This window comes from Oryctolagus cuniculus, chromosome 8 (genome assembly GCF_964237555.1).
Source record: "Oryctolagus cuniculus chromosome 8, mOryCun1.1, whole genome shotgun sequence".
Classification (NCBI taxonomy): Eukaryota; Metazoa; Chordata; class Mammalia; order Lagomorpha; family Leporidae; genus Oryctolagus; species Oryctolagus cuniculus.
Window position 1 is genome coordinate 105,269,983 of NC_091439.1, and position 72,089 is coordinate 105,342,071.

General features: G+C 36.0%; 1 long non-coding RNA gene and 1 pseudogene across 2 annotated transcripts; one reads left to right on the plus strand and one right to left on the minus strand.

The window, feature by feature from the left end:
- The first annotated feature begins 18,975 nt into the window (after window positions 1-18,975).
- Window positions 18,976-53,342, plus strand: LOC127483304 (uncharacterized). Of its 2 annotated transcripts, XR_011378463.1 has the most exons (3): window positions 18,976-19,063; window positions 26,060-26,128; window positions 52,648-53,342. It is a non-coding gene; the product is annotated as an uncharacterized lncRNA (long non-coding RNA). The 2 variants fall into 2 exon arrangements; XR_011378462.1 differs by lacking the exon at window positions 18,976-19,063 and having other exon boundaries at window positions 22,543-26,128.
- Window positions 30,466-30,892, minus strand: LOC100339753 (translationally-controlled tumor protein pseudogene; annotated as a pseudogene).
- Window positions 53,343-72,089: the final 18,747 nt, after the last annotated feature.

Consider the following 72,089-nt stretch of genomic DNA (forward strand, 5'->3'; position numbering starts at 1 on the left):
TATTAGTTTAGTATACATTAAGTAAAGATTTCAACAGTTTGCACCCCCATAGAAACACAAAGTGAAATATACTGTCTGAGTTCTCGTTATAGCATTAAATCTCAATGTACAGCACATTAAGGACTGAGATCCTACATGAGGAGTAAGTGCACGGTGACTCCTGTTGTTGACTTTACAAATTGACACTCCTGTCTATGGCATCAGTAATCTCCCTATGCTCCAGTCATGAGTTTCCAAGGCTATGGAAGCTCTCTGAGTTCTCCGATTCTTATCTTGTTTAGACAAGGTCATAGTCAAAGTGGAGGTTCTCTCCTCCCTTCAGAGAAAGGTACCTCCTTCTTTGAAGACCTGTTCTTTCCACTGGGATCTCACTCACAGAGATCTTTTGCCAGACTGTCTTGGCTTTCCATGCGTGAAATACTCTCATGGGCTTTTCAGCCAGATCCGAATGGCTTTAGGGCTGATTCTGAGGCCAGAGTGCTATTTAGGACATCCGCCATTCTATGAGTCTGCTGAGTATCTCGCTTCCCATGTTGGATCACTCTCTTCTTTATTTATTCTATCGGTTAGTGTTAGCAGGTACCAGAGTTGTTTATGTGCTCCCTTTGACTCTTAGTCCTTTCATTATGATCAATTGTGAACTGAAATTGATCACTTGGAATAGTGAGATGACATTGGTACATGCCACCTTGATGGGATTGAATTGGAATCCCCTGGTATGTTTCTAACTCTACCATTTGGGGCAAGTCAGCTTGAGCATGTCCCAAATTGTACATCTCTTCCCTCTCTTATTCCCACTCTTATGTTTAACAGGGATCACATTTCAGTTAATTTTCAACACTTAAGAATAACTGTGCATCAATTACAGATCTAAACCAGTCATATTAAGTAGAACAGACAAAAAAATACTAAGAGGGATAATGTATTAAGTTGTTCATTAACAGGCAGGGCTATGCTGATCAAGTCACCGTTTCTCATAGTGTCCATTTCACTTCAGGAGGTTTCCTTTTTGGTGTTCAGTCAGTTGTCATGGATCAGGGAGAACATATGGTATTTGTCCCTTTGGGACTGGCTTACTTGACTCAGCATGATATGTTCCAGATTCCTCCATTTTGTTGCAAATGACTGGATTTCGTTGTTTCTTACTGCGGTATAGTATTCTAAAGAGTACATATCCCATAATTTCTTTATCCAGTCTACCGTTGATGGGCATTATCTTGCACAACAAAAGCAAAACCGGAGGCATCTCAATACCAGATTTCAGGACATACTACAGGGCAGTTGTAATCAAAACAGCATGGTACTGGTACAGAAACAGATGGATAGACCAATGGAATAGAATTGAAACACCAGAAATCAACCCAAACATCTACAGCCAACTTATATTTGATCAAGGATCTAAAAACAATTCCTGGAGCAAGGACAGTCTATTCAATAAATGGTGCTGGGAAAACTGGATTTCCATGTGCAGAAGCATGAAGCAAGACCCCTACCTTACACATTACACAAAAATCCACTCAACATGGATTAAAGACCTAAATCTACGACCTGACACCATCAAGTTATTAGAGAACATTGGAGAAACCCTTCAAGATATTGGCACAGGCAAAGAATTTCTGGAAACGACCCGGGAGGCACAGGCAGTCAAAGCCAAAATCAACTATTGGGATTGCATCAAATTGAGAAGTTTCTGCACTGCAAAAGAAACAGTCAGGAGAGTGAAGAGACAACTGACAGAATGGGAAAAAATATTTGCAAACTATGCAACAGATAAAGGGTTAATAACCAGAATCTACAAGGAGATCAAGAAACTCCACAAAAACAAAACCAACAACCCACTTAAGAGATGGGCCAAGGACCTCAATAGACATTTTTCAAAAGAGGAAATCCAAATGGCCAACAGGCACATGAAAAAATGTTCAAGATCACTAGCAATCAGGGAAATGCAAATCAAAACCACAATGAGGTTTCACCTCACCCCGGTTAGAATGGCTCAGATACAGAAATCTACCAACAACAGATGCTGGCGAGGATGTGGGGAAAAAGGGACACTAACCCACTGTTGGTGGGAATGCAAATTGGTGAAGCCACTATGGAAGTCAGTCTGGAGATTCCTCAGAAACCTGAATATAACCCTACCGTTCGACCCAGCCATCCCACTCCTTGGAATTTACCCAAAGGAGTTTAAATTGGCAAACAAAAAAACGGTCTGCACCCTAATGTTTATCGCAGCACAATTCACAATAGCCAAGACCTGGTATCATCTGTTTCAATAGAGAGTGTTTTGAGAAAGTTACCCAAAACGTCATGAGAAAAATGTCCAGGAAAACTTCACCAGGAAGCCCTTTTCCACCAAAACAATGCTTCTGCCCATTACTTTAATATCAATTGCCAATTTTGTTACTTCCAGTGGAAAATAATTAAACATGTACTTTGCAATCTTGATTTAGTTCCTTGTGACTTTTTTATATCTCAGCTTTACGAGATCTTTAGAAGGTACCTATTTTCCTTCAGTTAATAATGTTTGAAAAATGCACTAACATGGTTAAGTTCCCAGAACACTCTGTTCTTAGCGATGGACTATATGGATGTTATCAATGCTTCTACATATGTCCTGAAATGGATGGACTGTTGAGAAACAACATCTATATTTTAATTTTTATTTTGCATTCCATTAAAAATAACTCTTGTAAAATAAGTATTCAGTGCCATATTATCACACAGAGTAGTTTTACAGTTCTAAAAATTTCCTCTCCTCTGTCCATACATTCCACCCCTTCTTTTAGTTTTCACAATCTCTAATTGTTTAACTGACTCCATAGTGTTTATTGCCTTTTCTACAAGGTCATAGTGTCACAATCACACAGTTTGTAGTTTTTCAGGAAAAAAGTGTTGAGCATCATTCTATTTTTTAGATGTGCTACTGTTTATTTTTTGTCTTGAACTAGTGAAGGGCATCTTGGTTCCTTTTAATTTTTTTTATTAAGATTGATTTTATTTATTTGAAAGAGTGTAGAGAGAGAGAAAAGGAGAGACAGAGAGAGAGTGTTCTTCCATCCTCTTGTTCACTCCCCAAAAGGTTGCAAAGGCCAGGGCTGGGGCAGAGCAAAGCCAGGAGCCACGAGATTCTTCTGGGTCTCTCAGTTGGATGCAGGGGACCAAGGACTTGGGCTGTCCTCCACTGATACCCCAGTCACATTAGCAGGGATCTGGATCAGAAGTGGAGCAGCTGGGCCTCCAACTGGAGCCCAAATGGGATGCTGTTGTCACAGGTGGTGGCTTTCCCTATTAGTGACATCCCCTTGTATCTTTTGGCAGTTATGAATAAAACTACTATACACTTCTATGTGTACATTTTTTGTGATCATGTTTTCTGTTCCTTTGAATAAATACATGGAGTGTTACTGCTGGGTAGTATAAGAATATGCTTAGTTTTTAACAAACTATCAAACCATCTTCCAAAATGACTGTATCAAGCCAGATTCCGATTAGTAATAAATGAGATTTCACGTTATTCAACACATTCACCTGGTGTCATTAGTAGTCAATATTTTGGCTATTCTAACAGGAATGCAACAGTATCTAATTTTCATTTTCATTTCATTGAAGGCACATGATGTGGAACACCTTTTCATATGCTTTTTTGCTATGTATATATATTCTTCAGTGAGGTGTCAGTTAAGGTGTTCTATCTGTTTTAAAATTTTTGTGCTTCTTTTAATTAATCCAGATCAAGTATCACACATCTTTTACCTAAAATACACAAGACCAGCTAGATTTGGATTTTTGAATATCTTCCTGAAATATCTTGGTGATGGGACCCAAGTCTGAACACAAAATCTACCTGTGTTTCATATATACTTTGTGCAAACTACCCACAGCTAACTGTACACAACATTTAAAATATTTATTTATGCATTTTATTTGGACAATGCAGTGTAAGGGAGAGGGAAGGAAGAAGGGAGGGGGTGGAGGTGAGAGAGAGAGAGAGAGAGAGAGAGAGAGATCCTCCTTCTGCTGGTACACTCCTTTAATGGCCACAATAGCCATGGCTGAGCCAATCTAAAGCCAGGAGGCAGGAACACCATCTGCATCTCCCATATGAGGGACAGGGGCCCAAGCACTTGTGTTGTCTTCTGATGCTTTCCCAGGATCATTAACATGGACTTTGATCAGGCTTAGAACAGTTGGGACTTTAAACAGCGCTCCTGGATAGGATTCCCTGCGAGAGTCATGAGAAACATCTTAACCAACTGTGTAACAATATTGACCCTGATATATTTTCAGTATCTTTGCCTTTGAATGTGATTTGCTAATGTTGTATGAGTTTAAAAATTAAAACATTTTAAATAGATTAACCTATATAATAAAATTTTTATAAATATATATATATATATATTTTTTTGACAGGCAGAGTGGACAGTGAGAGAGAGACAGAGAGAAAGGTCTTCCTTTGCCGTTGGTTCACCCTCCAATGGCCGCTGCGGCCGGCACACTGCGCTGATCCGATGGCAGGAGCCAGGTGCTTCTCCTGGTCTCCCATGGGGTGCAGGTCCCAAGCATTTGGTACATCCTCCACTGCACTCCCTGGCCACAGCAGAGAGCTGGCCTGGAAGAGGGGCAACAGGGAAAGAATCCGGCGCCCTGACTGGGACTAGAACCCGGTGTGCCGACGTCGCAAGACGGAGGATTAGCCTAGTGAGCCGCGGCGCCGGCCCATAAATATTGTTCTTATTCTTAATATGGATGTTAAACCTTTTCATTTTCCTGGGAGCCCATATATGCCAACAATTATTACCAATGGTAGATGCAAGTTTAAAGCAAATTATAAATTCATTTAATTAGAACAAAGGCAATATATGTTCATCTTAAAAACCACATTGGAATTTTCTCTATAAACAAAGAATGGCTTCAATTATTTACTAAGTAAGCTCAAAATTTGAAATATGTGTATGTTGTATTGAGAATCACAGAAATTTTTCAGAAAAAATGTTTGTTTTGATATATGTGATAAACACATGACCAGAAACTTTATCAAATTGTAGCCTGGCCTACATTTTTATTTAACTTGCAATTATTTCTCTTTTATTTGAAAATTTCATAAAAAGTTATGTGATACAACTCCAGAATAATGAAGTGTTTATAGCAATCCAGGATTTCCTCATGGTGAGAGAATTTGACAAAACAAGTTACTTAGAACCTGCCCGGGAATCTTAGGAATAGTACATTATTTTTACTTTCATATCTCTGTAAATGAATGCATAAGTGATTTAAATTCTTGTATTTTGAGTTTCCATATATTACATCATGTAGCAGAAAGTATAGGAAAAGGTATTTGGAAATTCAGAGAGGCAATCTTCCTTTAAGGTAGCTGGATGTGTTTTTTTTTTTTTTTTTTCTTACTTAAAAGAAAAGTATTTTAATGAGCGATGTGAAGGGACAGAAAATTCACTGTGTGTTTCCTTCAGGGAATGCTTTCAATTTAATTAGAGTGTACAGGATTTTAGACTGAGAGACAGGGAACTGAGCCCATTATCTCCTCTTAATGGTGACAGTGACTTGCTCTGTCATTCACATATTCTTTAAGTGTTCTTTGAGCCACAATTGGAGATAATGAACATTACTAGTTCTGGATATTCATGGACTATTTCTTTAAGTCTCTAAAACATGAGAAAACTATATCAGATTGGTAGAATCTTGAAGACTTAGCTATAAGCCATAGTGAAGCTCGTTTCTGACTGCAAGTTACAAGCTGCATTCAATTCCAGCTCTATGAAACACCAACTTCATCAACTTTATTTGATACCAATAATAAATATCTTGAAATATTTGAATATAAATTTTGAGTTGTTAGAGTTACAAGAAATGCAATGAGATGCAATATTTTGTCAACCATTAAATCATCCCAATGAAGTTTCATAGTCATATACAATTGCATGTGTATTATAGATATTGGACTTTGATGCTTTTAAAATTACAAGAAAATAAAGAATAAAGGTACTTATGAAAGGAAAGTGACTTTTAAAAGATCCAAATATTTTCCATTAATTTACTCACTGGAAAGCTCAACAAGGAAATTTGCAGATGCTACTTAGAACGTACAGGGAATTTTCCAGGAGGCAAAGGACTACAGCAGGGAAATACTAAGCTTTAAGAACTATTGAATCAATTGAAATTGTCTTACCAAGAAAGCCAAGAAGTGAGGAGAAAATACCAGAAAGAAAATCCAGATCAAGTAGCACAGGAAAATAGGTATAAAGGACAGAGGAGTAGGTATGGGCTTGAGGGGTGAAAATATTAACATTTTTAAGTCTGGAGAAAACAACAAGTAAAGAACTGTCAGTGGGGAAAGCTGACCTCCTGTTTTGGACCACCTGTTTCATAAGAAGTCAAGAAAACACTGAATGCAAATCCATTATAAGAATAATACAATCTGAAACACAAAAAAAGTCCAAATATTAACCAGCAGAATGACAGCACATACCTTATTAGAACTGAGTATTATGCAAACATTATTTTCCACAGAATAAGATAATGACCACCTCTGTTTACTTTTACAAACTGGGCTTTTACTTTTATTATTGTTTAAAATCAAGTTGGAGAAAAGCATATATAGTGAAAGTAATGCAAACACAGTGGAGCTACAAGCATGGACACATCCACATGTAACTATGTACCAATACATATTTATACAAAGTTTTATATATATATATATATAAATTAATACAAAAATATAGAGAAAAATATTGCATATAAAATGGAGAAAATGCTGTATTATTTTTATTGTTTTGATTTTGGAACTATGAAAATATTTTAATTTAAGAAGATTATCTTCAAAATGGAAAATAAACAGAGAAATCAAATTTGTTTTCACTTAAAATTTATTGCAGTAAGAATACAATCTGAGATCTAACTTTTAAACAAATTTGTACCTTTACAGTACACTATACTTGGCTATAGGAATCTTGTAGAGCAGATCTCCACATTTTATTCATCTTGTTGACAATGCTTCATGCCTGTTGATGGAATACAGAGAAAAACTTTTCCAAATTTATTTGAGACACAATAGTCTAACTACAATGATAGTGTGTTATAAATTATAGAAAAAGGAGATTTCTAAACAACTTGACAATAATTCGTTATGTATGGTTACAGCACTATAATTACTCTGCAGTTACATGTGAACTTTTGGAAACATTAATTAGTGATTATTGTGATGTTATTGAGATCTAGAATTTTTATTGATAGGACATGGAAATATCAGAAGATCAATTGATAGTTCTGGATTTGCACTCAAGTGTTAGGATGTACTCATCAGATATTTTGTCTTTAAATTATAAAATGGTACTAAAAGGTTCAGGAATAGTTTTTCACAGCCATTTCCATGACCCCTTGTACACATGGTTTTAAGGGTTTTTGCACCAGAATAAACTCATCTTTTAATTCTATTTTCTACAAACTTTTTTTTAATGGAGAGAGAGAGAACGAGTGCAGAGCTGGGGCTGGGCCAGGCCAAAATCAGGAGCCTGAATTTCAATCCAGATTTCCCATGTGGGTGGCAGGGAATCAATTATTCAAGGCATCAACATAGCGGGAAGCTGGATTGGAACCAGAGCTAAGACTGGAACCCAGGAACTCCAATAATGGATGTGACTTCACAAACACAAACCTGAATTTTGTAAGTTTCAGATGTCCTAATGACATTGAGCAAAATCGTCCTTAATATCCTCTATTATTTCCACCAAATCATCTCAGAATTCAAAAATTCTCATGCCTGTAGCTTCAACGGAGTTGTGTCCAATCTCTCCCTTCAGTGTGGTCTCCAGATAGCCTTGGCTGACCTACTTCCTTTGCTCTGCTCTTCTTGTTTTTTTTCTTCTTAATTTTAACTCTCAGAATAGCTAGAATAGCTGAGAATGTAGCATCCTGAATTAGAGAGGAACTTCCTGGGAAACTTTGGCCTTGACCTGCCCCTCACAAGAAGGACATCCTTCAGAGTTTTGGATGTGGGTTTGCACACCTGAGGTGTACAGTCTGGGTTGGGCTGCCTTTGTGGGACAGTCAGTAGCAGGAAGCTTTCTTGAGCATTGAGGACAGGCTCACAATGGCTCGTTGGATGCATTTGTCCCTCTTGCCTATCTGTGAGTGATAAATCTACTTTCTATAATCTTTGCATGCCGTATCTTGCCAGATTCAGGCCATTGTAACACTGCATTTCCTGCTGCAGTGGGTGGAAGTGTGAGCCCTATGATTCGTGGTGGTTGGCATGGTGATGACCTTGGCTAGCCTCCACACAGGTTGCACTCCACAAGGTTGGTAACTAGTGAACCTACCTCACATTCCCCTACTGCAAAAATCTGGAATAATTTTTTGTCTTTTTTATTTGTGCATTTTTTTACAACACATGTACACGTACACAAATTTCATTTCAAATAGCCTTATGTCCTTTTACTTCTTCAAGCCTTTTTAAAATGTCCTGGTAGTCATGAAGAATCTTAGTATGTATATTGTGGTCTCCAAAGGTTATTTTCATTAAACAAGAAAGCAGTGACCCTTAGATACATAGCAGATATCTTGTCGAGTATCACAAAGAAGAATTATTTTTTAATTAATTAATTTATTTGACAGTCAGAGTAACACAGAGAGAGGAGAAGAAGACAGAGAGAGAAGTCTCCCATCCACTGGTTTATTTCCCAACTGTCCACAACCGCCAGAGCTGCTCTGATTCAAAGCCAGGAGCCAGGAGCTTCATCCAGGTCTCCCACGTGGGTGCAGGAACCTAAGAATTTGGGTCAACTTCTACTACTTTCCCAGGCCATAGCAGAGAGCTGGATCAGAAGTGGAGCAGCTGGGACTCAAATAGGTGCCCATATGGGATGCTGGGAATGCAGGCAGCAGTTTTACCCACTATGCCACAGCACCCGCCACAAAGAATTATCAAAGACACTGAAATAATACAAAAGTGACTCAGGAGCTTACTTGATGAGAACTCACTGGCTGAAGGTAAACTTACTTAAATGCTTAACAATAACTGCTTAAAATACAGCAAGTAAGTTTACAAATCCACAAGTTAAATTTAGTTGTAGGGCCTAAGTTTATTTTAGGTTCAATATTTCTGGAAAAATGCTTCATCAGCTTTTGGATACTTTCATCAAGGGGCACATAATTCTTTCTCTTTTAATTTTTGTTTTGACTCTTGAAAACATTGATTTATAACCTGAATCAATTAATTCACTAAAAGTTGTAAGATGTTGCTATTCTAAGTATTCACTTATTCTTCATTTTTAAACTTGTGTACCTCTGCAAAGAGAAACTTCTTGCTGTAGTTTTAATGTTTTCCCCAAAAAGCTTGTGTGGGAGTCTTGTTTCCCATGGCAATAGAGTTGGGAGTTGAGGCTTACGAAGAGGTTATCCGCCATGAGGCTCTACTGCTGTGAAAGGGTTAATGCAGTGTCACCAGAGTAATTCCATTACTTCAGAGAACTCTTAGTTAAAGCAGGTGTCCAGTCCTGTTTTGTATTTCTCTGACATTCCCATCACCCTACTGCCTTCCACCCTGGGATGATACAGCAATGGTGAGCCCTTTAAATGTGGATTTCCTCAGCCTTCGAAACCAAGAGGACATGAATGTCTGTCCTTGTAAGTCATCCAGTCTGAGCTTTTCCATTAAAGAGGCACAAAATGGGCTGATATCTCCCTTTGTTGGCTAATCTAAAGTATATTTTTTAAATGCTGAAGAAATCCTATTCTTGCCTTTTATTGAGCAGTTTCTGAAATCATAAAGCATTTCTCTACTACTAAATATGACCAATGAGACTTTTAGGTTGTTTTGGTTCCTTCCTTCTTAAACTTCTGGAGTTCACATTAGTATTTCTTGTTTATAGACCCACAACTCATGTTGCTACCTCCATCAAATGGTTATTTATGTGTCATTCTCTGCCTCTCTTCACTCTTTTTTTTTAAAGATTTTTATTTATTTATTTGACAGGTAGAGTTACAGACAGTGAGAGAGAGAGAAACAGAGAGTAATGTCTTCCTTCCATTGGTTCACCCCCAAAATGGCCAAAGCCAGGAGCCAGGTGCTTCCTCCTGGTCTCCTATGAGAGTGCAGGGGCCCAAGAACTTGGGCCATCCTCCACTGCCTTCCCAGGTCACAGAAGAGAGCTGGACTGGAAGAGGAGCACCCGGGACTAGAATCCAGTGCCCATATGGAATACCAGCACTGCAGGTGGAGAATTAACCTAGTGCACCACCGCGCTGGCCCCCTCTCTTCTCTCTTTAAAAGGATACTAGTCATATCAGATGGAGAGTTCAATGTACTCAAGATGACCTCATCTTTGTTATTTCCTTTCAATGAAAAAGCTTTTGAGTTTGAAGAAGTCTCACTTGTGTATTATTGTGTTATGTGTATGTGCGTGTTTTTGATGTCATATACAAGAAATTATTGTCCAAATCAGCATCATGAAGGTTTTTCCTGCTTTCTTCTAGAAATTTCAAAATTTCTGGTTTAATCCATTTTGAGTGATGTTTGTGTATGGCAACAAAAGTTTCCACTATCAATAATTTTCATAAGGATACCCAGTTTTTCCAATACCATTTGTTGAAGAGACTACCCTTTCTCCTGTCTTTATTCTTCATTTCTTTGTGGGAGATCAGTTGATCGTAAATGTGCATGTTACTTTCCAGTTTCTCTATCCTGTTCCATTGATCTATATGCCTGCTTTTCTGTCAGTACTACGATGCTCTAATTTCTGTAGTTTGTTGTGTATTTTAAATCAGGAAATATAATACCTCCAGTTATATTCTACTTTCTTGGGATTGAATTTAGCTATTCAGGATATTTTTTGATTCCATAAAGATTTTAGGGTTACTTTTCCTATTTTGTAAAAAATGACATTGAGATTTTCATAGTGGTTATATTAAAACTATAAATTTCTTTGGATAGTATGTATATTCTAGCAATGCTATCTTTCAATTCATGAACATGTGAAGTATCTCCATTTATTTTTGCCTTTAGTTTCTCTCTCTCTCTATCATTCTTTCTCAGACTTTGCACCCTGTGGTTAACACCTCTTCAGGTCCTCTTCCCTCAGTGCATAATTTGGTTCCTTAGTGTTTTATAGCTTTCAGAGTGCAACTGTTCCATTATCTTCTTTTTTTTATGATTTATTAATTCATTTAAAAGGCCAAGTTTAAATTCATTTAAAAGGCCAAGAGAGGGAGAAACACGCACACACACACACACACACACACACAAACACAAAGATCTTCCACCAGCTTGTTCACTCCCCAAAAGGTTGCAATGAACCCGGACAGGGTCAGGCCAAAGCCAGGTGCCCAGAGTTTCTTCCCTGTCTCCCATGTGGGTGCAGGGACCCAAGGCCTTGGACCACCTTTCACTGCTCTCATAGACAAATTGACAGGGAGCTGGATAGGAAGTGGAACAGTCAGGTCTTGAACCGGTGTCCATATGGGATGCTGGCAAAACATCTTAACCCCCTATGCCACATTGTTGGCCCCTCATTATAATTTTGATTCTATTGTAAATGAGTTTGATTTCATAATTTTCTTTACAGATAAGTGGTTGTTTATGAACATGAAATCATTTTCTATATGTTAATTTTGCATTCTACAACTATAATGAAGCTTTTAATTAGTTCTAACACTTTTATCTTGAGTCATTAGTGTTTTCTACATATAAGATCATGCCATCCACAAGGAGATACATTTGCTTCTTCCTTTCCTAATTAGTTGCCTTTTATTTCTTTTTCTGCCTAGTATTCTAGTACTTTGTGAAACAAAAGTGGCAAAAGTAAGCAACCTTGTCTTGTTCTTAATTTTAGAGGAAAATTTTTTGTTTTCACCTTCAAATGTGATTTTAGCTATGGCTTCCCATAAATTATCTCTGTGCTTTAAGCTATTTTTCTTTCATTCCATGTTTACTGAGAGTTTTCATTATGAAAGCATTTTTAGTTTTCTCAAATGCTTTTCTGACTATTGAAAAGATAACATGATTTTTATCTTTTGTTCCCTTAATAAGGTGTATCATACTGATCAATTTTTATATGTTGAAACATTCTTGCCTCCCAGGGATGAATAACAATTGATCTTGATGTATGATTCTTCCATTGGCCAGTTAAAAGCATTTTGCTGATGTCTTATTAAAGATATTTACATATTTTTTCAGAATATTGTCCTGTGTTCTTTTGCTTCCCCCCACCTTTTGTAATGTTTTTGTCTGGCATTGATCTCTGTGTAATGATGCCCCCATAGACTAAAGACTGAGTTTGAAACACTACTGTTTATTTCAAGATTTTAAGATGAATTGATTTTAATTATTTCTTATATGTTTGGTAAAACTAATCAAAATGTGTTGTTCTTCATTGAGAAAGTTTGGAGTACTGATTAAATTTCTTTACTAGTTATGGATTGCTTATAAATTTTGTACTTCATAATTTAGGGTAGATATGTTGAATGTTTTCAAGAATTTATTTTAAGGTTATCCATATTTTGTAATAATATTGCTCAGTTTGTTATATATTTATTTTATTTATGTTACATGAGTAGTTACATACCTGCTGTCATTCACATGTTTATTTACTGGATACTTTCACATTTTCTTACTCTAAATATTCTTTTGTTGATCTGTTTAGCAAACTAAACTCATTTTCAATTCTTTTTTTTTAAAAAAAAAAAGGTTATTTATTTATTTGAAAGTCATAGTTACAGAGAGAAAGGGAGAGACAGAGAAAGATCTTCTGTCTGCTGCTTCACTCCATCAGGAGACCATAATGACCAGGGCTTGGCCAGACCAAAGCCCATGTGTTATGCTTGCATTGCAGGTGGGGGCTTTACCCTTTACAGTACAATGTCAGGCCCCCAGTTTCAGTTATCTTCCTAATGATTTTCTATTCTCTATTTTGATTGCTACATTTCTAATCTCAACTGTTATCTTCACTCAGTAAATTTGGGTTTAGTTTACCTTTTTTTTAGTTCCCTGCTGTGTAATACAAGATTGTTTACTTGAGACCTCACACTTTTTTAAATTACAATATTTACTGTTACATCTCATGTGTTTTGATAATTTATATTTTCAGTTAATGTCTCCTTGGTTTATCTGTTGGCCAACTTTTGTTGAAGAGTGTGTTGCTGAATTTGCACACATTTGTGAATTTTCCAGATTTTCTCCTGCTACTGATTTCTAATTTCATTTCTTTATGATCAGAAAAGATGCTTGGTATGACTTTAATCTTAAATTAAAGAAGAGTTATTTTGTGTCCTACCATGATTTATGCTGTAGTCTATTCTGTTTTCTTAAGTCTATTATTCTTGAAAATAATATGCATTCCGATACTTTGGGATTTCAGTTCTACTTACGTCTGTTCAGTTGTTTTGTTTATGGTATTTTCTGTTTATTTACTTTCTGTTTTGGCATTCTATCTATTATTGAAAGTTGGGTATTGACATATCCTGGTATTATTACATAGTTGTACATTTCTCCCTTCAATTTTGTCAATGTCTACTTCATGTATCAGGTGTTCTGATGTTTGGTACATTTGTGTTTGTTATATCTTCCTTGCAAGTGGATCATTTATCTTTATATACTAATCTATATCTTAACAAGTTTTTCACTTAAAGCCCATCCTAGCTGATGTAAGAATAGCAACCTCTGCTCTATTTGGTTACTATTTGTATAGAACGTCATTTTACCCCCTAATCCCTTCACATTTAGATTATGTACATCATTAAAGATAAAGTAGTCTTTCATAGACAGAAAAAGTTATACTTTTTTCTTTTAATCCATCATCCACTCTATGTTATTTGAATGGGGAATTTAAACCATTTATTTTTAAAGTACTTACAGGAAAAGACTAATTATTATTATTTTTAAATTTTTTCTCTTTTCTTACGTTGTTCTTTCATTTTCTTTTGTTAATATGTTTTGATTTATTTTTCATTTCCTTATGTCTTCTATAGGTATTCTCCTTGTCATTACCATGGGACTTACATAAGACTTCTCATAATATCACAGTTTATTTCATGCTAGTAAGATTTAACTCTATGAATATAAATGGCCTCAACTCTCCAGTTAAAAGACACAGACTGGCTTAATGGATTAAAAAACAAAATCCATCTCTTTGCTGCTTACAAGAAACACATCTTTCTAACAAAGATGCACGCAGACTAAAAGTGAAAGGTGAGAAAATGATATTCCATGCCAACAGAAACCAAAAAAGATCTGGCATAGCCATCTTAGTATCAGACAAAATAAACTATAACACAAAAAGTGTAAAGAGAGACAAAGACGGGCACTATATAATGATCAAGGGATCAATTCAACAGGAAGATGTAACTATTGTAAGCATATATGCACCTAATTACAAGGCACTGTTTTATTTAAAAATATGTTAAGGAACTTAAAGGGAGACTTAGACTCCAATACAATAGTATTCGGGGACTTCAATACTCCGTTTTCAGCAATAAACAGATCATCCAGACAGAAGATCAACCAGGAAACAGCAGATTTAATCAACACTATATACCAAATGGATCTAACAGATATATACAGAACTTTTCATCCTACATTTAAAGAATACACATTCTTCTCAGCAGAACATGGAACCTACTCTAGGACTGACCACATACTATGCCATAAAGCAAGTCTCAGCAAATTCAAAATAATTGAAATCACACTATGCATCATCTCAGACCACAATGGAATGAACCTGGAAATTAGCATTACAGGAATTCCTAGAGCATATACAAATACATGGAGACTGAACAACATGCTCCTGAATGAACAGTGAGTCATAGAAGAAATCAAAAGACAAATAAAAATATTTCTGGAAGTAAATGAAGATAACAACACAACATATCAAAACTTATGGGATACAATAAAAGCAGTGTTAAGAGGAAAGTTTATAGCAATAGGTACCTACATCAAGAAATTGGAAAGGCACAAAATAAATGAGCTATCAATGCATCTTAAGGATCTAGAAAAATTGCAGCAAACCAGACCCAAAACTAGTACAAGAGGAAAAATAATGAAAATTAGAGAAGAAATCAACAGGATTGAATCAAAAAAAATTTACAAACGATCAGCAAAATGACGATCTGGTTATTGAAAAAATAAACAAAATTGACATAGCATTGGCCCAACTAACAAAAAAAAAAAAAAAAAAAGGAGAGAGAAGACCCAAATCAATAAAATCAGAGATGAAAAAGGGAATGTAACAACAGACACCACAGAAATAGAGAGACATCAGAAATTACTACAAAGTGTTGTATGCCAGCAAATAGGAAAAATGTATCAGAAATGGGTAGATTCCTGGGCACATACAACCTACCTAATTGAACCATGAAGTCATAGAAAACCTAAACAGTCCCATAAATAATCAGAAATTAAATCAGTAATAAAGGCCCTCCCAACAAATAAAGCCCAGGACCAGATGGATTTACTGCTGAATTCTACCAGACATTTAAAGAAGAACTAACTCCAATTCTTCTCAAACTATTCAGAACAATCGAAAAAGGGGGAATCCTCCCAAAATTGTCTATGAAGCCAGCATCACCTTAATTCCTAAACCTGAAAAAGATGCAGCATTGAAAGAGAATTTAAGACCGATTTCCCTGATGACCATAGACACAAAAATCCTCAATAAAATTCTGACCAATAGAATTCTAAAACACTTCAGAAAGATCATCCACCCAGACCAAGAGTGATTTACCACTGATTTGCAGGGATGATTTAACATTCGCAAATCAATCAATGTGATGCACCACATTAACAAACTGCAGAAGAAAAATCATATGATTATCTCAATAGATGCAGAGAAATCATTTGATAAAATACAACAGCCTTTAATGAGGAAAACTCTAAGCAAATTGGGTATAGAAGGAATATTCCTCAATACAATCAAAGCAATTTATGAAAAACCCAAGGCCAGTATCTTATTGAATGGGAAAACTTGGAAGCTTTTGCAGTGAAATCTGGTACCTGACAGGGATGCCTACTCTCACCTCTGCTATTCAATATAGCTCTGGAAGTTTTAGCCAGAGCCGTTAGACAAGAAAAAGAAATTAAAGGGAAACAAATTGGGAAGGAAGAAGTCAAACTATCACTCATTGCAGATGATATGATTCTTTATTTAAGGGATCCAAAGAACTCTACTGAGAGACCATTGGAACACATAGAAGATTTTGGCAAAGTAGCAAGATATAAAATCTCTGCACAAATCAATAGCCTTTGTACACACAGGTAATACCATGGCTGACAAAGAACTTCTAAGATCAATCCTAATCACAATAGCTATAAAAACAATCAAATACCTTAGAATAAACTTAATCAAGGACATTAAAGATCTCTACAATGAGAATTACAAAATCTTAAAGAAAGAAATAGAAGAGGAATTTTTCCAAATAGAAGAGGATTTTTCCAAAAAATGGAAAAATCTTCCATGCTCATGGATTGGAATAATCAATATCATGAAAATGTCCACTCTCATACCAGGGTCTATTCCTATGCTATGGCACTGAAACATGCAAATACGAAGCCATTAGAAGTGCACTTCGTGAAATTTTAAGGACAAAGAGGACACTGGCCATGTCTTTTTAAATGAGACCACCAGGCCTTCTTCACTGAGACTTTGTATTCAACTTAGCTGACTGTAGATTTGAAATTAGTTTTTTCATAAAATAAAAAGCAGCACAGAGTGAAAAAAAAATCCACTCTCCCTAAAGAAATTTATAGATTCAATGTGATACCAATGAAAATACCAAAGTCAATCTTCTCAGATCTGTAAAAAAATGATGCTGAAATTCACATGGAGTCACAGAAGACCTCGAATAGCTAAAGAAATCTTGGACAACAAAAACAAACCTGGAAGCATCACAATGCCAGATTTCAAGACATACTTCAGGGCAGTTGTAATTAAAACAACATGGTACTGGTACAGAAACAGATGGATAGACCAATGGAACAGAATAGAAATACCAGAAATCAACCCAATCCTCTACAGCCAATTTATATTTGATCAGGATCTAAAACCAATTCCTTTAGCAAGGACACTCTATTCAACAAATGGTGCTGGGAAAACTGAATTTCCACATGCAGAAGCATGAAGCAAGACCCCTACCTTACACGTTACACAAAAATCCACTCCACATGGATTAAATATCTAAATCCACAACCTGACACCATCAAATTATTAGAGAACATCAGAGAAACCCTGCAAGATATAGGCACACGCAAAGATTTCTCGGAAAAGATCCCAGAGGCAGGGGCAGTCAAAGCCAAAATTGACAATTGGGATTGCATCAAATTGAGAAGTTTCTGTACTTCAAAAGAAATAGTCAGGAAAGTGAAGAGGCAACCAATAGAATGGGAAAAAATATTTGCATATTATGCAACCAATAAAGATTTAATAACTAGAATCTACAAAGGATGAAGAATCTCCACAACAACAAAACAAACAACCCACTCAAGAGATGGGCCAAGTACCTCAATGGACATTTTTCAAAACAGGTAATCCAAATGGCCAACAGACACATGAAAAAATGTTCAGGATCACTAGCCATCAGAGAAGTGCAAATCAAAACCACAATGAGGTTTCATAGAATGGCTTCCATACAGAAATAAACTAACAACAGATGCTGGCGAGGATGTGGGGGAAAAGGAACACTAACCCACTCAGTGGGAATGCAAACTGGTAAAGCCTCTATGGAAGTCAGTCAGGAGATTCCTCAGAAACCTGAATATAACCCTAACATACAACCCAGCCATCCCACTGCTTGGAATTTACCCAAAGGAAATCAAATTGGCAAATAAATGAGCTGTCTGCACCTCGATGTTATTGCAGCTCAATTCACAATAGCTAAGACCTGGAATCAACCTAAATGCCCATCAACAGAAGATTGGATAAAGAAATTATGGGAAATGTATATAGGATACTATACAGCAGTCAAAAACAATGAAATCTGGTCATTCGCAACAAAATGGAGGAATCTGGAAAACATCATGCTGAGTGAAATGAGCCAGTCCCAAAGGGACAAATATCATATGTTTATCCTGATTGGTGACAACTAACCAAATACCAAAAAGAAACCTGGTGAAGTGAAATGGACACTATGAGAAACAGTGACTTGATCAGCCCTTGTCCTGTCAAGGAACAACTTAGTATTTTATTCCTTTTAGTATTTTTTTGTTCTACTTAATACCATTGGTTGAACTCCTTAATTAACACACAATTAGTCTTAGTCATTTAAATTTAACTGAAAATTGATCCCTGTTAAATATAAGAGTGGGAATAAGAGAGGGAGAAGATGTATAGTTTGGCACATTCTCACTTGGACTTACCCCCAATGGTAGAGCTAGAAATGTGTCAGGGGATTCCAATTCATCCCCATCTAGGTAGCATGTACCAATGCCATCTTACTTGTTAAAGTGATCAGTTTAAGTTCATAATTGATCAAAAAGATAAATTTAAGTGTCAACAGGATTACATAAATAAGACCAGTGTCTGTAAATAATAATTGATAGAATTAAAAAGGAGAGAATGATCCTACATGGGAAGTGGGATACACAGCAGACTCATAGAATGGCAGATGTCCTAAACAGCACTCTGACCTCAGAATAAGTCCTTAAGGATTCAGATCTGGCTAATAAGCCCATGAGTTTCTCAGGCATGGAAAGCCAAGACGTTGTGGGAAAAAAAAAAAAAAAAAAAAAAAAAAAAAAAAAAAAAAAAAAAAAAAACCCTAAATGCCCTAAATGAAAGATCTCCATGAGTGAGATCCCAGAGGAAATAAAAGGCCATCAATGAAGGATCTACCTTTTCTGAAGGGAGGAGAGAACTTCCACTTTGACTATGGCCTTGTCTAAATAAGATCAGAGTTTGTGAACTCAAGAGGCTTTCATAGCCTTGGCAGCTCATAACAAGTGCCTCAGGTGATTACTGACAACATGAAAAAGAATGTCAATTGTTAAATCAACAATGGAGTCACTGTGCGCCTGCTCCCCATGTAGGATCTCTGTCCTTAATGTGTTGTACTATGAGAATTAATGGTAAAACTACTACTCAAAGAGTACTCTATACTTTGTGTGTCTGTGTGGGTGCAGTCTGTTGAAATCTTTTCTTAGTATATATGAAGTTGTTCTTCTGTATATAAAGATAATTGAAAATATATCTTGATGAAAAATGAGATGTGAGAGTGGGAGATGGGATGGTTGTGGGTGGGAAGGAGGTTATGGGGGCAAAAGCAGCTATAATTCAAAAATTGTGCTTTGGAAATTTATATTAAATAAAAATTGGAAAAAGGATTAAAAATAATGCTTAGCTCTAATAAGATACAACATATCTACACTCTACTTCTCATTCACTTTACATTATTAATGCCATATTTTTGGTTTCTGTCTTTAACTTCTGTGCTAGAATTATATATCTTTTATACATCACATTTACAGTGTTGCTGTGTTCTGCATTGATCTATATGTTTATCTTAACCTAGACTTTTAAAAATTTTCTATGCATTCATGTTGCTTCTAGTTATTTAAGAAGATCTTCCTTAACATTTTTTTAAATGTCTAGTGATTATAAAACCAGTCTATTTCGGTGTACCTGAGACAGTTTTTATATCTTCTTAATTTTTGATGGATATTTCCCATATTTAATACCCTTGCTCTTCCTTTTTTTTTCTTTCAGGTTCATCAATATATCATCGGACTCCTTTTTATCCTTTGAGATTTCTGCTGAGAAACTTGCTGATACTGTTATAATTATTTCATTTTATGTGACAAGTCATTTTTCTCTCACTGCATTCAATTTGCCCTTTGATTTTTATGTACCTTATTTTTCTTCATTCAGTTAATATTACTTGGAATCCATTGAGTGTCCTGGATCTGGATGTCCATTCGCTTCCCTAGATTTAGTTTGTATTCAGCCATTATTTCTTTGAATAGATTTTATAGTCTTTTTTCTTCTTATTTATGGATAATCTGTGCACAAATTACTCCCATAATGCATCTACTGATCCTCTTGAAACATACTTCTTCTTTCCCTGTATGAGTTTCTTTTTCGTCCTCTGACTATAATTTCAGATTACTTATGTACTAGTTTATGGATTCTTTCTGCTATTTGAGGCTTACTGTTTAAGTCCTTTAGTAATTTTTCAGTCATTTTATTATGTTCTTCACCTCTAAGATTTCTGGTTAATTATTTTGTATAAATTGTAGCTCTTTGTTGACATTCTAATATTGTATATGTATTTTCTCCTGAACTCATGGAGCACATTCATGACAACAATCAGACATAGAAAATATTGTGGGAGATCTCTCAAACCTTTCCTTCCTATGTGTTTTCTCTGGAGTGGTGTGTATAAATTCCAGGTCAGAGAGACTGGTGTAATTTTATAGGTATTTGTGATCTCTTTCTCTTCTCTGTTTTTTGTTGTTGTTCTGTGGATCTAATGATGCAGCAGGATGCCCTCAACTGTTTTCTCAGTGGACCCTTCGTCTAACACATGCCAGGTTTTATCAGTGCTCTGACACAGGGAAGCAGAAGCCTGATCTTTTGGTAGCATTTCAAAAAGTGGAATATTGGATGCACAGTCCAGATCTTTTCCTTTTAGAGAAAAGCTTCCAATTTTGGCTTCTGGAACTTTCTCTAGATTGATCTGGGGAAGGAGATTGTGGTGAGTGGGTGTTTGCTGATTCATTACATCCTTGTACTCAGTGACTCCATCGTGGAATCATTTGTTTGCCATGCTTAGATTTTGGCAAAGGAGAAAGATATTCACTGATGAAATCCAGAATGATATTTGTCCCTTTGGGACTGGCTTAATTCACTCAGCATGATGTTTCCCAGATTCCTCCATCTTGTTGCAAATGACCGGGTTTCGTTGATTTTGACTGCTGTATAGTATTCTATAAATTACATGTCCCATAATTTCCTTATCCAGTCTACTGTTGATGGGCATTTGGGTTGATTCCAGGTCTTAGCTATTGTGAATTGAGCTGCAATAAACATTAAGGTGAAGACAGCTTATTTGTTTGCCAATTTCATTTCCTTTGAGTAAATTCCAAGGAGTGGAATGGCTGGGTTGCATCTGTTGTTGGTAGATTTCTGAATGTAAGCCATTCTAACAGGGGTGAGGTGAAACCTCATTGTGGTTTTGATTTGCATTTGATTTGCTAGTGATCCTGAACATTTTTTCATGTGTCTGTTGGCCATTTGGATTTCCTCTTTTGAAAAATGTCTATTGAGGTCATTGGCCCATCTCTTGAGTGGGTTGTTTGTTTTGTAGTTGTGGAGATTCTTTATCTCTTTGTAGATTCTAGTTATTAAATCTTTATCGGTCCCCCAAAGGGACAAATGTCATATGTTCTCCCTGATCGGTGACAACTAACTGAGCACCAAAAAGGAAACCTGGTGAAGTGAAATGGACACTATGAGAAACAGTGACTTGATCAGCCCTTGTCCTGACTATTGATGTATAATTTAATACTTTATCCCTTTTAGTATTTTTTTGTTCCACTTAATAGTATTGGCTGAACTCTGTAATTAACACACAATTATTCTTAGGTGTTTAAATTTAACTGAAAAATGATCCCTGTTAAATATAAGAGTGGGAATAAGTGAGGGAAGAGATGGACAATTTGGGACATGCTCAATCGGACTTGCCCCAAATGGTGGAGTTGGAAATGTGCCAAGGGATTCCAATACAATCCCATCAAGGTTGCATGTACCAATGCCATCTAACTAGTCAAAATGATCAGTTTCAGTTCATAATTGATTATAATGATAGGACTAAGAATCAAAGAGATCACATAAACAAGACTAATGTCTGCTAATACTAACTGATAGAATAAAAAGGGGAGAGAACGATCCAACATGTGAAGCAGGATACACAGCAGACTCATAGAATGCAGATGTCCTAAACAACACTCTGGCCTCAGAAACAGCATTTAAGGCATTTGGATCTGGCTGAAGAGCCCATGAGAGTATTTCAGGCATGGAAAGCCAAGACACTCTGGAAAAAAAAAAAAAAAAGACCTAAATGAAAGAGCTCTGCGAGTGAGATCCTAGTAGAAAGAATGGGCCATCAAAGAAGGAGGTACCTTTCTCTGAAGGGAGGAGATAACTTCCACTTTGACTATGACCTTGTCTAAATAAGATCAAAGTCGGCAAACTCAAAAGGCTTCCATAGCCTAGGCAACTCAAGGCTAGAGCCTAGGGAGATTACTGACGCCATAAACAAGAGTGCCAAATTGTTAAATCAACAACAGGAGTTACTGTGTACTTACTCCTCATGTAGGATCTCTGTCCTTAATGTGTTGTTCATTGTGAATTAATTCTATAACTAGTACTAAAACAATATTTTACACTTTATGTTCTGTGTGGGTTCAAACTGATGAAATCTTTGCTTAATATATACTAAATGGATATTCTGTATATAAAGAGAATTGAAAATGAATCTTGATGTGAATGGAATGGGAGAGGGAGCAGGAGAGGGGAGGGTTGTAGGTGGGAGGGAAGTTATGGGGGGGGAACCATTGTAATCCATAAACTGTACTTTGGAAATTTATATTTACTAAATAAAAGTTTTTTTCAAAAAAAGAAATCCAGAAGAATGAGAATATCTGTTGAATGGCCCCAACCTATCCTTCTCTCTATACTGAGAAACTGGAAATTATAGCTCCAATTAATCATTGGAAGACATAAGAAATGCCCTTTAATTAAATAAACAAACATGAATGGGACATAAAAAGATTATCAATATCATAAACCATTAAAGAAATATAAATCAAACCATTAATCAATTTTATATCCATTAAGATGATTATAATCAGAAATAAAAATGATAAGTATTGGCAAGGATATTGAGAAATTAAAACCTTCATTCAACACTTAAGGGAGTATAAAATGGTGTATCTTTATGTATGTATGTATGTATGTATGTATGTATTTATTTATTTAAAAGGCTGAGTTACACAGAGAGAGAAGAAAAGGTAGAGAGAGAATGAGGTGTTCCAACTGCTGGTTCACTCCCCAAGTGGTTGCAATGGCCAGAGCTGGGCTGATCCAAACCAGGATCCAGGAGCTTCTTCTTGGTCTCCCACACAGGTGCAGGGGCCCAAAGACTTGGGCCATCTTCTACTGCTTTCCCAGGCCATAGCAGAGAGCTGAATGTAAAGTGGAGCAGCTGGGTCTTGAACTGGCGCCTATATGGGATGCTGGCACTGCAGATGGCAGCTTTACCTGCTACGCCACAGTGCCAGCCCCAAAATGGTGCATCTTCTTTAGAAAATATTATCTTACCTTCTACGTATGTTAAACAGAGTAACTGCATAGCCTAGCATTTTGTTCTCATGCCCACACAAAAGTTACACATAAACGTTAGTTGTATCAGCAATCATAATAGACATAGTGCCTGAATTATTACTTAATTAGTATTTTAAAATATAAAAGCTTTATTAAATGTTATGTGTTCAAATATGAGCTTATACATAAAGTTTAAAGTATATTAATTACTGCCTTGGTCTGGGAGAGATGTGATTGTAGAGGAACATCCATGAGCAGGAGACTTCTTTTTGGGTTGATAAGGCATGATGAAATTATAGTGGTTAAGCATCTTTGGCTGCATAAATTAAAAAAAAAAACTTGAATATATGCTTTAAATGGAGGAGCATTTCATTGCATATGAAATATATGAGTGTATTAATAGTTACATGGATAATGTAATTATATATTATTCTGATTAACTTTATGCCACTCAAAATTCATACTGTTTTGCTTTTTAGCAAAATACAGTGATTTACTGTGCCTAATATTTTATCAAACTATTCTAAAATCTGACGTTACAAATCAATATCCCATTTTCTAGTGATAATCTCTGATTTCTATATGAATAAATTGAACTTTTTGATTAAATGTTATCATAGTATTGGATAACTTTTATTATACTTTGTGTGCTAAGCAGGCTACAAATAATATGGATAAAATAAGTGCTTGAAAGCTATATATCTATTGAAAGAAAATCATTGATCTTGAAAATTTATTTTTATACAATAAATGAAGTTATTGGGAATGTATAATGAATTTCTACTAATGTCTACTTTTTTAAAAAATGCTTTCAGCCATTATTAATAAAAATCATTTATTAACTTGAAAGGCAGAGTGACAGACACACATGCACACACACACACACACACACACTCATGCGCACAGGTGTACACAGTGTGAGAGAGTGAGATCTTCCATCTGTAGGTTTACTCCCAAAATGGCTGCAACAGGTTTTTCCTGATTCTTTTCTCCTGAAGCCAGGAAATAGAAACTTCATTCTTGTCTCCTATCTATGTGGCAGGGGGCAAAGTATTTGGGCCATCTTCCATTGTCTTCCCCAACATGTTAGCAGGAAGCCTGACTGAAAACAATGGAGCCAGGACTTGAACCAGAGCTCCAGTATGGGATATTTGCATCACAGTCCTTAACATTGGATCCTTAGTCATTTAATATATTTTTCTTGTTTGTATCTCTATATTAAGAACTACACACAAATGTTATATATTTTTGAAGTCTTATGCTTAATATTGGCTTTAGGCTATCACATTTAAGGACTATATAGGAGTCTGTTTTTTTTAGCCACATTACCACTAGGGTTTGGATAGGAGCACTACTAACTTCTTGCTTGTATGGAAATAGGCAAATTACTTGCCTGCATTTGAGTATAGTATTCCGTTCTTAAAAATGAGATAGCAACACTCTGCCTCATTGAATTGTATGAACACAAAATGAATGAATACAGAAAGCAACCAATGGCATTACGTGTTCAATGAGACTTAGTCTGTTACTCCTTCTACTCATGGCCAAATTCTTAGATTTCCTTTGGTGCTTTCTACCACTCAGTCCATTTAACAAAGAGTTAGCACTTGACTCTTTCTAAATGTCTGCATAGTATAAAATTAATCTCTAAATGCACTTCTGCTAACCTACTTTTATCTCTTTCAAAGTATTTATGAGACAAGTACAAAATAACAATATCAAATAATTCTATTATCTAGCATACTTCGATGTTCTTGTTTGACTCCAATGCTTCTTCTAATTTTCTCTGTGTCTAATCATCTTTGACAGCCTTTTAATTCATGTATTATAAAATTAAAATAATTGAGGAACTAAAGCTGATGCTAAAGCAATCTATTACAAATTAGACTTCGGAAATTTGTATATTGGAGAGCCATTATGTCTACTTCTTTAATAAGTTGAAATGATATGAAAAACAGAACAGTTAATAAAAAAACTTGCAACCATGGCTTTTAGCTAATTTAATCAGTGGCTAGATAACATATTTTTAGAATGAACAGTATTATCTTATGTATTGCATTTCAATACATCATAGATACACTTGTATTCACTGGTTTAAAACATTATGGAGACTGTCTCACTTATGTTTTATAAGACGATGATTGTATTTAAATAAGTCTAACTCATTAAACAATGGGGGAAATTTGAATTCAAAAATAATTATATGTATTTTATATCTTTCAATATAAGATAAGATTTTCAATGCATACATGATCAGAAACCCCAAGTGGAATACAAATCTAATTGTAACTTCAAGGGTGCAGGTGAGTAGGTGGAACAGATAAAGCAAAGTTTGTGCTTCATTCACAAACTCTCTGCCCCATAGTAAAAGAGGTCTCCTAGTGATGTATATGTGTTATTAACCTGGGTATTAGAGAGCATTTATCTCATAAAACTTCTTTATAAACCAATTTACATGATATTTCTAGGGAGTCTAGCTCATAAATTCTGAACTTCAGGGTTTATTTTCTATATAGATTCAAATTCTTAACAGGCTATCCTGTTAAGAATATTCAATCTACCAATATCCTCTTTGTAGCAAAGGTAGACTGCTTTAAACAGAACTTCAATTATCATACTAATAAGGAAATTAGACCAACTGACTTGCTTTTTTTCTTTTTTTGTGGGAGCATCCCTTTGATGTGGGCACAGCATACATCAGGCTATCTGTTTGAATTTTGTTTTCCTTTTTATAATTCCAGATGATGTGATTGAAGAAAACAATGCTTCAGAAAGAATATTCCATGCACTAAGGTCACTTACTGGAGGAGGTATGTGTGTGTTTAGGTGCTACAATAAATAAATAGTAAGAATATCTATCTATCTATCCATCTATCTCCATAAATGTATCTGTATCTATATCTATATCCATATATCTGTATCTACATCTATATCTATATATCTGTATCTATATCTAAATGTATATCTATATATCTGTATCTATATCCATATATCCGTATCTATACCTATATCTGTATCTATATCTATATCTATATATCTGTATCTCTATCAAAATGTATATCTATATCTATATATCTGTATCTATATCCATATATCCATATCTATACCTATATCTGTATCTATATAACTGTATCTATATCTATCTATACCTATATATCTGTATCTACATCTATATCTATCTGTATACCTGTATCTACATTCATATATCTGTATCTATACCTATATCTGTGTATCTATATCTATATCTGTATCTATATCTATATCTATTCCTGTTAGATTGTGGCAGAGCATTTAATCATTTCGCAGTGTATCCTTTTTCTCTCTTTGACTCACTCCACGCACATGCAAGCAATATTCTATCATTTTGGCCAAATGTAGTCTGAGTGAAATTTGTTATAAAAACTTTAAAAAGAAATGATTCTTCAAAAAATTTGCTGACCTGGAGAGTTGGTAAATTAGGCATCTGGAGCACAATACTTTTTATACTTTTATATTTTTGCTGTGTATTGTTTTATTGCAGGATATTTTATTGTAATGGCACTCATTTTTGAGACCACACTTACTTTTATGACTTCCATGTGATTGGAATATATTACATAAGTGTAACCTGACTTATTATTTGAAATAGATGTGTGCATGAGTATTCCTAAAAGTCACTTTACTAGAAGTCTATATTTTATATAATTTACAGGAATGGATCCCTATGGGCAAATCTCATGAACTTTCATTTGCACAAATCTTTTCCAGCTGACAATATAATAGGACATCATGTCTTTTCAGACTTCACAATTCTAAGATGTAGGAACAAGGAGTAGCTAAAGATGAACAAAACAATAAAATTATTAAGTGGTATAAAAGTGAAAAGAGCTGGATCATGGATTCTCAAAGTTACTAAATAACAGAGAGATGGTAAACATACGGATAAAGGAGATAGAGGAATTTAGATAAATGTATAGAGAGATGAGATAGATGGATAGATAGATGATTAATAGATAGAATGTGTTTCTGTGTTTACAATTTTTATTTTCTTTACCCATATGTGATGTCAAGGAATAATGCCTGAAAGCTATAAAATATCATATCTTTTAAGAGACTAAAAGGAAAAATAAATGCATGTTTGTGAAAACAGGTGCTTCTTTAGTAACAAATATAATTTTTATATTAGAGATTCAAATTCCACAAAACAAAATGTATTTAATTTCATGTTGTCTTTGGATTTAAACATCCTAAAGTCTATATATTTTAAAAAATAAAATATTATTTCTGTCTTTAAAATTTCTACAAAAATATGAATAGTAGAATATTTTATGATAAGATATTCATATTTAATTATATACTGAAAATATAATCAATATTCCTCTTTTTTAATAATCCTATCCACAAATTAGAAAGTCAGTGTCAATTTATAGAAACAGAAGACTGATTTGCCATGTTATTGCATTATGTTAGTTTTTAAGGAGAACAAATGAAATACACATCTAATACATAAAATAATATCAAAACACATTATAGAAAATATTAATAATTGTAACATGGATCTATATAAAATAGGTAATAAAAAAGTAATGTGGCTAAATACATCTGAATTTGTTGTCTTAAGCATAATGGTGCTAATAAATTCTATAAATTGTTTCTATGCACAAATACACATACACAGTTTATGCCTATCCTATCTTCTCTTTTCTGTATCTTCAACCTCTCAGCCATCTCTCTCCCCTCAATATTTACATATCCAAGTTAACCCTGTTGAAGCCCCACTGTAGACCCGTCCTCCACACCAAAGGATCTCTTAGTCATCCTTTTCATTCTAACCTTTCACTTTCCAATCTCTCATTTTCATCAACAACAACCTTTCCTCTTAGATTTTTATGACTTTATTTTCCCTTAATATTCATTAAGTATTATGCAACAAATTGCTGTTAACATCCTTTAAATTAATTGACTGCTCCAATATCGGTCTTTTCTAGAGGATGGAAAATTGTATCTCTATTCTACCCAGCATTTTCCGCTAAGATATAGGACTCTATCTGAAACATAAAACATAATTCACAGGGTGCTGCCATTGTGGTGTAGCAAGTAAACTGCCATCTCAATGCTATGACTTCACATTGGCAATGATTGGTATCCCAGCTTCGTCACTTCTGGTCCAGCTCCCTGCGAATGGCCTGGGAAAAGCAGTGAACGATGGTCCAGGTGCTTGGGCCCCTTCTAACCAGGTGGGAAACCCAGGTGAAACTCCTGGATCGTGGCTTCAGTCTGGTCATTGCAGCCCGCTACAGAATGAACCAGTGGGTGGAAGGTTCTCTTTCTCTGTGTCTCCCTCTATCTCTGTAACTCTTACAAATAAATAAATAGGCCATCGCCGTGGCTCAATAGGCTAATCCTCCATCTTGCGGCGCCGGCACACCGGGTTCTAGTCCCGATCGGGGTGCCGGTCGGGGTGCCGGATTCTGTCCCGGTTGCCCCTCTTCCAGGCCAGCTCTCTGCTGTGGCCTGGGACTGCAGTGTAGGATGGCCCAAGTGCTTGGGCCCTGCACCCCATGGGAGACCAGGAGAAGCACCTGGCTCCTGCCTTCAGATCAGCGCAGTGTGCCGGCCGCAGCATGCCAGCCGCAGCGGCCATTGGAGGGTGAACCAACGGCAAAGGAAGACCTTTCTCTCTGTCTCTCTCTCTCACTATCCACTCTGCCTATCAAAAAAAAAAACACCAGCAAATAAATAAATAAAGATTCCTTTGCGAATCACCATCAATTTAGTCATAGGTATTTCTTAATAGCTGCAGTAACATCCACACTCTCTCGGCACCTATATTATTTCTGTTTTTTTTTTCCTTTTTGTCCCATACACTATTGAAAATACCATGTAGCTGATTCATACCTTTCTTTCCTTGTCGACTTTCAGATTTATATGGGAGGTCTCATTTAATACATTTACAGGATTTTTAAGGGTAGGCATTGTTGTGCACCAGGTTAAGCTGCCGCTCAACATGGTGCCCATACTTAGTGCCTACTTAGTGCCTGGTTTAAACTCTAGCTAACCATCTTCCATCTAACTTCCTGTTAATGCACACCCTGGGATGTAGTAGATGATGGTTCAAGTATTTGCATCCCTGCCTCTAATCTGGGAGACCCATATTGATTGCTAAGCTCTTGTCTTTGAACTGGCCTAGCCCTGGCTATTTTGAGTATTTAAAGAGTAAACCAGAAAATGAACACTCACTGTCTCTCTGTCTCTCTCTTCTCTCTCTCTCTCTTTATATGAAAATAAATAAATAAACAAACAAACAAATATATAAACTCAGTACTTGGATATATGAGGACTGGTGGAGAGGAGACAGTTGTTAAGGGAGACTATGGAAGGGAAGAAGTAAGGAAGAAGGATGAATGGTGAGGGGATCAAGTGCCAGGCTACTGTGACATTTCAATACACTATTCCTAGCCAGATGCTTTTTTGAATGCCATTCACACTCCTAATATTATTTTTTCTGAATCAACAAATACTTAAATAGTTTATAAACTTGTAGTTTCTCTCCAATATGTTGGCCCCTCTTGGATTCTGACAAAAACACTCCACATAGTTCCTCCTTAGTCCAACTGTGGGAGAAGAACTTTCTTTGGTTCTCAGAGATTTTTTTTTCTTTTTCTCCAACTGAATCAGTACCTTTTTATTTTTTGATAATCTCTTCTCTTTGTAGGTGATGAAATGTGTTAAGGCTCCACTTTAAATGTTGGCACTGCTATAAGCATGGTTTTTCCCTTTACTGTAATTCGGAATTAAACTTTAGATTTTCAGTTTTTATATTCCAATTCCGGCAGTTTTCACTGTAGAAGTTTTCTGAAGACGGTCTTATACTTTCTAGTAGTTATCTACAAAGCAGGCATTAGCTTCTCCAGGACACTACAGGATGCATGTAGCTTAAATGTATATTAAAATATTCTCTGAAATGAGTTTAAATGAATTTTATTTTTAGACAACCTACATGACATTTTTTTTCCTTAAAAACAATGCTTCCACTCCAAGTAAATCATGGTCGAATAAGTGAGGAGCTCAAGATAACATCAGTCCCACTTCCTGTAAATTCTGGTGTTGTGTGGGTGACAAGCAGCAGCCAGATATGAGAAGTGGTAGATCTGAATTGCCAATTTTGTTAACATTTTTCCATTTCTAAATCATCCTTAAAGAAAATCATAAATGGGCTCACACCATCCCCACGGTTGTCCAGCAGAGCAACCATGCTATCTGGATTCATGTTTTCACCAATGTAGATCTGGTAGGTTTTGAAATTAGCAAGGATGTGCTTGATTTGTTCTGCAGCCCCCATCATAAATGGTTTTACTCTTCTGGTCTCTGTTCTTCAAGTTTGCCTTTGATTGATTTCATGTAATCTTTGACACACTTCTCGTAGGCTTCTTTTGTGAAGCTGGTCTCCTGCAGATGGTGGTTCATAATATTAACACCAGTGTTTACAGTGTTTTCAGTACCTTTGCCCCGGGGGCCTCCAGTGGAGGCATTTCCACCAATGAGTGACTCATCATGTTGCCCTCGGTCCTACTGACCATCTTCCCCTGCACCTTTAGGCACAGTCTGCCCAAGATCTACCGGATCCTGTAAATGTTCCAGAACATCTCGTGGTGGTGACGAGGTCTCAGTAGTTAATCATAATGGTGGCACTAGCTTGGGAGGAGCTCAGAGTTGGGGGTGAGCGCGGTGCAGCCAGGGTGGCCCTTGGTGTTGGGGGGGGGGGCAGGCAGAAAAATCAGAGTTTCTCAACTTGTAGAAGGCAGTGTCTTTATCAGGAGCCCACTCTTCAGTATGTTGCTGATGTAGTTGGCCCACTTCTAAGGAATATTAAACACTCCGCCAAGTGAAACCAAGACGGATTTCCAATGTTTGCAGCAAATCAGCAGGAGGAGGCTGAAAGTGTTTCCTATGAGGCTACCAACAGAAGCCATTTTTTATTGTTGCCAGTGGAATGAAAATTACAGGATAATGTCATTGTCTTTACCTGGGTTTTCAGCCATTCTGGCTCATGAAATGAATAAGAGGAATATAGGTATAAAATTCCAAACATACTGGAACAAAACCAAAATTGAGACATCCTGGTCACTAAAAGCAACTCTGATGATGCATGCTTATTGAAAATCTAAGGAAGAATTTCTTCTCAATCAAAGCTTTTTTTTTTTTTTTTTTGAGATGGTTTCATATATATACCAAATTAATAAAACTTCAGTTTAAATTATCATACATATCATTTAATTTTAGGACATTCGGTTTTAATATATATGTCACCTGAATAAAAGTTTATTTTTTGGTTCAAAATTATGGCAGAGAGGGTTGGCATTTGGGATTTAATTCACAAAGTTAACAATATCAATACTGGCTGTATTCTAAAATTTGCTTTTGTCTCTTAACTGTATTCACACACTAACTCTTCATATTGCTACCTAAACATACCAGCAAACACACAAAATCAAACAGAGCAAAGGAATTCTCTAAAGTAATCACCAATATTGTTACTAACCAACAGGTACAAATTGACCTGTTGTTGTTTTTATGATAACACAGCAATAGAACCAAAGTGGAAAACAACTTCTTGTGGCTGTATGAGCAGCAGATATCTTGAAGACAATTTGGGCTTTCTTCAACTGGGAGCTAAGGCATATTTTAAAACTGAAGAAGTCTGAAAATTAAAGAATATTGTGAAGAATCTTGGAGATCTACAATATCAGTGTATCGAAATAGGAAAAAGTATTAAAATTTACCATATATCCCTCATGGCCTAATTTAAAATTGGAGAAATATGTACACTGTCATCAGGTTGATCAAGATTGTGGTATTATCCAATGTTACTCTGTAGTCAAAGGAAAAGAATGTATAAAAGAGATGGTTGAAAAATCTAGAAGAAATGATTTTTGAGCATGTGTTCCAGAAATACAGGAAGGCAAGAGGACTGTAGTCATTGTAGCAAAGGCATTGACCAGAAGGATATGAATCCAGGAAGGTACTTACAATCTTTCATCCTCCCGGTAAATGTCAACTTCACCATGGTGAATGGTATCAATTGGAAGAGCCCTGTTAAAAGTAGTGGTTTTTTGGTGGTAATGCAGAAGATGTATAAAATAGAAATGACCGTAACTTCATTTTACCATCTAGAAATAAAAGCAGTTATTTTGTTGGTGCATTTATTCTAATCTCTGTCTATGTCCATATGCTGTGTGAGAGCATATTGGGGAGAATCGGGGAGAGAGAGAGACAAAGAAAGAGAGTTCAACAGTGTGTTCACTTTCTTCATATTTTTATATATAAAAATTTGTTATAGGTAATTTCTCAAATTTCTCTTTTAAATTAATATTATCATCTGACTGTTCTCGAAATAATGGATTTTACCTGAAACTTTCTCTGCAACTGTTGTATCATTTATGACATTAAAATCAGTATTAAATTCATCTTCAAAAGTAATATGTTGTATAGTATTCTTCAACTTACAACTCTTATGTATGATTTCATCTTTGGGTTTATAGTAAATATTTGTTCAAATATTATCCTGGTTACCCATTTTCAAAATGTTTTTCACAGAGCCTGAAGTTGATTCGGTTGGAAGTGGAAAGCTTAGTGCTCTACGAACAAAACTACACAGGGAAAAGTCATATGCCATGTTTACAAAGAGCCAGGAAATGTTCTCATTCCATTGGTCCAAAACGGACAACCTTATAGATAAACAGGCGTGAGTGGGAGTAACGACAAGGATTTGTGAGAGTACTGAGGAATAAAATTCACTTGGACACAACACAGCTTGGGTTCCCTGTAACAATGTTAACCAAAAAAAAAATATCAAAAATATTTCCCAGTAACTTAACATTACAGATCAAAGAAATAAAATATCAATGCTGATCTTCCTGAAAGAGAAATCAAGAAAGAAATACCATTCACCGAGCTATAAAGAATTTAAGGATTTAGAAATAAATTTAACAAAAGCAGTGAAAGAAGACTACAATGAAAATTATATATCACTGATGAAAATATGATCAATGGCACATACACACACATGCACACACACACAAACAACTATAAAGATATTCTGTATTTGTAGAATGGAAGTATTAATATCATTAAATGTCCATACTACCTAAGGCAAATAAAAGATTCAGTGAAATCTCTAGCAAAATACCAATGACATTCTTTATTTAATTGGAAAAAAGAAATCCTAAAACTTTTATAGAACCACAAAAGATCCAGAATAGCCAAAGGGATCCTGAAAAAAATCCATCTAGAGACACTGCAATACATGATTTTAAAGCATTCTAAAACAAACAAATAAACCTGTAGTATTTAAAATAGAATGGTATTTACATAAAAATTTACATAAATCAATAGAATAGAAATCTCAGATTTATTTTTAAAGATTTATTTATTTACTTGAGAGACATAGTTACAGACAGAGAAACAAAGAGATGGAGAGGCACACACACACACACACAGAGAAAGAGAGAGATTTTTCATCGGCTGGTTCAGTCCCCAAATGGCTGCAATGGCAGGAGCTGAGACAATCTGAAGTCAGGAGCCAAGAGCTTCTTCTGGGTCTCTCACTCTCACGCAGGTACAAGGACTCAAATATTTGGACCATCTTCTGCTTTCCTAGGCCATCAGCAGGGAACTGGATCAGAAGTGGAGCAATCGGGTCTCCAACAGGTTCCCAAATGGAATGCTGGTGCCACAGGTGGATGCTTAACCTACTATGCCAGAGTGCCAGCTCCAGGATCCCAGATATTAAACTTGTGAAATAAATCAGACACAGAAAGACGAATACTGCATGTTCTCCTTCATATGTGGGAGTTTAAAAAATAAGACAATGCAAACACAGTAATTTGATTAATGGAGATAGCAAAAAGTTGGAAGGATAGAAGAAGTTTTACTTAAAAGAAATAGAAGGTATGGGGTATGGTTTTATAGATTGTGACAAACAGAATAAAAACACTATATAAGATATCAATACAATAGGAAAGCTGGTTGTGGGGTACAGGGGAACTCTTGTTATGACTCCAGAATTTTTGTTTTTTTTTTTTTAATTTTAAAACTACTCTTAAATTAAGAAACTTAGAGAAGAATTAACACCAATACAAATATAATATTTTAGGAATAAAATGTAAATATGCAGTCTATAACAAAGTAAAATCCACAATGTCTAGTATATAATAAAAGATGTAAATGTTCAGGAAATACCTGCTGGGAAGAAAAAAAAAATCAGTCAAGATTGACACAGAAGTAACATAGTAATATAATTATTGGGAAAATATGTTTAAATGGTTATCACAAGTATATTGTATATACTTAAAATGCTGGCAGAAAACATATAACATGCTAATTAGAGAGAAAATATACACGTAAAGAGGCAGATCAAATATCTAGGGATGTGTAAATGTCTAAATTGCTGTAAAAGAGAAAATTCACCAGATATGAGAAGATGAAATACTCCAGAAATTAATATCAGCTTCGCAACATATCATTAGAAGCCATCCAAAAGGAAACATTCAAGAGAAAAAAAAAACCAACAAACTAAGGTGAAGTAAAAATTTCTCAAGCATTTAAAAGCTGAAATATTTGGCCATCACCAAACATTTATTTCTAATAATTCAAACGGTGTCCTTAGGCAGAAGGGAAATAATACCATTATACAAATGCGGTTCAACAGAAAGTATGAAAAACAAAGGGAAGGATATGTTATTTTTCTTATTTAAAAATTTTAAAAGGAGAGCCGGCGCCGTGGCTCAATAGGCTAATCCTCCACCTTGCGGCGCCGGCACACCGGGTTCTAGTCCCGGTTGGGGCGCCGGATTCTGTCCCGGTTGCCCCTCTTCCAGGCCAGCTCTCTGCTGTGGCCAGGGAGTGCAGTGGAGGATGGCCCAGGTGCTTGGGCCCTGCACCCCATGGGAGACCAGGAAAAGCACCTGGATCCTGGCTCCTGCCAGGATCAGCGCGGTGCGCCGGCTGCAGCGGCGGCCATTGGAGGGTGAACCAGCGGCAAAGGAAGACCTTTCTCTCTCTGTCTCTCTCTCTCACTGTCCACTCTGCCTGTCAAAAAAAAAAAAAAAAAAAAAAAAATCTTAAAAGGACTCTCGGTTATTTAAAACCAATATAACAATGCGTTTTGGGGCTAGATAGGCAAAAGTAAAATGCATCAAAAACTAGCAGGAAGAGATAAGAGAAAAGAATATAGTTTGGCAAGTAATGTTACATTTATCTGATTTCTTGAGGAATTTTAGTTCTATTAAGCCAGCAAGAAATGAATGTTAAATTCTCCATGATGAAATCATTTGGTTAAATATCACTTTATATGTCTACTATAGCTATAACATACAAAATATTTTAAAGTCTCCGAGAAGTTTTGCTATAAAATAATTTTACATGCTTCAATCCATTATTCCCAAATCACTTGATCACTAAACCATTTTATCATCAAGTTAGGAGCTATTAGTATCCTGAAGAATACACTAAGGGAAGCTTTAATGTATTATGTTTCACCACTTATTTAGCTATTGAATTTTTATTGATATTCCCATCCCATTAAAGACACGTTTGAAACCACACAGGATTTGTGGTTTAGATATCTGGATGCACCAGTTGCTGGTTGTCTAACGTGGGGTATGGAATTAATATCTCTGTAAATCATTTTCATCTGTTTTTGAATTAGATAGAAAAATAAATCTTCAGAGTATCATTATAAAGATAGAGTGCACCTCAAAGTGCAATGTCATCATGGAAAAACCATAATAAAATAAATTATGTTCAAAAATTTTACAAAAAGCCAAATAATTGAACAACTAAGTCATTAGAAAAATATTCTGAAATCATTTGTTTGTGTGTGTCCATGAAATGAGTAGAATTTATTTACCAAAAGTTATATCTATCTGACTATTGAAAACTAAAAAAAGTTGCTGTAAACTTATGCTAGCTGTCATTTTTTGCTCAGGGACAATGCATTTGTAGCGAAGGATATATTCATATGGATTCAGGTAAAATGGAGCTCTGTGTCTCTACGAAATAGGAAGGTAATAACTAAGAAGGTAATAAGTAGGACTATAATGAGCTGAAATCTTTCTAAGTAGACATGTTTGGCTGAAAATAAATAAGGTTGGTGCATATATGATAATCCCTCCTGCAAATTTGTAGGGCTGACATGAAGGAAAGTGACTTAAATTATCATACATTGCATCAGATTAAACAAGGATAAGATGTTTTTTTCAGTCTTTTACTTTTTTAAAATAGTCAGTTTCCTGATTGTGTGGTGCTTTAAATTAGACAACTTTCATGTTCAATCATGTATATGGATAAAATATTACATAACTATGCTATTGATATGGAATGTTGTTGTAATCTGTTAAAGAAAAGAATATTATGGCTGGGGTTGTCAGATAATGGTCAAAGCCACTGCCTGAAATGCGGGCATCTCTCATGGGCACCAGCTTGAGACCTGGCTACTCTACGTCTGATCCGGAGTCCTGTTAATGGCTTGGGAAAGCAATGGAAGGCGGCCCACATTTTTGGGCCCCTGCAAGCACATGGGAGACATGGAAGAAGCTCCTGGCTTCTGCTTTTGGCTTGGCCCAGCTCCACCTGTTGCCTGCCATTAGGATAGAGAATCGGTGAATGGAAGATTCTCTCTCTCTCTCTCTCTCTCTCTCTCTCTCTCTGTTTCTCTCTGCTCCCTTTCTGTAATCTTTCAAAAAATAACCTTTTTTTTAAAAATAAAATGAAACAATATTGTTCTACTAAACATTAATTCTGTCTTCTTCTTTACAAGAGACATAAAGGACTTATGCCCACACCTCCAAAGCATGAAACCATATCCACAATGCAAAAGGTAATGTTTTGTAGCTAAAATCTAGTTAAAGTGAGTCCTATTTCCCATGCTTATAATATTAAAAGGAGCAATCCAATTCTCATTCAATTAAATATGTGAGTATTAAGCTTAGTGTTGGCAGATCAAATGTCTGCGGTTTCCTTTAATTCATTTTTAGCCGTAGACAGGGTTATTTCTGGACAAACTCTGCTCTAACCATTCTTTCATATCCTATTTTTTAAAAAATTTTAAGCTACACAGATTTTATGTATTTCATATATACAGATTTGGGAACATAGGGACACATTCCTTCCTACCCTCCCTTCCACTCAAACTCCAACCCTCATCCTCCCCCTTCTCACATTCCCACTCTTAAGTTTTACAAAGATATATTTTTAGTTTACTTAAGGGTCATATAGTTAACCCTACACTAAGTGAAAAGGTTCAACAAATAGTATGAAAAAAAAAAAAAAAACACACTGTTCCCTAATAGAAGAGACAACTCTCAAAATGTGTATTTCATTCCAACATACCACCACTCCTGGATATTTTAGCTCTGTCAAGTTTTGTAAATATTCACAGAAACAAAGTTAGTTGATTACATGTTTAGCTGTCAAAAATTATGAAACCAAATTTACAAAATCAGTCACTATTTGAAATCATTTGTTTCTTAACTATGCTGGGCTTCGTATTGAATTTAATGTAAAAAGTAATTAAGATTAAATATATCAGAAAAAAATTTCTCCAAACAGAAGATGTTAGAAGATATAAAAGGACAATTGGGTTCTATGTTTGTTCTTCAGAGTTTTGTCTTTAAAAATGCTATGAACTATCCATTTTAAGAAGAGTATTTATTATTCAGTAAACATTCAAATGAAAGAATAATATAAATTTTGATAGCACTGCTAAGTTCTACATATCACTAGAAGTAGTATTTTTCAAACTGATGATAGGAAACATGAAAGAAATTGCTCTACAATGTCTTATTAACAAAGTAACATATTCATAGCATTACAGGATTCTTTTTTTAAATTAATTAATTTATTTGAAAGTCAGTATTACACAGAGAGAGGAGAGGCAGAGAGAGAGAGAGAGAGAGAGAGAGAGAGAGGTCTTCCATCCGCTGGTTCACTCCCCAATTGGTGGCAATGGCCGGAGCTGCGCCGATCTGAAGGCAGGAGCTAGGAGCGTCTTCCGGGTCTCCCATGTGGGTGCAGGGCCCAAGCACTTGAGCCATCCTCCACTGCCTTCCCAGGCCACAGCAGAGAGCTGGATCAGAAGTGGAGCAGCCAGGTCTCAAGCTGGCACCCATATGAGATGCCGGTGCTTCAGTCCAGGTAATTAGCCAGCTGTGTCACAGAGCTGGCCACACACAGCATTCTTACAATGATCAGGATCTTATGGCATTTAGTCCTGTTTTGTGTATATTAGACTTCAGAAAATGCTTTTTAAATAGAATAGAGAAAGCAATAATAGAAATACTAATTCAAGATTTGATATGTAGAAACACATGGCATATAGATGATTTTTTTCATGACTATTATCTTGCCTTAGTACTTCCATCTCAGTAGCTTTTATAAAGTGTTTTAATATAATGAATTTGCTTCTGAAATTGTAAGTCACATCTACAAGCAGCTCACGAGGTCATCACAGAAACCTCTCCTATAGCAGGAATTTGTCCTAGCAGCTAAGATTCCAGTTAGCATGCCCACATCTTGTGTGAATACCTAAGTTTGACCCAAATCTCTGCCTCTTGACTCCAGCTTCCTGTTATTGCAGACCCTGCGACGTGAGGGCATTCTGGTCCTCGTGGGTATTTAGGAAACAAAGCAATGTATGAGATAACCTTCTCTGTCTCTGTCTCTCTCTCATCCTGAGTACACCTCAAATAACTTAATTAAAATATCTCTCCAATCGAAGGGAAATTTTCCTAGAGGAAGAAATATTCATGATGTTCTCATATTTTTCTGTAACAAATAATGTCTATTTCTTAATTAAAAGCCTTTGGGTAAGACAAAAACAATATTGTAAAATGGAATTTTAGTTATGACTAAATTAAGGAATTAATTTATTTTCCTATAGCACTCGCAAATCATTTCAGAAGAGAATGTGGGGTTTTAAAATTATGTTAATCTCATATTATAGCAAGAACAATTCTTTGTTCATATCAAGGAGTCTGAAAAATTGACTTAAAATTTTGTCATTCTCAAATGGATATTAATTTTTATCTAAATCAAGGGTATAAGAACAAAGTAATTATTTGGAAGATATCCACTAAATGAAAAGCTATCTGATAGTATGAGTGATTGATTTGTCCTGGATAATTTGCCATTAAAATAATGTATTAAATAGAATACCTAAAGAGATCAATAATGAGTAATGAGATTTAATTAGGTATTTAATGTCTTCAATCAAAGAATAGTCCAAGTTCAGATGGTGAAACATTTAAAGGAGAACTAATACTAATTATTTTTATATTATTACAAAAAATAAAAAAGTGAGAATTCTTCCAAACTCATTCTACAAGGTCACTATTACTCTGAAACCAGAATCAGACAAGGACCCAAAAATTTAAACTAGAATCAAAGGTATAACAGCAACAAAAAAGAAAACTCTGGTCAATATCCTTCATGAATACAGAAGCAAAAGTCCTTAGCAAAACACTAGTAAACCAAATCCAACAGAAGAACAAAAAGATTAAATACCATGATCAAGTGGCGTTCATCCAGGCCTGCCAGCATGGTTCAACATATTCAAATTGAGTAGCATGAGTCACAGCAATAGGATAAAGGGCAAAGGCCGCGCGATCATTTCAATGGAGAAAAGGAATTTGATAAAGTACAATATCCCTTTAGGATAAAATCTCTTAACAAATTGAGTGTAGAAGGAATATGACTAGAAGTTTTAAAGGCCTTATAAAATAAGCCAACTGCTGACATGTACACTGAATGTAGTAAAGTTGAAGGCTTTCTCTGTAAGATCTGGAACGAGACACATTATGAGAGCAATTCGGAAAGAAAAAAGATAAAGGACATCAGTATTAGAAAGGAGGAAATCAAATTGTCACTGTTAGCACCAAACTGCTAGAAGTAACAAACAGCTTCAGCAAAGTGTCAGGATACAAAATCCGCATGCAGCACTGGAGAAATGGAAGTCTTTTCTATAAACAATGCAGGGAAAATTGAATATCCACCTGTAAAAAATTTGAAGCTCCATGCTTATCTCTCACCATGTAGAAAAATTTACTCAAAATGAGTTACCGACCTAAATGTAGCTCCTGAGATTCTGAAGCTACTCAGAGAAAACACAGGTGAAATATTTTAGAATATTAGCACAGGCAAATATGCCTTTCAGAAGAATGGGAAAAAATTTGGTTGTTACTGCTTAGTACAATAGTTGGAGCCAACCTCTGTCCCTGGCATTGATTTGTGGCACGGGCCTTGCTAGAGGACATCACAGAAAAACTGAAGGATCATTTAGATGTGCTCCTAATTTTTCAGGCGGAGAAAATGAGCATCAGATTTTAACTTGAAGCTCCTTTTTTCTTTATATTCATGTGACTGTAAGGATTAAAAATTTGTGAAATTACATCATTCTGATGAGTAAGTTTTGCATAGTTGATGACAGGAGCAAGCATAGATGTCTAAAAATAAGTAGTACAGCTGACTTAAAATATAAATATGTGCCTGTTTTCTTTATGCACGTATTAATTGAAGAGCTATTTTAGATTAAGGGGGATTTTCACATCGAGAGAAAGAAAGATGGGAGATGATGTGGACCCATGCTTTTGGATTCAAAACCAATTCTGAAATCAATCATGGTTCTCCTCTTTTCAGCATATCTGTGTCTGAGCTAAATTTAGAAATGGAAAATAAATGCTTCAATTCCAAAATATGATTCAGGTGTAGACTTGCCTAATTATTCTCTCATAAACTGTATACTCTGAGTCAGCTTTGCTAGTAAATGAGACAGAATTGCAAGAGGATAATTAGGGTAGACCAGAACTAAAGTTGAGAATAATACAGACAAAAATTATGAAAAAACACCTAGAGCTATACTTAAGGTGTCTATTACTTCTAATAGTAAAATCAAAGTCAAAAAGCTAGGACATTTTATATTTAATCCTTTTTAAGAGTATTTAATTTTAATGTTTAAAGTTTTTAACTGATTCAATGTGATTTGTAGATGTAATTCTCAGAACATAATACTAGTCCCTTCTTTCCTTCCCTCCTTGGATCACATCACAAAAGTACAGAAACAAAAATGAAAATAGACAGATGGGATTTCTTCCAACTAAGTGTCGGCACAGCAAAGAAAACAATAAGCCGAGTGCAGACACAGCATAATAAAGTAGGAAAAAGTATTTGCAATATATAAATCTGAAAATGGCTTGATACTCACATGTAAGGAACTCAAACTATTTAATAACATAATAAACAAAACATTGAATTAAAAATTGGCAGTAGGTTTAAAGAAACACTTTTAAAATACAAACATATAGTTAATTGGTACAGGAAGAAATGTTCAATATCACTAAAAATTAGGGGAATGAAAATCAAAGTTGTAAAGAGATATGACTTCAGTCCAATTAGCTTAGCTAAAATAAAAAAGACAAAAATTATTGTTGGTGTGAGTGTAGAGAAAAGGGAATCTTTGAGCACTGTTGATGGAAATGTATATGAGTACAGCCATTGTGAAAAATAGTATGGAGTTTCTTCAAGAATTGAATTAAAGATAGAACTACTCAACTACACTAAGATCCAGCACTCACACTATTAACAAAATATCCACAGAAAATTAAATAATTCTGTTGGAGAGATATCTGAACTTTTGTTTATTGCAGCATTATTCATGATAGTCCAAAGATCAAAACAACTTAAATGTCCATTCATTGATGAATAATGGGAAAAATGTGATATACATATACAAGTGAATAATATTCAGTCAAAAAATGAAATCCTATCAATTGCAATACATTCTTTGAAATCGAATGGCATGTTAAATGAAATAATTCAAGGTAAAAAATTAGTGCTACGTTATTTCACTCCTGTATAACTGAAGAAAGCTTCATAGAACTTGAGAATAGAATGGTAGTCACCTGGGGCTTGGGAGAGTAGGGAGGTGAGTGTCCTATTGCAGTGTAAGATCACTATAGATGATGATAATCCACTATATGTTTTTGTATAAAAATCTACAATAAAGAATTTTGAATGTTTACACTACAAAGAGGTGATAAATATTTGAGGAAATAGGTTAGTTCACCCTGATTTGAGAATTACACAATGTATACATGTGTGTAAGCATCACATTGTTTCTAACAAATATGTATAATTTTTATGTATTGATTCATCAATACATAAATTAACGGTAAAACTACTACTCAAACAGTACTCTATACTTTGTGTGTCCTTGTGGGTGCAGTCTGTTGAAATCTTTACTTAATATATACTAAGTTGATCTTCTGTATATAAAGATAATTGAAAATGAATCATGATAAAGAATGGGATGAGAGAGGGAGTGGGAGATGGGATGGTTGTGGGTGGGAGGGAGGTTATGGGGGAAAAGCCACTGTAATTAAAAAGTTGTATTTTGGAAATTTATATTTATTAAATAAAAGTTAATTTTAGAGAAACAATATTAATTGAATTAAATTAGAAAAATATCGATAAACACGAAAAATATCTAGTTTGAAGTGTAATTTTGTTTTCTCTCTTAAATTGGAAAGAAAGCAATATAAGTACGGCCAGCAAATAGAATTTCAATAGTAAGGAAGTCTTTAGATTTCTGTAAGCAGCTTTTCTATTTGCAGATCATGTAGATCACAAAAAAAAGAGCAACCCAGATATTTCCACTTTATGTTTCAATGAGAGGAACACGCTGTGCCAAATATTTGGATATAGATGCTGTAATGAGCTAATGCCGAGAACAATGATGCTAATTGTAAAGTAAAGGAGGAAAATAGTAAATAATTATTCCTCACTTTATTTTTTGACTCTCAACCTATTGCCAATGTATATCTATGCTAGATCTTTACAACATTTGTAGAGAATTTACTGAGCAAGGCAGATAATCTCCCATGTTATGTGTAATAAATTTCCTACAATCAACACTATAGTGCTTTACATAAATATAAAATTTATATTTATAAAGCACTATAAATACCTTATTGTTTCCATAACCTGCTTTCAGAAGAGCTAGTATAGATATTGCTGACATTGACTCTATTCATTTCCAAAGAAAAGACTTCATGTCTGGTCAAAATCAAGAGCTGAGAGCAATAAAGCAATAAAGGGGAAATTAACAGAGACTACCCTGTTCATGGATAGACATTTACAAAAAAATAGCCTTTCTTTGAAAAGTACACACTATTTTGTAAAATGAACAATCTATTTTTAAAAATTAAAAAAATTTTCCCAAACTAAAAGACATGTTAAAGCTATCCAAAGGGATTATGGAGTGCTTTGAAAATTATATAAAGTTATACACCATTCTGTGTTTTACTGCTTAAATTATAGTTGGCTTATCTCCAAGGTCTGAATGACTAGATGCTTTACGTCACTCTGAATTATAGTTTAGAGTTGAAAGCCTCTTGTGGCACTGGCAAACTTGCAGTTGTGGCTTCTCATCTCTGGATCATTGAATAACTTTGGGGAAAAATCCTTTTATATATTTTCCCTTGCCGTTTGGAGGAAGCCACTAACTTTATGCTTCATGTTCAACTGAGAGAAAGCAGTAAGTTGGTTTTTTAAAAAAATTCATCTATTTCCTTCCAACTTCAGTAACTGAGAAAGGACTCCAAGGAGCTGTCTCCTAAATTCTGACCAGTTCATAAGCTTGTCTGTGTTTTCTTTCTACTGCTTAACCCTATTAATGACTAAGGTGGCTATATACTATAGACTCTGAGAATTTTCAAATTTTAACATAAAGAATCAATGCAATATGGATTTGTAATGCACTACTATTTTTAGATCGAACTGATAAAAATAGTTGTATTTTATTCATCTGGAAAAATATCAGGTGAAAAATTTGATATTTAACCCAAATGTGGTTCCCATTTTGTTATATTAGTATACTTATTGATTCTTCTAATGCTAAGTCTAGAGTTAATTACATAGGGTGAACACTAAATAGAATAGTTCCTGACCTGTTAGGTCTACAAAGACTCTCTGAAAAGACAGATATTAAATATTTGTGTCTGCACAAGCTGTAAAGTCTGTTGTAACTGCTGAAGTCTAAAGCTATCATAAAAAACACCAGAAACAACATGTAAGAAGCAGACATGGCTGTCTTCAACAAAACTTTATTTACAAAATGAGCTTGGAGTGAATCCATGTGCAGTATTGTGCATATCGCTGCCATAGAGTCAAGCATAGCTAAAGTCAAATTTCAATCATGAGCTTCATACTCATTTGTATTTCTGTATACTCAACTTCACTGTTGAGAAAGGCAGGTTCTGGTATTTCACATTTATTATGTGAAGTTTTTATGGTGGCATGATTTCCCTGTATCAAATACTCAGTTCTGAAAACCAAGGGGACTCCCTATACGCAGTGTTCAGCTAAGGATACAGACAAATGGGTTTACAAGATATGAGCTCCAACTTGAACCTTACATTTGATTTACAGCCTGAAAAATGAATGTCTCCATCTCTGTGTTCTTATCTGCAATTATATTTAAAGTCAGATTTTTCCTAAGATCTTTACAGCTTGTTGCATTGATGTAATTCATATACCTACATTAAGTATATGTATCCATTTCATCTAAATTTCTGATAGCTGCCAAAAAGACATGTCATAATGATGTGGAAGCTTTTTTCTATTATGCAAAATAAATCATAATATTTAAAACAATTTTGCTAGCAATCATTACAGCAGTCTTGTGAAAAAAAATGACACTGAATTGGTTCTTATCATCCAGATTGTAGGCACTCCCTTCATGTACTCAAAAATATTTTCATGTTTCCATTGTTGTTATTTATAGCTGTTGACTATATTCCCACTAAATCAGGATATTTTTGCTATTTACTTGCTAAACTTCGTATTTGGCAGAAGTATTAAGCCATTTTTACTATAATGCACATTTAAAATATATTATCTCAAAAAGAAAAAAAAAAGAGAGAAAAGGAAGGAGGGTAGAAATGAAGAAGGGGAGGAAGAGAGGAAGGAAATATCATTATGTACTTAAAAGTGTATCAATAAGCACACTGAATTTATAAAAATAATTTAAAGTTAAAAATCAAAAAATTAAACATTCTAATCTTCATCTTTTGATCCAAACAAGAAAGGAAAGAAAGTTAGAGGAACCCATATTTAATATGTTATTTTTAACAGTCTTCAAATGATGTTTGTAGGATTTGAAATAGGGTTTTAAAAGTATGCTTACACGTATTTCTATGTTTCCCAATTTTATAATACATGTAGTTTCATAGAGATATTTTTATACATCTGGAAGTCTTAGAAATCATAAGCATATAGCCAATTAATACAGAGACAACTAAGTAAAATGTTGGTAAATTTATAAGGGATAAGAAAAAGTGCTTACACATTTGTTACAATGACTGAAAATGTAAACAGAAGAAAGAGAGGTAAGTTATGGACATTATAGGACAAAAATTACAGGAAATTAACCCTAAGTAGAAATCTGATTGTAAAATTCATTTTAACTGACTGTCTCTGTACAAAATAGTTTGCTAGATGCACTTAACATTTATCCATTTCACAACTTACAATAATCTAGTTTTTATCAAGGTGCGTGTATAAATATTTAAAAATGTAAAAATAAAAACACAATGGATTTATGACCTCAAAAAGATTTCAAAATAAGCTTATTATATAATTAAATATAAATTTATCATTTTACACACTTTCTTTCTAATTCTGTGTATTTAATAAACACTTAATAAAACAGACTTTTGGCCAGCGCTGCGGCTCACTAGGCTAATCCTCCACCTTGTGGCACTGGCACACCGGGTTCTAGTCCCAGTTGGGGTGCCGGATTCTGTCCCGGTTGCCCCTCTTCCCGGCCAGCTCTCTGCTGTGGCCAGGGAGTGCAGTGGAGGATGGCCCAGGTGCTTGGGCCCTGTACCCCATGGGAGACCAGGAGAAGCACCTGGCTCCTGCCTTTGGACCGCGTGGTGCGCTGGCCGCAGTGCACCGGCCGTGGTGGGCATTGGAGGGTGAACCAGCGGCAAAGGAAGACCTTTCTCTCTGTCTCTCTCTCTCTCACTGTCTACTCTGCCTGTAAAAAAAAAAAAAAAAAAGACTAAAAAAAAACAGACTTTTTCCTCAATTTTTAGCACAGTTTTTCTAATTTTTCCCTTACATTGAATAATTGCATTTACTTTCTGTCTGTTCTTACATTTTAAGGGAAATTAGCTTGACCTGCTTCCCTAGGGAATCATACTTTTCAGACTACATCACACCCAAGGCTTTCTTTTCACAGATGAATTCTTAATTTACGTGTTGCTGAATGACCAATGTTCTAACTTGAATGCATTATTTACTTTGATCCCTGGATAATTGCTTAGTGTGATACACCAGTGTTTTGTTTATTTTACGAGTGAAAATGAAAATACTACTGTAGCAAATTGTATTCTGCCATAAAAGTGTCCAGTATAATTTTGCTTATCTAAATTGTGTAATTGTAGGTTTATTACAGAAAAGCCAGTCCATTGTTTTGTTTTATAAAATCTCCTTTATTTGCAAATGAGATTAGAAGCAAAGATAAGAATTTGGTAATAGCAGTAAAAATAATAAAGTGATGATAATTCATCCTGCAATGTAACTCTTCCCAAATATACTTAGATTGTATGCTGCATGTAAAAGATCTTTAAAATCTACAACATAGTCCACAAATACATAACAGAATATGTTTCATTACTGTTACTATTTTGGATATTTACTACTTCTTCCCAATTAAAGCCCTGGTGAATTTGACTTTTTTCAGCCAACCAAAATAACTTAATTCCACAGCACTGTGAATACAAGTACATAAAGATTCTATAGTCTAGAATCTTTTGGGGGAATTGTATATCTCTTGACACAGTTTGCTACTTGTGTCTCTAAATATACTCAGTTATTTGTATTTTACTGGGCAATGATTTCTTAAGAGTGTAAGGAATAGTATTTCAATCAAAATGCTGGCATGTATGCCATCCAGTAGCTATGCTAATGGGAGAGTATCTTATTTCTGTGTATAGAAATAGAGCAAGTTCCCAGCAAAGCAAATTCTATAGTGCACCAAAAATATCTTCAAATAGTTTCTCTTAAAGAGAAAACTTTTTATCAAAGATAAGGAAAGAATATGCAACATGTAGTAAAGAGAAGAGGCCTTAAAGATGGATATAGGGCCAAGTTTATTACAATTCCGAGATTTGAGCACTCACTTGGGAAATCACATCCCATATCAGAGTCCTTGTCTGAGTCCAGGCTTCTCTTTGCTCTAATTTCCTGCCGTCGCAATATTAGATGCAGTTGATGATGGCTCAACTGTTACGCACCTGTGTGACCCATCTGAAGTTCTAGGCTTTGGTCTTGGCCCTATCAGGCTGTTGCAGGCATTTGGGGATTGAACCAGCAGATGAAAGATTTGTTGGTGTGTGTGGCTCTTGGTCTGTCTCACTCTTTATCTCTCCCTTTAAAGCAGTTAAAAATCCATCAATTTTAAAATTTATTTTATTTATTTGAAAGGTAAAGTTACATAGACAGAGGGAAAGACAGAGACAATTCTCCCACCTGTTGGTTCATACACAAAATGGCCACAACAACCTGCTTAACCGGGAGTGAAGTCAGGAGCATGGAACTCCATCCAGATCTCCCACGTGGGTGGTAGGGGCCCAGGCATTTAAACCATCTTCCACTGCTTTCCCAGGCCATAGCAGAAAGCTGGATTGGAAGTAGAGCAGCTGGGACTCTAACCTGCTCCCATATGGGATGCTGGCATTGTAGTAAATTCCAAATTTCTAGCATTTTATTATTATTTTAAGAATTTATTTATTTATTTGAAAGGTAGAGTTCCAGAGAGACAAGGAAAGACAGAGGAATAAAAATCTTCCATCCACTGATTCACTCTCTAATGGCCACAACAGACAGGGCTGGGCCAAGACAAAATCAGGAACCATAAGCTTCATCTTGGTCTCTCATGTGGGTATAGGAGCCCAAGTACTTGGGCCATCTTCCATTGCTTCACCAGGCACATTAACAGGGGTCTGGATCAGAAGTGGAACAACTGGGACATCAAGCAGTGCCCATATGAATGATATAACTATACAGTATTAAGATAGACATTATAAAAGACAAAGTGTAGCTAAAGGCCAGTGGGGCAATCCAGGATAGCTTAATCATGAGAGTCTACATCAGCGTCAGTCACAGAAAAATAACAGAAAAACAAAAGAAAGGCCACTTTCCCAGGGGACTGACTGATAGAAATTTCTCATGGAGAAGTGATAGAACAAAGAAAGGCTCTGTGGGACAGTAATGAAAGAGTACAGCAGACTGCCATGGATGGCCAAGCGGCCAGCCAAACCTGCATCTATGCAGCCAGCATAGAGGTCATATCATCCCATGTCAGTGTAGGAAGCAGCTGCCATACCCCTGCTCCTGGCAGCTTTCACTGAAGGTGAATTCCACAGACACCCCACGACTCAGCTCCAGCCTGGGGAACTGCTTGGATCTGAATGACTACTTTGTTCTCCCCGCAACAAAGTGACAGACTCAATTCCCTTTGTAGAGTCACACAGCTGGTTTCTGTTCTGCCTCTACCAGAAATGACCAAAGTCAGAGTTAAAGCAACTTAGAGGATAGAGAGCATTGGTTTGGCAGTGGAGTTTGGGTTGCAGTGGACTAAGAATCCACTTGGATTGGGAGCTGGTTTTGTGGTGTAGCAAACCAAGCCACTGCCTGAGATGCTGGCATCCCACAGGGCTGCTCCGCTTCTGACCCAGCTCTGTCCTATGTACTTGGGAAAGCAGCAGAATGGTCCAAGTTCCTGGGCTTCTGCCACCCACATTGGAGTCCCAGAAGAGCTCCTTGCTGCTGGTTTAACCTGGCTCAGTCCTGCAGTTGAGGCCATCTGGGGAGTGAACCAGTGGATGGAACCAGTGGATGGAATATTTTTTTTCTCTTTCTCTCTGTCTCTATCTCTCTCCCCCACCTTTAAAATAAATAAAATAAATTTTTTTAAAAATAAAGAGTTAACTTGGAATGCAAACATTCCATATACATGTGAATGACTTGTATCCCAGCTTTGTTTCTTACCCAGATTCTGATTAATGTACACCCTTAGAGGTGATGGCAACTCAAGTACTTGAGTCTTTGTCACCAACATGGGATACCTGGAGTGTGTTCCTATTCCATGGCTTTGGCCTGGTCCCTTCTTCACTGTTAGAGCATATTGGGAATGAATCAGCCATGGAAGATTCTGTCTCTCTCTCTCTCTCATCTCCCTATCTCTCAAATAAATAAATAACATTAAACACAAAACTTGTGGTTTCATATCCAAATTAAAAGCAAGATTTAACTATATGATGTTTAAAAATATGCACATAACATACAAATTTGTAGAAAATGTTAAAAAATGGAAAAGTTTTATCAGGCAAGCCAGCAAATACTAATCATGAAACAAGTAGAACAGATATGCTGAAATGAAATAATAGACTTGAAAGAAATAGACTTGAGGGAAAGGAGTATACACAGATATAAAGGATGAGTTTGTAATGATGAAGGAACCATGTGAGGAAGGGAACATTAGGTCAACTTTTCCAACCTTTCGTTTATGCTTTTCTGTGGTAAGCATTGTTATTATATTATAGTTGTATAGTAAATGATGGAGCCAGGAAAACACCTACCTCTAGATTTTCCAGGCTAGCCAATCATACACAGTGCTCTCACAAAATTACAGTCATTTCTAAAACAATTTCAAAATAGTACTTTTGACCTATGGTAGCTCATGAACTATATTTTATGATAAGAAATTATTTTATCAAACCAGGTAGAAAGTACTGGATTTGAAAAAAAGGTGTTAAAGAGATTTGAGCTTAAAGATTTTTCCCATTGCATAGACCTCATCCTGAATTCTGAATGTTTAAAGTTTATTGAGTACCATTCAAAATGTTTTACTCGAGAAAAGTTTTTGTATTTTTTCCAACCCTCAGAGAAAATTGGTATTACTTAAAGAGAGCATAAGTTACATCATAAAATGTAACTAACAGTACCCATAATCTGGATACATAACAGTGTTGATATCTCTACACTTCACATTTCCCATATGAAGAGTTGCAATATATGATTTGTTTACATCTCATTAAGTTTGGGTTTAGGAATCAGGCATAGATCTTCATTTGCTTTTTATGTCTCATATATATTACTTGAGACTTAAGGTGCCACGTTTGACATATATTCTTTTGAAGTCAAATGTTATTGTCACACATGCACAAAATGAATATTTATAGCACTGGGAATTACAATCAATTCAGAAAAGGAGGCCCTTAAACAACATTATAATGATCTAAGTGTCTGAAGTGGGCTAAGAGTAGACATGTGGTAGGCTTCAATATTTGACAGAAGTAAAGTCATTTATTCCTCATTCCCCAAAAAATAGTGATAAAAGAATCCAAGTTGAAATTCAGAAAATTATATTAATGAGATATGATACCTTCCTCAACCTCATATCTTTAGGAAAATGCAAGTGTTAAAAAAAGGTATAAAGAAGTACTATGTCTGGACTTAGGACATGGAATGTTCCAAGGCAGAAAAATTCCTGTTATATTCCAGACTACATAAGCTCTTTCATGCTCTGGACATTTGTAAAGCATGAGTAAGTGAGTGACTGATCCCATGAGATTTCTCTATATTTTGTTTGGGCTTAAATGTTATTACAGATCTTCAGAAGAGCCAGAAATCAATAATAATGTTTATTTTTACATGACAAAGTTTGGCCTGGGGGCATAGCAGTGTACACCATGACCTTAAATGAGTCCTCACTGGCAAATCAGCTACTTTCTTTGTGCTAAAGGAAAAGAGAAAGATTTTGACATCAAGCAAAGAGAAGTGAAATAGATAACTTAGGTGAAGTGCATGGATTTGAAATGCAGTATAAGGAAAGACAAAGGGTCTTTTCCTCAAGGTATTTGGTATGTTTTCCATGTGAAGAAATAGAAAACCATGACTTTTGAATTTATGTGTGGGATATGGGCTGGGGAAGGGGTGTGATGCTGAAGAAATTCTCATAGTATCTGATAGTCTGTTGTGCTTTGACTAGCAGTTGTCATGGATTAGAGGTCAGAATTATTACCCCGTGTTTTAATGGAAGTCTTATAGAGGTGCTATATTAATAGTGGTAAATGAAGAAGTTTGAGAATAATCAGCAAATTTACTTCCTTTAAGAAATATCCAAGGGGCTGACACTGTGGCTTAGCAGGTATGGCCGTCTCCTGCAGTGCTGACATCCTAGGTGGGCACCAGTTCGAGTCCTGGTTGCTCCACTTTGAATCCAGCTTTCTGCTATGGCCTGGGAAAGTGGTAGAAAATGAGCCAAGTCCGTGGGCCCTTGCACCCATGTGGGAGACCCTAAATAAATTCCTGGCTTCTAGCTTCAGATTGGACCAGCTCTGGCTGTTTTGGCCTATTTGGGTAGTGAACTACTAGATGGAAGACCTTTCTCTCTGCTTCTGTATCCATGTTGTTTTAATCACTCTTGTCTAAGGTCTCCACCAGGCATTTGGAACTCATACTTTATATATCTGAGTCTGGAGCTCAGAGACCTGGGCCAAGAGGTATCAGAGTAGCTGATCAGAACAGTGTGAAAAGAAGTTGACATCTGTGACTCCATTGTGTGACCAAACCCCATCTAGTGCATGGTGACTACTATGTGAAGGTATTGATGTACAGAAGGAAAGCTAATTGCTGATAAGGATCCTCCTGAAGATTGTATAAACCAACTCTTTCCTAGCAACATAGTATTGCCTAAGGTGATCTAGGCTGGACCAATATACTATGGAAGTCAATTTATCCTCCATCACAATCCCTGATAAAAAACGAGTGGAGTTCACTTGCACTTCCCTTTTTTACCATAGATCCTTTAAATCCTTCCTTCATGGAAAGCATTCTGGTTTCTATCATAATCTCTGCTCCTCATATTGCATTTTTTTAAAATTTATTTGACAGGCAGAGTTATAGACAGTGAGAGAGAGTCAGAGAGAAAGGTCTTCCTTCTGTTGGTTCACTTCCCAAATGGCCGCTATGACTGGAGCTGTGCCGATCCGAAGCCAGGAGCCAGGTGCTTCCTCCTGGTCTCCCATGCGGGTGCAGGGGCCCAAGCACCTGGGCTATCTTCCACTGCCCTCCCGGGCCACAGCAAAGAGCTAGACTGGAAGAGAAGCAACTGGAACTAGAACCAACACCCATATGTGATGCTGGCGCTGCAGGTGGAGGATTAACCAAGTGAGCCAAGGTGCATGCCGCATATTGCAATTCTAATCCATGTTTTGCATTACAGATTATTTGAGCCTCTTTAGAAGACATCAACAAGCCAACACTGAAAGAGTTAAGCCTTCAGTCATCACTCCCTCCTATCACTCTCTCCCATCACGTCATCAGCACTGAAAGAGTTCATTCCTTCAATTACCTGTGATGGTGAAAGGAGAATCTAAAACCAGAGGGAACACCAGCACCACCAACCTAATACATTTCCACCCATGGAACCAGAGGGTCAACTTGTTCAATACAGAGTTGGAAGTCATCTCTCTTGTGAAAGTCTTGGGGGAGGGGATGGGAGGAGGAGGATTCAGCAGTTTTGTGGACATCGGGGTGGAGGATGGCAAGCGGGAAGAGATAGGAAAGGAAAACAATGGGGTTGGGAAAAAGTTTCTGGAAATTAAGCAGATGTTGGCAGAGAGTCATGAGAGGACCTTGACAAAAGATGTTGGATAAAGGAGGTAAGGATGAAGGTGCCAGCTAGGTATGCAATTCTGCAGCAAGATGATCAGCCAGGAAGTCTGCAGGCCTGCATTGTGCTCCCTTTTGAGGCTGCCATGCACTTGATGGACACACAAGTGGTAGATGAAGGGCAGCTTATCTGCAAGGCCCGCTGGGTAAAGTCTTAGTAATTGCCTACAGACAGAACTGAAATATCACACAAAAGGTTTTATCTCTGCCAGGTTTATCATTTGAAAAATAAATTAAGTACAATTATTTTTCTCTATTTCATGTAACTATTGCAAGATTTTTGTGAAACATTACATCTTTAATTGTAAGATCAAATAATGACTAGAAACCATTGATACTGTTTTGAAAAGACTTACTTTGAAAGAATCCGCAGTAAAATTAAAAAGAAGAAAGGCCATTTTTTTTAGTTTCACCTACTAATGGATTAACCTGACTCATTGTTTAATTTTAGAAGAGTAAGAGTCCACAGAATGTCTAATATAAATTAATCAGCAGCCTTGGAGAAGTCAAACTAGTCTCTGATATATTGAGTGCTATAAAATTGAAAAGGTAATCAATAATATAGAGAGTACAACATTGAAATAATTGTAGCTTTTCAGTAACCACCCAACTACAATAGAATCATTTAAGCTATTTAATTCATTTTCACAAAGTCTGTGGATATAGAATTTATTTTCTGAGCATGTATTATTTGAACAAAAGCCTCCATGGCTGAAAACGATATGACAAGCTTTTAACAAAAAACAATACAATATAATTGCCTATTTCGTTCTTCTAGTCCTGGAAAGTTTCAAAAACAGACAAGAAAGACAACTCAAGTGGGGAAAATCTAAATCATGTTTGCATGCATGTGTGTGTATATACATATATTTATATATCCCCAAATGAAGAAGGTAGACAATGTACTTCTGAATTCCCCAGCTATGGTCTATCTTGTGTTTCCCTACCTCCCAAAAGTACTAACTGTGATTTCATGTAAAAATAAGCCACTGCATAGTTCAAGTTTGAAATCAGAGAAGGGAAATTCTTAGGAAAATATTTTTCAAAACTTGTCTAATCGAGTGTATCATCCTTGGGAAATAGACTTGGGCCAAACCTATTTTGCAGAGAAAATAATGTGTTCCAGAAATTTCTAAGAAGAAAATTAAATGAAAAATTGAAAGGTAAACTCAGTTTCATACAAAAGATAAATAACTTCATTAGTGCTTACTTCAAGCCCATTAAGTAATACTAGAATTTCAATAGGACATAGTACCTTGTTAGTTTTAAAATTTTAATGAATTGAGTAAGTAACATGATCCTAGGAGAGAGGGATAATTTCAACTGTATATTATTGACCAAATGTATAAGAAGTTAGGGAAAGAGGCAGAAGGGAAATAGGATTACAGTGTCTCTGAGACGATTAGGGCTTAGTTGAGGATTTGAGAGAATCCTCATATTAGTGCGGTCAATCAAGTGATGGTATCTGGCAGTGCTTTTCATTTTAGGAACAAAGTCACTGCATTTTGGAAGTAAAGAGTTTATGCGATAGATTTACTTATTAAGGAGGGAAATTTAGGTAACTTGATTCATTCAAATTTATCTTGCTAATTCAAATAATTAAAAATATATTTCTTGCTTAGATGTTTGTTCTATAATTATAGACATGTTTCAAGGAAAACTGCACTTGTTATATTTATTGTTTTGTCTACAAATCATTAAACTCAACGTACTTCAAAAAACAGTAGAGAAAAATATTTGTGTTTTTTTAAATTAAGTATATTTTATGATTTTAAAAAAATACATTTATTTATTTTCTTGAAAGTCAAAATGACAGAGAGAGAGAGAGAAAGAGAGAGGAAGAGAGAGAGAGAGGGAGATGGAGAAACAAAGAGAAAGCTATCTTCCATCTACTGAATCACTCCCCAAATGACTGTAACAGCTGGGACTGGTATTTGGACAGGCTGAAACCTGTCCATTCAGGTCTCTCATATGGGTGGCAGGGGCCTAAGTAATTGGGCCACCATTTACTCCTCTTCCAGGCACATTAACAGGAATCTTGATTGGAAACAGAGCAGCTGAGACTTGAACCAGAACTTCAATATGGAATGCAGACATTGAAGGCAATGACTGAATCTATTGTGCCACAATAGTAGTCCCATAAGCTATTTTTAAAAAATAAATCATTTACTAGTCTCTTCTATAGGGAAAAATTAATGTACCTGCTATCATTGACATCTAGGTAAGTGTTACACTCAGGGGTGTCTACAAAAGCTGAACAACAAAGCTCAATTAGAGTAGCTTCTGTTAATTGTGCTCTGTTTTTACCAACTGATAATTTCCCTAACAATGATCATATGCTGTTATCTTTGGTCCAACCATGCAATGAATAATTAAAATCTACTGTGGCTAACAATTGAAAGCAATCAAGTAAAACTTTTGAGCTTTCTCTCTTTGTCCCTGTCTTTCTCTTTTTGTTTAAAGATGATATATGTTAGAAAAATAAATAGCTAGGCACAAATGTACTTGTTTATACACACATATACATGCACAAGTACACACTCATACTAGGCAAAAGATAAAAAAGAAATAATGTGCCTAAAAGTGCATATGATATTTAAGGAAAGACCTTGCAAGTGTGTCTTCCTAAAGATTCATCTACTCTTTCAAGAAATAATTTATGTTCACCTGATGAGCACACTTAGCAGTGAGATTACAGATTACAGCACTGATGGTCAGAATATGATTACAACCTTCCAAGAATATTCGTATTGTCTTTGGGTTTATCTCATCTACCTCAGTCTTGTTCTTAATGTTCTGAAAACAACTTTTATTCTCTACCAAATGGTTAAGTATTTGCCCAATATTTGCATTGTATCATTTTTACAGTAAAACTTTACAAATGTACGCTGTGAATTCTCATCTCTCTCCTGATTTTAGTCATGACTGAGAATGCTGACTGAAAAACCTCAACTCTGTCTCAAGGCCATACTTTTTCTGTCCCAAAATGACACACTTAATCAAGTCTGAAGTACAAAATAAATCAACCAAGCATTTCCACTCATAGATATCTCTGTGGAGCACATTACCTTTAACAATTAAATTCATATTTTTTTCTGTATACATCTTAATATGTATAGAAATAAAAAATATATTTAGAATACATAAAATATATCTTATATAATAAACAGTTAAGCAAATGAGCCTCGTGATTAGCATAGCAGTTAATTCAGTTTAGGATACCATGTCCCACATTTGAGCACTTAGTTTAGGTACTTGGTTGTAGCACCTGATTCCAACTTCCTTGTAATTGCAGACTCTGACAGACAGAGTCACAGTTCTAATAGGTGGATTTTTGTCACCCATGTGGAAGACCTGGAACAAGTTACTCACTGTCAGCTGGGTGCCATTGTGAGAATCTGGAGTCAACAAGTTGAGAGGAATTCATTCCTTTTGTATGTCTCTTTTTTCCTCTCTTTCTCTGCCTCTTAAATATGTAGTCTTTTATTAATGAGAATGTTAAAGTAGCTAATGTTGTATGAGTTTAGGGTATTAATTAAAACATTTTAAATAGATTAACCTATATACTAAAATTTTATAAATATATATATATATATTTTGACAGACATAGTGGACAGTGAGAGGGAGAGACAGAGAGAAAGGTCTTCCTTTGCCATTGGTTCACCCTCCAATGGCCGCCGCGGACGGCACACTGCGGCCAACGCACCGCACTGATCTGATGGCAGGAGCCAGGTACTTATCCTGGTCTCCCATGGGGTGCAGGGCCCAAGTTCTTGGGCCATCCTCCACTGCACTCCCTGGCCACAGCAGAGAGCTGGCCTGGAAGAGGGGCAACCGGGACAGAATCCGGCGCCCCAACTGAGACTAGAACCTGGTGTGCCAGTGCCGCAAGGCGGAGGATTAGCCTAGTGAGCCACGGCGCCGGCTATAAATATATATTTTTAAAAATGTAAAATATTTCTTGAAATGGTATATACTTAGGACCAATATTAAAATTAATTTCCTAAAAAAATAATATCAGAGTAATTATGCTTTATTCATAGTTACATAAGTCAATCATTTCTTTGCACATAAATTTTAAACACCATGTGTGGGGAGCAACTCAAACTAGACTGTTAATGGAATTAAGACTTATTCTATGCATCTACTCTCCCACAATATGGCACTGGGAGAGGAGTAAACAGCTTCTACGCAGCTGCCTCCAGTTCGACCAATAAACTACAGGAGCTGCTCCTGATTGGAGGAGAGCAGCGTGCTCGGCGTGTGGGTAGCAGAGTTGGGATTGGTGGAAGAGGACTATAAAGGAGGAGAAAGACAACATGCACCAGGAACATCTATCTGAAGGAACACCTGAGCAGCCCCTGAGAGAGCCGGCAGGCGGTGTGCCGCTCCCCCGCGAAAGTGGGGAAAGTGGCAGGGGGAGCCGCCCTTCCACGGAGGTGGGAGGATCTGCAGCCAACCCGGGAAGGACCAGCAGCAAACCCGGGAAGGGCCGAGCAGACAAAAGAACAGCGCAGGGTCCTGTGTCGTTCCTCCGTGAAGAGGGGGAGTGACACCATGTCACTCATATTTCAAAGAAAACTGACTTTAACAAAGAATTTACTTCTTGGAAAACTGTTTTTTATATATAATTTTTCATTATTTCTATAAAATTGCCTGTAACCACCAACTTTTCATTTTATGGTTAATAAATTTGAAATTACCACTATCTTTAATAAGTTATATTTAAACAATGTTGGTGAGTGTTTTACAAAGAGACAGGTCAAATAGAGTGAATCGATAGATAGAAAATTTGATAGATAGAAAGAGAGATGCTTGGATGAATGGATGGATAGATGAGATAGTTACGAAGATAAATGGATAGATTGATAGATTGATGAGAGGGAATTTATGAGGGAAATTCATTCCTTTGATTAAGGCGATTGAAATTTTCATGGTAGGCTATCTGCAAGCCACAGAACAAATTAAGTCATAAGTCAGACTTGTTCCAAGTCTCAAATACTCAGAGCCAAGGGAGTCATTAGTGTTCTCTCCATATGGGCCCAAGGGCCTGCGAATAGGGACAGCCATTGCTGGTCCAGTTCTGGAGTCCAAGTATCAGAGACCCTGGAATTCTAATGTCCAAGGGCAGGAGGAAAAATGTCCTAGATCCAGAAGACAGCGAAAACTTTTTCCTTAACTTAGTTCTAGCCATGTCCCCTTCCATTTGATTCACTCAGACATCAACCTCCTTTGGAGACACCTTCTCAGATGCACCCCAAATAGCACTTTACCAGATATCCAAGTATCCCTATTTCAGTCATTTTGGTACCCAAAACTCACTAACACAGCTCATATTGTTTTATTTGTTTGTTTGTCCATTTATTTATTTTTGAAGGGCAGATTTAGACAGTGAGAGAGAGAGAGACAGAGAGAGAAAAGCTCATATTGTTTTGTAATGAGAAATTACTCTACAGTTGCCGATTGGTATTGATGTAGTCAGGGAGGTAGTGGGGAAGAGCTGAGGACTACACTGCCCAAAATCCACTGCCTTCCAGACAAGTTAACATGTGGCAGGCTTAGCACACCCACTCCCCATCATGCATATGAGCCTCACTTCCCATCATGCACCAAACATCATTACGCTTCCTGGATTCCAAGATGTGCTCTACAACCACACATGCACCAGATACCATGAAACTCCTAGATATCACCACATCTGCTGCAGCCTCTTCTCAAACTCTGCCTCCTGAGAACATCCAAGCAGGGCGTGTTTCAGTTACTGCTTTCATTCTACAAAAGGACAACTCAGAATCTTGTAAATTAAAATGCTAATTTTCTCCTGAGGTTGCCTACACTGCTGCTTGTGTACTTTCTCTTTGTCTATAAATAAATTGTATGTTATTGCTCTCCTTTGTCTGTATATCCTCTTTGAATGCTTTCATGTGTGGATGCGAGAGCTGGGAACAAGCCTAGCCGGGGGCATCTCTCCTTCCCTTGCAACGGGCTGTTGAGAGGAATTCCAACTAAAGAGAAGACTTCCAAGTTTCTATCTATGTTTCATATAGAAATATACAAATATATCTGCCCAAGTATTTTATGCATTTTGTTTCTTGTATGTTTGACTTTGTCAATATTTCTAACATGAAAATAATGTATTCAGTTATTTCAGTTATGCATCTTTCAAATGTTTCACCAAATTTTGGTGTGGCAAAACATGTCCTCTTAATCATTTCATGACAAATAATGTCAAGTCACATGTTTTAAGGCCAGCAATACATTTACTCTCAACTTTCTTGAAATCTTGAAATTAAAAAAGTTATTAATTTTTCACTTAACACAAAATTCTATTTTAGCTCATTGCAGATGGAAAGGTTTATGCAAAATAATATAAAATTACAAAATGCTGCAGTAAATATTTATAGAATAACAATACACAATAAATGATGAAATCACTTTAGTAGAAGATTCAAATTGCTCCTGATAGACTGCATCTGAAGAATGTTCCGACTTTATTTCTTTTATCTATTTACTTGAGAGGTAGAATTACAAACAGAGAGGCAGACATAAAAGTCTTCCATCTGCTGGTTCACTCCTCCAATAGCCTCAGTGGCTGTAGTTGGGAGGATTGAAGCCAGGAGCTAGGAGCTTCTTCCAGGTTCTCCCACATGGGTGCAGGGTCCCAAGCACTTGGGCTATCTTCCACTGTTTTGCCAGGCCATAAGCAGAGGATTGGAAGAGGAGCAGCAGGGACACAAACCATCACCATGCAGGTGCCACAGACAGAGGCTTAGCTTACTTTGTCAACAGTGCCAGTTACTGATTTATTTATACTTATTTCATATACACCTTTATTTTGCTACATTTCCCATGGGCTCTGATTTCAGGTTATCTAGTGATCTTGGATGTCTGGCACACTGTTACCTTCATAAACGCAAAACCAACTGATATTCCATGTCTGACATAGGCAATAACACCATAGTAGTAGCAGAAGCAGTAGTAGTAGTAGTAGCAGTAGTAGCAGTAGTACTTCCACCACTGTCTGAGATATGGGAGTGCAACTCTCTCTGTCAACTCCCAGGCAAGCAATCTGTTCATACTTGTCACTTCCATTTACCTCCTTGAAAAGAAGATGTTAGATTGCTCTGGATAGGATTATGAAAATTGTCTCAGGCTATTTTTGGTCATATAAATTGTATTTTTTCTTATGTTAAAGTAATAACTCTACTCATTGAATATAATTTTTATGATTTGTTCTATTAGATGAGATCATGATAAAAATGGACGCATTTTATTGTTGTTAAATAATTATGTTAATAATAATACTAGCCTAACAATGAAATATTTTGGAAAGATTCTAAACTGAAAATGTGCAAGGGAGAATTGTCCTAGGCAAATCAAATTGACAGTCTATTGTCTCACCTATATTTCTTTTCCTCTGAGTTCATATTAAGATTTGTGTCATGCTTTTAAAAACACCTTTTTTGTCCTGTTTAATATATGTGTCCATTTTTCTTTGACTATTTTCCCACTAACTCTCATATTCCAAATATAAGAAATCATAAAAAACGATTGCATATCTTCCTTTCAAATATACATTTTATAAAGGATAGATACTGAAAATTCCATTCCATTAGCTAAAGTAAAAAATAGCTGCCTATTTTTTAATTTTAGTGACTATAAGTAGCATCATCACTGTCCATGGGCCCGTTTACAAGTATGAACTGCAGGGTGAGAGATAATTCAGATCAACAGTGACATCAACAAAATCAGTTTTTTCCAGTGTGGTGGTGATAATGGCATCTGATCTTCCTTTTAATGCACATTTTGCAGCTCTTAATAGTGAGCTTGAATATATTGTCTATGTCATAATTTTTGCATTATCTATGCAGTGACCTTTTTACTCTTCTAAAATCTTGCTTCCTGGTATTATTTATAGTCTTTGATAATAAAATTGCCTTTGCAAATAAATTACAGCTTGTCCTTATGTCACTCACATTCTGTTATTCTTGCAGACAATGAACATGTACATGTATTTTCATCCCTTTAACTCATTCTTTTTTCTCCACACCCAAAATGAATTTTTAAGTTTGGATTCCCAGGGTTTATCAGTAATTTTCTTTCCTACATTAATACTATATTATGCCTCATTCCTAACTAAAGGGGATCCTTTTAAGAAATATGACCTGGAAATTTTCTACGAATATTTTGATTCACCCTTTACTAGACTGGGTTTATGTGACAATTGGTCCAGACTGGCAATATAACAAGGTCAGGAGCAGAAACGAGACCATAAGTCCTAGATCTGATCTGTAGGCTTTCAGGAAATGCAGGGAGTGCTAATAGCAAACAAAGGCTAAGTAGGAAAAAAAGCTAATTCAGCGATTTATGATTGCTAGCCACTAGTTGGAGGTTCAGATATGTGATGATGATGATGAAGATAATGATAGAAAAATACGTGTGAGATAGAAGAGAGACAGAAAGAGAATGCAGAGAGAGAGTATAACAATCACTACTACACCACTAATTAAGTCACAATAAAAGTTAAAATGGGATAAGCCAATAAAGGAAATACGTTTTAAAACACTAAAAATAGAAAAGAATAAAATGAGATAAATATTGTTAGAATTTAAAATACAAGATTAATCATTACTTATGTTCACAATTAAATAAAAAAATCATAATTTGATTATTTTTTATAAATGGAAAATAATGCCTTTTAAATAATAATTAGTACAAAAAGTAACAAATAAAACACAGACACAGACAAAATACAAAAAGTCAGATATTTTACTAATAGCATTTGTATTCACCTAAAATAAGTAGAAAAATATAATTATTATTAATAAATTGAAAATGTGGTAAACTATTTAAGAACAGGGCAACATACTAAGTGTCAATAGATACAGAAGTTTAGAATCATTTATATATAATATTAAGAAATACACTTCCAGAAAGATTTTTTAAAATATTAATTAACTGGGGACAGCATTGTCGTGCAGTGTGTTTATCTGCCCCCTGCAATGCTGGCATCTCATATAGGTGCCTCTTCAAGTCCTTCCTACGCCACTTCAGATCCAGGTCCCTGCCAATGCTGCAGGGAAAGCAGCAGAAGATGGTTCAACTGCTTGAGCCCCTGCACCCACGTGTGAGATCTGGATGAGTCTCCAGCATCAGGCTTTGGTCTGGCCTACTGCTGGCCGTTAAGTCCATTTGAGGGAGTAAATCAGTGGATGGAAGGTCTCTCTTTCTGTTTCTCCCTCTCTCTTTCTATAACTCTGCCTTTCAAATAAACAAATCTCTAAAAACCTATCAAATAGTTTATTTTGAAAGGCTCAGAGACACAGACAGAAATCTCTTATCTACTGACTCACTCCCTAATGTCCACAAGAGCTAAGGCTGGGTCAGGCTGCAACCAAGAACTGGACACTCAATCCAGGTCCCTCAGTTGGGAGGCAGAGTCCAAAAGCTATTTCAGCAATCACTATGGAGCTCTCAGAGTATGTCTTAGAAGGAAGGGAGATTAAGGAATGGAGCTGGAACTGGAGGTCTGGAACTGAGGCAGTCCAATGCAGGGTAATGGCAACACAAGCAGTGTATTAATCACCATGTCAGTATCTGTCTCCAGAAAAGAGATTCCCAAAAAACTGGCAAGAAATAGCAGTGTTAACAGTATATTCCATGAAGTGCTTTCAAGGAAAAAGTACACTATTTAGCATATATGGAGAGAGAATCGCATTAAAATTTATTTATTTATTTGAAAAATTTACAGAGAGGGGAGAGAAGAGAGGTCTGCCATCCACTCCCCAAATAGCCAGATTAGCCTAGGCTGGGCCAGGCACAAGCAAGGATCCAGGAGCTTCTCCAGGTCTCCCACATGGGTACAGGGGCCCAAGCTCTTGAGTCATCTTCTGATGCTTTTCATGGCACATTAGCAGGGAGCTGAATCAGAAGTGGAGTAGGTGGGACACAAGCCAGCACCCATGTAGAATGCCAGCCCTGCACACAGCAACTCAACCTACTGTGCCACAACACCTGCTTCAGAATCAGATTTTTATGGACTCTATTTTCCTTATCCATTTATGTCTAAAGTTGGAGTCTTGGCATTGTTTTATTAATGGTTAGTGGATTGAGAGCAGAGACTTGATTTAATTGTGTTGTGTAGGAGGTAGGTCAAACTAGAGGTCTTTAAACAACTGTGGGCTTCCCATCAGTAGGTAGTTCTTGAAAGACTTTGGTTATTTAAGTTGTGTTTTGCCCAAGATCTCTTTCTTCTTTTCCATGTAATCATCTCTCCACATGATTTTTGCCATTCACTGCCCTCATCAGATACCAGACTAGTTGGGATACCCCATCTTGTTCATGAACCTACAAGACTGGAAGCCAAAATAAACTTTCTTCTTTCCTAAGACGTCCCTCTCAGATATTTGTTGCAGTAATGAAAAACACACCAATACAGTGTTGTAGATATGTTTACGTATTCTTGAAATTAATGCCAACTTTCAAAATCATAATTTAAAAAATCTATAAGTCTCTTGCTACTATTTCCCTAAGCATCATCCCAGTAATGCCACTGCCACTCAGATAGTCATGCATATATATAGAAAGTTTTTCCTGGAAGAACGTAGAACAAATCAGGGTCGACTGGTATTTCTTAGATACCACAGCTAAAGGCAGCAAATATTTATTGTTATTGTTGTTTAAGGAAATTATTTATTTGAGACAGAGAAAAGGAGTTTCCTTCCTTTAGACCACTCCCCAAAAGTCTACAATGCTCCAGGTGGGTGCTGGGGCCCAGGTACTTAGCCATATTTTACTAGTTTTCCTGGGCCATTAGCAGTATGTGGCTCAGAAGTGGAGCAGCCAGACACGAACCAGTACCTGTTGGCACACAGGTGGCAGCATTGTCCAGTATGCCACAGTTCTGGCAGAGTATGGAAATCTTAACTGGTGTCTTAAGCAATAGGCAAACATTTACCTTCTGCTAAATATTTGGAGTCAATAAAAACACCATACTGTTTAGAGAACTACAAACTAAATGTGTCAATATGCAACTTGAGGGCATGTTTGGAAATTTGTATTGAATCATTGAGGCTAATCATGTCTGTATGTCAGGTTCATAATAAAATGTTCATGTGTAACTAGTCCTAACTTTTCATAATGTTTTTAAGAGTTCTCATGGTGTTTCTAGTACATCCTAACCACATGAACACGTTTCATTTTCTTGACATCCATGAGTAGTCTTCTTTTTCATAGTCCCCTGATGTTCTTTGGGCCATTTGAGTTCTAAGGAATAGATTGGAGACAAAATTGACGACACAAGAAATTCCAAGTCTGACATTTGGTTTTATATATGTTCTTTTACTTGCTCCACAGCAGTCTTGGAGCTCGTGAGTTGGATGTGTCTGAAATGCAAGAAGCAAGGAGACTGAAATACCAAGAGTCATCTCTTGCAGGTTAATTGTTCTACCAGAAATATCCGCAATGAACTTGACTGTCAAAATCTTTTCTGTTCAATTGCTGATATTTGAAACTAGTTGTTGCAGAAGCTAGCCCAAGCTCACTGAACTTCTTGATAAATTATTTGGAATAGTCATTGCACCTAACTTGCCACTACCTCAGACTTGCTATTTATAACAAAGAATTCAAATTCTAAAATAAAATAAAAAGAACTAATTTCCACCTTGGGTTATGGTAAGACAAGTGAGATGGAAATCAATTTTTCTGGCAGCCAACCTACTTTATCTGTCATTTATAAATTTTAATTCCATTTTCTTCATATTAATATCCTGTTTTAAGTTTTGAAACAGAAAAATGTCTGTGTTTTCACACTCTACAATAGAACTCTTGTTACTTTTCTCCCAGAAGTAAATAAGCTACATAAAAATTAACTTTTCATTAGGTATACCTCACCTCTTCTTCCAATCATAATTTGTTTTCTTTTTGTTCTTTTTTCTCTTTTCACTTATTGTTTCCCAGGGAAACATCCACACTGATTTACAGTCAGTAGGAATTTACATAGTCATTTGTCAATTATCCATGATGGCTTCAAATAAAGATATTTTTATCATAATTTTCAAAAAAGCTGTTATCAAAAAGAAATTTCTAATAGCATTTAATAAGGGCCATTTTATGAATTCAACACATTTATTTATTATATACAATACATACACCATATTTAATATCAGAAAGGCAACACTAAGTTTAGTATATTCATTACAGTGAGAAAGAAAACAACACAAAACTGGAAGGATAGAGCATGACCTAAGTGTGAATAATGGGGATACAGGTGACCTCTGAGGATCTGACTTCCTCTGGGGTGGGTTTTGAATGGGAGCTGAGTAGTGTGTTTCCTGCAGAGCCTGGAGAGAGCAGGTTGAGGAGTTCTGGAGTGGAGAGAAATCCTTTATGAAGTTCCTAGGACAGAAACAACTTCACTAATCATAAAGATAATAACTGATGGAAGGGTGGTGAGCAATAAGGCAGGAGCTTACCAAACACCATGAGGACTGTGAGACTTATCCCAACAGCAAAGGAGAGCCATTGGGTGATTTTAAGCCTGAGTGGCATCATTCATTAAATATCAGTCCATGAATTGAGTTTAACTAAGAGTAGATGGTAGAGTATCAAGTTAAGGTGTTTGGAGGTATGATGACATTGATGCTCATTTTAGATCGTTTTATCTTTTCATGCTATATTTAAAAAACTCATTATCATGTTTCATTATTCTTATTTATTTTCTTTCAATTTAATTTTTGAGATGTTTACACTGAGTAGATTTAAAATAAAAAACAGTCTATCAATCATTTATTAATCTGCTTTAAGCTTCATGTTGCCATCAGTTTGAATTCATGGCAAAAATTATTTAATTTCAACTCTTGTCTGAGGAAGTGAGTGACTTTGAAGGATACATTAAAATAAGATGAAGACATTAATTAATGTATAAGCTCCTGGTGAAATTCTGCCAGAAGCATGATTTCAAAGAGAGTGATGACTCTATTTAACAATCAATCCACTAACATAAATCTGAACTCAACATCTAAAATGGAAAATAGGTTTATGTGGAGTTAAGATATTTTAAGCATAAAACAGAAAGGTGCCAGGGAGTTTACACTTATTTTAGTATTTCAGTTCATGCATAATCTCTAAATTGTATTCTAAAATTCTTATTTTTCTCTGCTGAATTCTCAATCTACTTTCCTCTTTTTTCTTTAATCTTGAGGCATGACTATAATTTTGTGCATTGCTTCATTAGTTAATGGTGAGTGAGTGAATGCATAAATGTGCCAGGTGTGGTCACACGCTTTCTATTGACAATACACATAAACTATTCTGAGATTACATATTTCTTTTTTTAAAAAGATTTACTTATTTATTTGAAAGGCAGAATTACAGAGAGAGAGAGAGAGAGACAGAGACAGAGACAGAGAACTTCCATCCACTGGTTCATTCCCTAAATGACCACAACAGCCAGAGCCCAGTCCATCCGCAGCCAGAAGCCCATAGCTTCCCCTGGGTCTCCGACATGGACACAGGCCCCAAGGACTTGGACCATCCTTCACTGCCCTTTCAGGCACATCAGCAAGGAGCTGGAATGGAGGACAAGCAGCCGGAACTGGAATGGGTGCTCATATAGGATGCCTGCATCATAGGTGGCCGGCTCTGCCTTCTACACCACATCTCCCACCCCTGGGATTACATGTTCCTTAAAGGATAGATGAATGTTTCCCTTTTTTCCTATTAAAATAAAACTATGAGCATTGTCTTTGCATGAATGGCTAATTTAATTCCTCTTGGGATAATAATGTTTGGTGAAAGTGTTGGCTCATAGAATGTTTTGGGAAAATCTAGGTTATGAAAACTGGCAACTGAGGCAGAAGGTACAGAGGTCTAAAAACAAAGAGTTGGACAAATCTAGGATTCTGCAAAGTATAATTTATTTGAGGGGCTTGTGCATAAGAGCATTGTTTATGTTGGCTGCCAGACAAAGGAATTTCTACATCCCTTGTCTTACCATAACAAAAAGTGCCAATTAGTTCCCTTTGCTTTATTTTAGAATTTGCAATTTTATATTTAACTTACATAATCTTTTTCATTCTTTTGTGTTTATATAAAGGGAAACATTTCATGGATTTCAAATATACACTTTAAGAGCATAATATTCCCATCCTACCCTTCCCATCCTACCCTCTTTCCCACCCTCGCTAGTGTATGCTTATGAAGTATGTTTTGGATTGCTCTTCATTTATTTGCATGTGGATATTTATTTTTTTTCAGTGGTATGAGTCTTTGGTGGATAAATTTCTTCAACAACAAACTACTTTTCTGTGTGGGGGTAAGAGCAACTCTTTCTTATGCATATCAGTTTAATAATCATCTTTCTACTTCTTCCTTGGTCTCTGGTGTCTTTTGTGATGAATAAAACTTTAGGTCACATTTTGCTATTTTCCCAGTTTTTTCCTTAGGTTCAAATTTCCTTGGGCTGTGTTCTGCCTTTTGTATGTTCATACAGAGTTTAGAAATACTTTGTCATTTCATATTTTTAAAAATCTATTGGAATATGAAGGGGATTGCATTTATAATCACTTGCATCTATCAATTTGGGAAATGTTTTAACACAACAATATTGAGTTTTCAAAATTGTGGTCATGGCGTACCCCTGTGCCCTATTAATTTAGGTCTTCTATATTTCTTCAAGCAAGGTGATGTACTTGTCAGTTTATAAGTCTTGCACACCTTTGTCCAATTGTGTTCCATTTTTTAATATTTTTGATGCAAATAAAATTGTGTGATTTTCTATCAATTTTTAATCATCTGTTACTACTTAAAGTGGTACAAGTTATTTTTATATTGTTTTAGATTGCAACATTGTTTTAAGATTTATTTTCTTTATTTGAAAGACAGAGTTACAGAGAGGGGTAGAGACAGAGAGGTCTTCCATCTGCTGGTTCACTCCCCAGATGGCCACAATGGCCAGAGCTGCGCCAATCTGAAGCCAGGAGGTAGGAGCATCTTCCAGGTCTCCCACGTGGGTGCAGGGGCCCAAGGACTTGGGCCATCTTCTACTGCTTTCCCAGGCCATAGCAGAGAGCTAGATTGGAAGAAGAGCAGCTTGGACTTGAACCGGTGCCCATATGGGATGCTGGAGCTTCAGGCCAGGGCTTTAACCCGCTGCGCAACAGTGCCAGCCCAGATTGCAGCATTATTAAACTCACTTTTAGGATCTATTGACCTTTATGCGCATAGGATTTTCTATGTAGGCTATTATGTCATCAATGAATAAGGACAGTCTTCATTTTCTCCCACCCATTTCAAGGCATTTTACTTTTTGTTTTGAATTTCCACCTTGGCTGGGACCTCTGGTATGATATTGTGTAGAAGTGGTGAGTAAAGTTCTTGCCTTTTCTGTGAGGCTAGGAGGAAACCATTGAGTATTTCTGCACTCGCTATGATGTAATCTATAGATGTTTGAGATGTCTTTTATCGGGTTGACAACATAATTTTTAAATTCGAATGAACTAATTTTCATTTACTTGAAAGACAGGGAAAGATGTTCCAATTCTGGGTCACCACTCCCCAAAAGCCCATAGATCCAGAGATGGGCCAGGCTAAAGCCAGGAGCCTGGAGCTCCATGTGGGTGTCATGGCCCAAATCACCTGACTGCTCACTGTCACCTTCCAGAGTGTGTGTTAGCAAGAAGCTGGATTCAGAAGAGCTTGGACTGGCATCAGGGACCCCAATATATGATGTGGGCCTCCCAAGTGGTGTCTTAAACACTTCACCAAATATCCACCTTCGATTCTGAAATTCTTACTCCTAATTTGATGATAATTTCATTTACCTGCCATGGACATTAGATTGCTGGATTTCTCAATAGTTTCTGCTGAAATGGTTATAATATTTACTTTCTTTTTTTTTTTGTTTATTGCTACTGTAATTTAAACTGATTGATTTCTGAGTGTAAAATAGTAATGTATTCCTAGGATAGATAATCTCACTAGTTCAGGTATATAATACGTTTTCCTCATTGATAGATTCTATTTGCCATTTTTTTTATCCTCCTATCATTGTTATCTTTATTTCTCTTCAGGTAGTGATTTTTCTGTAGACGCTTTGCAGCTTTATTTTTTAATTTAGTTTTTAGCCGTGTGTGTGTGTCTTGAGGGGTTATTCAGGTTTATGATGGATAAACATATATTTTCCATTAAATTTCAAAAAAATGTGGCAAATAATTCTTCAAACATATTTTATTGGACACTTTCTCAACAAACTATGGATGGTTATTTTTCCATTGTTTCAATTTAATTTAATTTTGAATGCTATCTATTATTATTGTAACTAAATGCCACAAATAGAGTAACTTAGAGCAGCACAAATCTATTGTTTAGCAAATCTGCAATTCACAAGTGATAAAATCAAGATGCCAGCAGGTGTGCATTTGCTATGCAAGGTTCAGAAAAAAAAATCATCATTCTTGCCTTTCCTGCCTTCTAGAGGGTGCCTATCTTGTTGGCATTTTGTCACATTTTGGGAGCTCAAAGCCTTCAATGTAATGCATTTTAATTCTCTCTGTCACTCTCTCCTTTGCGACTCTGTCTTGCTCACTTAGACTCTTACCTTTCTGTCTCTTCTTCTAAGTAAACTTCTTATTACATTGAGCCCACCAGAATATGTAATGTAAGTTCTCCACTTCAGGGAGCTTTTACTTAATCACATTTATGAAAACCTCTTGGCCATATAAGCTAATATATTTATAGGTTTCAAGATTTAGTATAGGGACGTTTGGAGGTCATTCATAAACCTACAACACTATCTTCTATTTTATTGATCTTTATTCATTAATATCTGATATTCTGTTTAACTCATTCATTATGCTCTATCACAAAAATTGTAGTTATGTTTCCACAAATTGATTGTATATCATTTCTGTTTAATGTACTCAGTTTTCTTCCAGCTTCTTTAATATATGAAAGAGTTCTAAGACATTTGACATCTTGTTTATTAATTTTATCATCATTGTTTTTTATCAGTTAGTTTCATTTGGATTTTTTCTCTTCCTTATAGATTGCATTTTTGGCATGCTTAATGCTTTTTGAATAAGTATCAAACATTTAAAATTGTATCTTGCTGATGGTATATTGTTATCTGTTTCTATAGAGATATAATGGGATGTAATTGCATTTCATATAAACAGTTTGGCATTTTCTCATCTTACTTGTAAACCTTGTTAGACAGGACCAGGGCAGCATTAATTTAAGGAATAGTTTTGCCTCCACTACACAGGAAAAGCCCTTTTAAACACTTTTAATCATGCACTAGGAATTATGAGGTTTTTCTGTGTTTTTGTGAAAAGAAATTAACCCTTGCTATTTGTGACCCTGGGGTGCTTTAATCCATAAACATTTCCCTGGCCTTCAGTAATTTCTTCTCACCATAATATTGATTAGTCATCAGTTAAGAATTGGGAAGACAACTCTTATGTCCCCAGAGCTCCCTTTTTTCATCTTTCCCTTCTCATCCATCCTGCCAGGAAAATTCTAATTACTGTGGCCTCCATTGTCTCATGGACGCATATCTTCAAATCATGGAGACTTCTGGCTACTTTTGGTTTCCCTTTAGTTTTGCTAGTGCCTGGAAACTCAGTCTAGGCAGCCATCCCGCCTTTGCAGATCTCACCTGATTTGATCCCTCTCCCAGGAATCAGTGCCTCCTGGGTTGGAAAACAATCTTTAAAATTCCTTCTCATTTATTTTTCTATGTGTTTATTTTGCTTTCCTTTTTTTTTTTGGTTTTGATTTATTCAGGGAGAAATGTAAATTTTTGCCATTGTTACTCCATCTTGCCCTGAAATATATTTTCCTATACTTCCATTTGAATTGGAATTGAATATTGGAAGTTGGGAAGGACCCTACAGAAGTCTCCAGGTCTGTATCCCAGTAGGTATATCAGACTCTCCTGGAGAAAATTTTAGAAGTATATCTATCTAAAATCTACCCAGCAAATAATTAAAATAACTTCAGAAATATGCAGAGGTAGGAAAAGTGGGTTAGTTTTAAAAACTTTATTGATGATATGATACTCTTCCTTAGTTAATCATAATCAATTTACCACAAGTCCAAAATGTTGCAAATGGAAAATTTGAGATGGCCAAAAGAGATGTGGCATGACGGGTCCCAAATTCAGCACATGGGATGGCAACAAAGCAGAGCACAGAAACCTAATCAAAGTTCTTTTACTGGAAGAAACGTTTTGCATATGTCAATACCATTTTAGAAAATATTCAACTAATTTTTTTTTTTTATTTTGTTGTTCTTTAAGCCCTCCTATAGCCTGGAACTGGAGGCTTAACAACAATTTAAAACATAAACAGAGAAGAAACATTGTTATCAGATTTTTGGAGGTTTGACTAAAAGTAATACACTCCAATCTTAGAGTGTCTCATTTCAAATTTATGCCATTTATGAAGAAGAAATAAATCAGCAATAAGACTAAGCTTTTCCTCCAAGATTCTTGATTATCAAAAATGCATTTACTAAATGTCAGGCGCACTCAGAATAGCCTTTATGTCCAGCTCAGTTCCTTTCACTCATTTGTGAAGACAGATTACTCTCTAATGGAAAACTTGCTTCCTTGGCCTTTCTTTTTCTATCGCTCAGAGTGCTTTTTGTGTATTTTCATGACATACTGCTAAAACTATGCCACTGGCATGTCCCTAACTGTCTAATGTCATCAGTTCACTCACAGAATTCAAGCCATACTTTGTTCTCTTTTGCTCATGTCTTTGATTCCTTGCCATTGGACAAATAACCAACATGAGTTGAATATGATTTCCATTGAGAATGTTGGTTTCATTTTCCAAGGAAAACATGCATTTTTGTTCTTTTGTGTTTTTAAGTGGTAAATCTGTACTATTCCATGTGCTATTTTCATCACAAATAGCTCTGTCTTAAGGCTGAGAATCAATTGGCCTATATGAAAGAGCCTTACTGAAAAAGAGCACATCTCACACCCAA